The sequence below is a fragment of the Triticum urartu genome, chromosome 2 (assembly GCF_003073215.2).
Source record: "Triticum urartu cultivar G1812 chromosome 2, Tu2.1, whole genome shotgun sequence".
Classification (NCBI taxonomy): Eukaryota; Viridiplantae; Streptophyta; class Magnoliopsida; order Poales; family Poaceae; genus Triticum; species Triticum urartu.
In genome coordinates, this window is record NC_053023.1 from 654,691,666 (window position 1) to 654,763,754 (window position 72,089).

The window sequence follows — 72,089 nt, forward strand, 5'->3', positions numbered from 1 at the left end:
ATCATCAAGACCGCAGAAATCTAGCAAATCACACAAAGTTTTAGGGATAGTGGAGACACTAGCACCCAAATCACACAAAGCATAAAACTCATGATTTTTAATTTTAATTTTGATAATTGGTTCCCACTCATCATAGAGTTTTCTAGGGATAGAGACTTTCAACTCAAGTTTTTCTTCATAAGATTGCATCAAGGCATCAACAATATGTTCGGTGAAGGCTTTCTTTTGACTATAAGCATGCGGAGAATTTAGCACGGATTGCAACAAAGAAATACAATCAATCAAAGAGCAACTTTCATAATTAAATTCCTTGAAATCCAATATAGTGGGTTTAGCAACATCTAGATTTTTATTTCTTTCAATCCCACTTTCGTCAATTTCATCATTAAGATCTAAATACTCTGAATTTTTAGAACGCCTTCTAGGTAAAGGAAGATCATATTCAGTTTCATCAAGATTCATATTGCAAAACAAAGATTTAATAGGAGACACATCAATAACTTTTAGATCTTCATCTTGATTTTCATAGGAATTAGAAGAACGCGCTTTAATAAAGGCATCTTTGGAAGCACGCATCCTAGCGGTTCTTTCTTTACACTCATCAATTGAAATTCTCATGGCTTTTAGAGACTCATTAATATCATGCTTAGGTGGAATAGATCTAAGTTTCAAAGCATCAACATCAATAGCAATTCTATCAACCTTCCTAGCCAAATCATCAATCTTAAGCAATTTTTCTTCAATCATAGCATTAAAATTCTTTTGCGAAGAAATAAATTCTTTAATATGAGATTCAAAATCAGAGGGCATCTTATTATAATTTCCATAAGAGTTGTTTTAGGAATTCCCATAATTATTAGAAGGATTACTAGGATAAGGCCTAGGATTAAAATTCCCTCTATAAGCGTTTGTCGGTGTACTAGAGTAGGGGTACCCTAGTATCCCGAACTTGTGCACGGGCAGTCGCAGCATCCCGCGGCAAGGCTTGCCGGGTGACCGCCAAGATCCTCCGTGGTTCCTTTGGAGCCATCCAAGAACAAAGTGTCCAAGTCAAGAAGACAAGACCCCGGCAAGAGGAGCTTGCCGGGAAGGCCACCCAGGGCATTTCAAGGAACTTGCCGCGACGCGCCACGCGTCCCAGCAAGGCCCGGTGAGCGACAAGCTCCCGAACACGACAAGACGACGACCGCGGCAAGGAGCTTGCCGCGGGAAACCCCACTTTGTGCCCGCGCTCCAGCACACCCGCCAACGTGTCGCTCTAGGACCCTCCCAAGCACACGTGGCAGGAGGCCGTGCAGCTAGGGGTGCGCGGTGGCAAGCAGGCGCTGACAAGATAACCATCGTGGCAAACGGTGGCGTCCCTAGCGGTCCCTTTCGGTACTATTTAGGCGACACAGATGGGCAATTAATGCCCTTGTCCCCTGCCGCCAGGGTTAGGTATGATACACTGTAGCAGGTAGCTGTGCCTACCACAGCACCATTCCATTTTTGCCCTTTACCTCCGTTGCCACCTGTCGGTAACCCCTTGAGCATATAAAAGGAGGCCCGTGTGCAACGTAGAGAGGGGGTTAGCCATTTCGAACTCTCACGGTCAGTCTTGTTAGCCACCGGTGTGTACTGTAGCACTCCGCGCTCCCGAGCTAGAAATCAATACAAAACCACAAAGCAGGAGTAGGGTTTTACGCATCCGTGCGGCCCGAACCTGGGTAAATCGCTCGCGTGTTTCGCCTCGATTTGCTCTTTGCACGATCTCTGCCCCCGCCGAACCGAAAGGGACCCGGCCCGCCGGTCCCATAGGTGCCCGTGGATCAGCACCCCGGCATCTTTGGCGCGCCAGGTAGGGGGCGTCGAAGTTGTGTGAACCAGATCCGGCGTTCTCGCGAGCTAGATCTTCATCATCTTCATCAACATGCCGCCGAAGAAGAAAGTTTCGGAGGCAGCTGCTCCGTCCGCGCCGAGCCAGCCACCGCCGGAGCAAACGGTTGGTGGGGCAGGCGCTGGCGGAAGGACACGCGTCGACGAGCGAACTCACGGTGCTGCCAGGTCCCAGGACAAGGCTGCGCTGCCCATCGGTGGCGTAGCCGGCTCCCACAATGACCGGGCGCACTCCAAGACCTCGGCGTCCGTGCATGCACCGCGCCCATCTCAAGAGGCGCGGGACCGGCAGCGTCATGGTACTCACGGTACCATGCGTTCGCTAGATCAAGATCGGGCTGGTGGATCTCGGAGCGCCCAGGACCACCCTGCACATCAACCTGCTGGCGCGAGCGAGACACGGTCGCCTGGACGAGATACTGCTCCTTCTAACGTAGTTAGAAGTCCGAGCATATCCCGCTCCTCGCACCGTTCGCCACCGCCACCCGCCACCGCAGCAGAAGCTTTGGCGCGAGCTCAGCTACTCCTGGACTACCCTCCAGCGGCGGACAAGGTCGACGACTAGAGGGCCACTATCCAGAGTCTCATCGGCTTCGCCAACGGCGACACTCCACGGCAGCCAAGCACGTCTCAGCCGCGGCAAGCCAGCCAGGCACGAGCCAGAGACGACAAGACTGGTGAGGGTGCAACTACTGTGCACTCTCCACCCCGAAGGCCAAGATCGCTGACTCGCCGGGTCCACCTCGACAGCGACTCCACCGCGTCGTCAGATCCGCGAGCTCGTCGCGATCAGTGCCAAGTTATTCAAGAACGACAACAAGAAGACGCTCGTACTCGCATCGAGCGCCGGAGAGAAGCGCGGCGTCAATCAGACCAGCACGCTGGGCCCTCTGTTGACATGCATGCGCCAGGGGAACCAGGCGACTTGCCGTACGCGGTAGGTTGCCCTGCGTTCACTCGTGAGCTGCGGCAAGTCCAGTGGCCCAGTACGAAGAATTTCAAACCAGATGTACCAGAGAAGTACGACGGCAAGTCGCATCCGTCGGAGTTCCTCAGCATCTACACCATCGCGGTGCAGGCTGCTGGGGGGCGGGACGATAAGATCCTTGCCAACTACTTCCCGTTGGTGCTCAAGCCCAACGTCAGGTCCTGGCTCATGCACTTGCCGGACAACTCCATATCCTCCCGGGCTGATCTATGCCATCAGTTTGTCGGCGCCTTCACAGGCGGCCACAAACCTCATGGCCAAGAGAGTGATCTTCATCTGCTCGTCCAGAAGGAAGGAGAGCCCCTGCGCAAGTATATCCAGAGGTTCAGCCGTGTACAACACAACATCCCAAATATCCACCCTGCCGCGGTAATCAGCGCGTTCCATCAGAACGTGCGTAACAGCAGGATGCAGGAGGAGATGGCGATGTGCAAGATTCGGGACGTCAGCGAGCTATATGCCCTGGCCGACAAGTGTGCACGCGCTGAGGAAGGGAGGAAATTCCCCGGAGAAAGCACTGGAGCAGGGGGATCTGACAGCGAGGATGCCGCCCCGGCAAAGAAAAACCGGCGGCGCAACAGCAGGAAGAAGCAGAACAAAGAGGTGCTGGTCATTGAGCAGTCCGGCAGCGACGGCGGTGCCAAGCGAGCCAAGGTCAGTAGCTCCGGCAAGGAGGTTTCCGCGTGCGCCAACTGCCAGGCTGTGGCGGCCGCCGACAAGCAGGACGGCTCCGACAACCAATACTGCAAGATTCACCGCACCAGGGGCCATGACCTCCAGAGCTGCAAGAAAGTCGAGCAGCTTGTCCAGCAGCAAAAAGCTGAGTACGAGCGGCGCGACAAGGAGAGGGCCCAAGGGGGTGCTGGAGAATCCGGCAAGAAGCGCGCCGGACGGGGAGGACGCCGCGGCAAGGCCAAGCAGCGGCAAGGAGATAGACCTCCCCGCGGCCGCGACAACGATGAAGACGACGACGACGACGACGAAGACATGGATGATGTTGAGACCAGTGAACAGGAGTTTCAGAAAGCCACAGAGGTCTTGTGCGTTGACGGCGGTGCTTCTCTGCACACTTCACACTGCCAACTCAAGCAGTGGGCGCGGGAAGTCAATGCAGCGGAACCACCTGTCGAATCGCGCAAGCTTCTGAAATGGTCCAGCACGCCTATCATCTTTGACATTGAGGACCACCCTGATCGCACAACTGCGGTCGGGTGCCTGCCGATGTTGGTTTCACCAACTATCCGCAACCTCAAGGTCACTAAGATGTTAGTTGACGGCGGGGCCGGCTTGAACCTGATTTCCTCCGCTGTACTCCAGAAACTTCAAATCCCTGACAGCGAGCTCGAAGAGACCGGCACATTCCAAGGAATCAATCCGAGAAGGAGCAAGCCGAAAGGGAAGGTCACGCCGCCGGTAACATTTGGCAGCGAGCTAAACTTCAGGACTGAGAAGGTCACATTCGACGTTGCCGATATTCCATTGCCTTACAATGGGATACTTGGCCGTCCAGCACTCGCCAAGTTCATGGCAGCCTCTCACTACGCATATAACATGCTGAAGATGCCAGGCCCGATAAGCGTCATTTTTGTCCCGGGCGACAAGAAGGATGCTCTTATCTGTGTCGACAAGATCTACCGGGAAGCAGCAGCCATGGCAGATTGCAATCCACTTGCCGCTGAAGCTCCCGGGGGGAAGAAGACCAAGTCCGGCAAGAGTTCTAATGCCCACTCCGGCAAGCGCACCTCTTCGGAGTGCTGCGCTGCCGTTGAGGACGCACCATCGAGCTCCACCGGCAAGTGCAAGAAGACGATGGCAGCTCCGCCAGAGACGAAGAAGGTATCCGCCAAGGAGGACGGCACTGGTGGTACCTTCACCATCAGTGCCACGCTCGGCCCTAAATAGGAAAGCGCGCTCGTTACTTTCCTGCGGGCGAATGTCGACGTGTTTGCATGGCAGCCGTCTGACATCCCCGGTGTTCCCAGGAAAGTGATTGAGCACCACCTTGCCGTTTGTCCTCATGCGCGGCGCGTCAAGCAGAAAGTCAGGAAGCAGGCAGTGGAGCGCCAAGAATTCATTGCAGAAGAGATCAAGAAACTGGAAGCAGCAGGCCTTGTCAGAGGAGTGCTCCATCCCACGTGGTTGGCCAATCCTGTAGTCGTGCGCAAGGCAAACGGGAAATGGAGGCTTTGTATCGATTTTACCGATGTTAACAAAGCTTGTCCCAAAGACCCATTTCCTTTGCCGCGCATTGACCAGATTGTTGACTCCACAGCCGGATGTGATTTGCTTTCATTCCTTGACGCATACTCAGGATATCATCAGATCTTCATGGCAGAAGAGGATGAGGAGAAGACCGCATTTATTACTCCATGTGGCACGTACTGTTTCGTACGGATGCCTTTCGGATTAAAAAATGCTGGTTCGACATTTGCAAGAGTAGTCCACGTTGCTCTTGAGCCACAAATACACAGAAATGTGGAAGCCTACATGGATGATATAGTGGTCAAGGGCAAGGACAGAGCAACCCTGATTCAAGACTTAGACGAGACCTTTGCAAATCTGCGCAAGATCAGCCTCAAGCTCAACCCAGAGAAGTGTGTGTTTGGAGTTCCCTCCGGCAAGCTTCTCGGGTTCTTCGTGTCTCAGCGGGGAATTGAAGCCAATCCCGTCAAGATCAAGGCCATTGAGCAGATTGAAGCACCAAAGCGCGTCAAGGATGTACAGAAACTTGTCGGTTGCGTGGCTGCTCTCAGCAGGTTTATCTCTCGGTCTACTGAGCGCGCCCTGCCCTTTTTCAAATTATTGAAAAAGGCAGGTCCAATGAAATGGACTCCGGAAGCGGAGGCTGCGCTGCAAGACCTGAAGAGATACCTGTCCTCCCCTCCAATACTTGTCGCACCTAAGCCACAAGAGAAGTTGCTGCTGTACATAGCGGCAACCAATCAAGTGGTTAGTGCTGCGTTAGTAGCAGAGAGGGAGGCAGATGATGAGCCAGCAACCGCGGCAAGCGCATCCAGCGACAAGCAGGGGGCTTCCCCGGCAAGCTCTGGTCCTGAAAAAGATGGATCTGCGTAGATGCACGAGGAGACACAGAAGAAAATGGTGCAGCGCCCAGTTTACTTTGTCAGTTCCCTCCTGCAGGGGGCTAGGTCAAGGTATTCTAGTGTGCAGAAATTGCTTTTCGGCCTTCTCATGGCCTCGAGAAAGCTGCGCCATTACTTCCAATCACATGAGATCACAGTTGTCACTCGCTTTCCGCTGAAGAGGATACTGCAGAATCCAGAAGCGACAGGCAGAATTGTCGAGTGGGCACTGGAACTGTCAAGCTTTGGCCTCAAGTTTGAAAGCACTTCAACTATCCAGAGCAGAGCATTGGCAGAATTCATAGCAGAATGGACGCCAACACCTGATGAAGAAATTCCAGAAACAAGCATCCCTGACAAGGAAGCAAGCAAAGAGTGGCTGATGTACTTTGATAGTGCCTTTTCGCTGCAAGGCGCCAGCGCTGGTGTGCTGCTTATCGCACCCACCGGAGAGCACCTCAAGTACGTAGTCCAGATGCACTTTCCCAAGGAGCAAGCAACAAACAATACTGCAGAGTATGAGGGATTGCTTGCCGGTCTCAGGATCGCGACAGACCTTGGGATCAAGAAGCTCATTGTCAGGGGTGACTCACAGCTTGTCGTCCGCCAAGTAAACAAGAATTATCAGAGTCCGTTGATGGAAGCTTACGTTGACGAAGTGAGAAAGCTAGAAGAGCGCTTTGACGGCCTACAAATGGAGCACGTTCCAAGAGCTCAGAACGCCATTGCTGATGGCCTGTCAAAGTGCGCCGCACTTAAGCTACCTGTGGAACCAGGGATCTATGTGCTCAAGCTGACTCAACCGTCCGTAACACCATCAACTGGACCGAGCAAGAAAAGGAAGTTGATTTCTGGTGACTATTTGCCGGCAGAGCTTCCTGAAGCCGCCGCCAAGAAGGTCCCTAAGATCAACGTCGAAGGCGCTGAGGAGCAGTCTGCTCCGGCAAGCCCTAGGGTTTGCTCCGTTGAAGCAGAAGCTCCCGGCAAGCTTGTCGGGGAACGTCAAGCTCCGGCAGAGACACAGCTTCTCGCCGTAGAAGCGGATGTTCCCGCAGCAGCTGAGACCAGCGTCGAAGGCGCTGAGGAGCAGTCTGCTCCGGCAAGCCCTAGGGTTTGCTCCGTTGAAGCAGAAGCTCCCGGCAAGCTTGTCGGGGAACGTCAAGCTCCGGCAGAGACACAGCTTCTCGCCGTAGAAGCGGATGTTCCCGCAGCAGCTGAGACCAGCGTCGAAGGCGCTGAGGAGCAGTCTGCTCCGGCAAGCCCTAGGGTTTGCTCCGTTGAAGCAGAAGCTCCCGGCAAGCTTGTCGGGGAACGTCAAGCTCCGGCAGAGACACAGCTTCTCGCCGTAGAAGCGGATGTTCCCGCAGCAGCTGAGACCAGCGTCGAAGGCGCTGAGGAGCAGTCTGCTCCGGCAAGCCCTAGGGTTTGCTCCGTTGAAGCAGAAGCTCCCGGCAAGCTTGTCGGGGAACGTCAAGCTCCGGCAGAGACACAGCTTCTCGCCGTAGAAGCGGATGTTCCCGCAGCAGCTGAGACCAGCACCAAGAGCGCTGAGGAGCAAGATGCTCCGGCAAGCCCTAGGGTTTGTTCCGTTGAAGCAGAAGCTCCCGACAAGTTTTGCCCCGGCAAGCTTGTCGGGGAACGTCAAGCTCCGGCAGAGCCGCAGGTTCTTGCCGTAGAAGCGGATGTTCCCGCAGCAGCAGAGTTGCCTTTAGTCCTTGTTGTCGAGCCACAAGCTCCAACATGGGCGCAGCAGATTGTCCATTTCCTTCAGACAGGAGAACTTCCCGAAGAGCAATAAGAAGTGGAAAGAGTAGCCCGGCAGTCAAGTATGTACCAGTTTGTTGACAAGACACTATACAGAAGAAGACTGAACGGTGTGAAATTGAAGTGTATTCATCGGGAAGACGGACAAAAGCTGTTGGCAGAGATACACGGAGGCATATGTGGTCACCACATTGGCGCAAGAGCACTTGTCGGCAAAGCATTCCGGCAAGGTTTCTTCTGACCAACCGCCCTCCAGGATGCAACTGCACAAGTAACCAAGTGTGAAGCGTGCCAGTTCCATTCCAAGCAGATACGCCAGCCAGCTCAAGCTCTCCAGACGATCCCTTTATCCTGGCCATTTTCGGTCTGGGGGCTCGACATCCTCGGCCCCTTTCCCCGAGCTGTCGGGGGCTTTGAGTACTTGTACATTGCAATCGACAAGTTCACAAAGTGGCCGGAAGTGGAACCAGTGAGGAAGGTGACCGCGCAGTCAGCAGTCAAGTTCTTCAGGTCGATTGTTTACCACTTCGGGATCCCTAACAGAATAATCACCGACAACGGCACACGATTTACGAGCCGCACCTTCACGCAGTACGTCCAAGATCTTGGCACCAAGGTCTGCTTCGCTTCTGTTGCTCACCCGAGAAGCAACGGTCAAGCGGAGAGGCAAATGCTGAAGTGCTGCGCGGGCTCAAGACCAGGACTTTTGACAGGCTGCACAAGTGCGGAAGAAACTGGATCGAGGAGCTGCCGGTGGTTCTTTGGTTGATCAGAACGACGCCAAATCGAGCCACTGGACAGACACCTTTTGCTCTAGTCTATGGAGCAGAGGCAGTTATCCCCACGGAACTCGTATACGGGTCACCTCGAGTGCTCGCTTATGATGAGCTCGAGCAAGAGCGGCTGCGACAAGATGACGCGCTGCTCCTTGAGGAAGACCGTCTTTAGGCTGCTGTGCGAGCTGCTCGCTACCAGCAAGCTTTGCGCCGCTACCATAGCCGCAAAGTTAACGCCAGAAGTCTCGAGGAAGGCGACCTTGTTCTTCGGCGCGTTCAGTCCGCCAAGAATTCCAACAAGTTGACGCCGAAGTGGGAAGGCCCTTATCGGGTGAAACGAGTCACTAGGCCTGGCGCTGTCCGCCTTGAGACCGAAGATGGCATTCCGGTGAGCAACTCCTGGAACATCGAGCATCTTCTTAAGTTTTACCCGTAAGGCGCGGTTGTCGGACCCTGTCCGGCAACCACCCTTTTGTACAAGTTTTGCCGCTGTTGCATGTAATCCTTTGTACAAAGCCAGGCGCAGACCCTGAGCACAAGTAAATGAAGCGCTGACACCCCGGGGTTATAGCATGCATGCTAGGTCGAGTCTCGTCCTTGGTTAGGGTTGATAGTGCCTAACAGCGGCTAACCCCTAGCTTAGAGGTCGAGTGTCTGTCCCTTTGCTTTTCTTTCGTTCGCAGGGCTCGCATATCTTGGCCAGACCGCTTGAGGACGAAAAGGAAAAGAAGGGCGCGCTGGCACCTGGGCCCCGGCAAGCCAGTGTTGCTGGGGGCTGCGAGTACCAAGATTCGTCCACGGCAAGCCAGAGTTGCCGGGGGCTGCGATATCAGATAAGTCTTTCGTCCCTCATCATGCATCCTCTTATGGACTGGGGAATGCGAAACCGCGTTTCTTCCCGAAAACTGCCGTGCTCCCTCAACTCTAGGCCCTGGGGCTCGTTCCCGGGGCCAAGTTTGGTCGTAGTCGCGGCAGCAAAGGGATGAAACGAGGAGGCCGCACCCACCTCGTTCCCGCCTCCGTCAAAGGCGTGAGAAAGGTCGAGCGACGTGGGAAGGCGGCAGGGCCTGTTGCCGGGAGATGAAATGTCTGTCCGAGGGATACCAAGGATTTGCTCCTTGGCGTGGGTTCAACCCGCGAGACAAATAACCCGGCAAGCATCCCCTTTTCATTAAAAAACATCCCACTCAGGTACAGTCCATAGAGGATGAAAAACATGAAAGAGAGGATTACAAGTTTTAGATGCAGCTAAGGCCCGAAGGCTTACAAATTAAAAAGATAAGATGCCCGTAATCCCTTTCCTGTCCCTCTCTTCAGGAGGTAGGTCAAGGAGGCGAAAAGGGCAAAAGGGGCGCCTAGGCGAGCTACGGGTGCCAGAAGATACCAAGAGAACATCCCGGGGGCCGTCCGAAGGCTGGACGGTGATGGCAGCGCCGGAAGCGGGGCTCGAAGACGGGGCGGCAGGACGTCAGCACGCTGTCGAGGGAACCACGCCCTCGTACTCCGACCTGACGGCCTTGTCGCCAGCCCTCTTCCCCTTCCGCAGCCTCCCAACGCCAGCCGCCCAAGGAGACGACCCCGGGGAGTTCAAGGAGTCGGCGACACGGATGATGGGGTCACCGGTGCCGCACGAAGCGGCGCCCGACGCCTAGTCGGACCCGCCATCCCGTCGCCCGCTACCCTCATCGTCGCTGTCGCTCTCCTCCTCGTCACTCTCACTCGAGGGGGAGCCTTCACTATCGGAGGAGCTATCCACGCAGCACTTCGCCCGAGTGCCGGAGCACCCGAAGACCTTGACGGAGAGGAGATCGCCCTCCATCAACTTAAAATGGAGGGTAAACCCCTCCATCAGGCTGTGGATACGGCCGAACGTCTTCCACCCTCGATCAAGATACATCACATTAGGGGCTGGGAATACAAAGCGGACTCGCGTGCCGCTGATCCCACAGCCCCTCATGTGCAGTCTCAGTGTCTCGGGCGGGTCCAACTCCATCGCGCTCGCGAACGGAGCTGGAAGCCGGAGGCGACGACGAGGCGCCCGACGCAGCCTGACGAAGAACTCGCAAGGGTCATCCCCTATATGGACCGCCGTGGGAAGAGGAACCGCCGGCGGAGGCGAAGCTGGTGCGCCGCCCCGTCCGCCTCTTCTCCGAGCGCCTCGACCTCGTCCTCGACCTCGTCCACAACCTTGCCCCCTCCCTCTTCCCCTTATGGCTGGCTCTGCCACCACCGGCGCGGGAGAGGGAGGGGTGCGCTGTCTGGAGGCGACCCTCGCCGCCACCGATGAAGGGCCAGGGTTCCCTTTCTCCATGGCGAATGAGAGAAAGGGGAGCAGAAGCTGAAGAAAGGAGGAGATGAGAGAGTGCGGGCTTCTGTGCTCCCCTCCCGCTCTTTATAAAGGAGCGAGGTGGGGGCTCGGCCGCCCCGCTCAGCGAATCAAGGCACGGGAAGAGCAGGGAGTCGGGGCCGACCCGCTGCCTCTGCTCGCGACGGCCCAGTTTCCCGCTCCCACCGTCCACGACCCCAAGCGCATGGGAGCCGCGTGGCAGGGATGCAGAACCAAGGCGACGGATGAGGCGGCCTCGCCCCACCCCGTGATCGTGGGGAGTGGACGCCTCGAAAACCGCGCACCGGCCTCGTCCAGTAAATGCACCACGCCCCCACGCCTACCTCCGTTTAGGGAGGAGGGCGTGAACCGTCCCCTTCATCATGGCCTGGCGCATGCTCGCGGGGCTTAGCCCCGCGCACGCCGCCCACGTCACCCACGACGCAGCGTTTGACGCGTGCCGTTCTGGGCGTGCGCGGTGGAAGCGGAGAGATATGCGGCGTGACCTAGGCCGCGCGTGCCCGTGCACTGTTTTGGGCCTGGCCCAACAGCGCTCGGCACCGTGTATAGCCCAGGCCCGGGGGCTCCTGTCGGTGTACTAGAGTAGGGGTACCCTATTATCCCGAACTTGTGCACGGGCAGTCGCAGCATCCCGCGGCAAGGCTTGCCGGGTGACCGCCAAGATCCTCCGTGGTTCCTTTGGAGCCATCCAAGAACAAAGTGTCCAAGTCAAGAAGACAAGACCCCGGCAAGAGGAGCTTGCCGGGAAGGCCACCCAGGGCATTTCAAGGAACTTGCCGCGACGCGCCACGCGTCCCGGCAAGGCCCGGTGAGCGACAAGCTCCCGAACACGACAAGACGACGACCGCGGCAAGGAGCTTGCCACGGGAAACCCCACTTCATGCCCGCGCTCCAGCACACCCGCCAACGTGTCGCTCTAGGACCCTCCCAAGCACACGTGGCAGGAGGCCGTGCAGCTAGGGGTGCGCGGTGGCAAGCAGGCGCTGACAAGATAACCATCGTGGCAAACGGTGGCGTCCCTAGCAGTCCCTTTCGGTACTGTTTAGGCGACACAGACGGGCAATTAATGCCCTTGTCCCCTGCCGCCAGGGTTAGGTATGATACACTGTAGCAGGTAGCTGTGCCTACCACAACACCATTCCATTTTTGCCCTTTACCTCCGTTGCCACCTGTCGGTAACCCCTTGAGCATATAAAAGGAGGCCCGTGTGCAACGTAGAGAGGGGGTTAGCCATTTCGAACTCTCACGCTCGGTCTTGTTAGCCGCCGGTGTGTACTGTAGCACTCCGCGCTCCCAAGCTAGAAATCAATACAAAACCACAAAGCAGGAGTAGGGTTTTACGCATCCGTGCGGCCCGAACCTGGGTAAATCGCTCGCGTGTTTCGCCTCGATTTGCTCTTTGCACGATCTTCGCCCCCGCCGAACCGAAAGGGACCAGGCCCGCCGGTCCCATAGGTGCCCGTGGATCAGCACCCCGGCAGCGTTGTTACCAAAATTATTCCTGCCAACAAAATTCACATCCATAGATTCATTGTTATTCTCAATCAAGGTAGACAAAGGCATACATTAGGATCAGAAGAAACACTCTTAGTAGCAAATAATTTCATAAGTTCACCCATCTTTCCACTCAAAACATTGATTTCTTCTATCTCATGCACTTTTTTATTAGAAGATCTTTCAGCATGCCATTGAGAATAATTAACCATAATATTATCTAGGAGTTTAGTAGCATCTCCTAAAGTGATTTCCATAAAAGTGCCTCCCGTGGCCGAATCTAAAAGATTTCTAGAAGCAAAATTCAATCCGACATAAATTTTTTGTATAATCAACCACAAATTTAAACCATGAGTAGGGCAATTACGTATCATTAATTTCATTCTCTCCCAAGCTTGTGCAACATGTTCATGATCAAGTTGCTTAAAATTCATAATATCGTTTCTAAGAGAGATGATCTTAGCGGGAGGAAAATACTTAGAGATAAAAGCATCTTTGCACTTGTTCCAAAAATCAATACTATTTTTAGGCAAAGACGAAAACCGAGCTTTAGCATGATCTCTAAGCGAAAAAGGAAATAGCTTCAATTTAATGACATCACTATCGACATCTTTTTTCTTTTGCATATCACATAAATCAACGAAGCTATTCAGATGAGTAGCGGCATCTTCACTAGGAAGGCCGGCGAATGATCTTTCATACAAGATTCAACAAAGCAGTATTGATTTCACAAGATTCAGTATTGGCAAGAGGAGCAATCGGAGTGGTAAGAAAATCATTATTGTTGGTATTGGTGAAGTCACACAATTTGGTAGTATCTTGAGCCATCGCGACAAACAAGCAATCTAACACACGAGCAAACAAAAGCAAATGGGCAAAAAGAGGCAAATAGAGAGGGAGGATAGGGAGAGAGAGGGCGAATAAAACGGCAATGGTGAATTGGGGGGAGAGGAAAACGAGAGGCAAATGGAAAATAATGTAATGCGGGAGATAGGGATTGTGATGGGTACTTGGTATGTTGACTTTTTGCGTAGACTCCCCGGCAACGGCGCCAGAAATCCTTCTTGCTACATCTTGAGCTTGCGTTGGTTTTCCCCGAAGAGGAAGGGATGATGCAGTAGAGTAGCGTAAGTATTTCCCTCAGTTTTTGAGAACCAAGGTATCAATCCAGTAGGAGGCCACACGCAAGACCCTCGTACCTACACAACACAAAGAGCTCAACGCAACCAACGCGATTAGGGGTTGTCAATCCCTTCACGGTCACTTACGGAAGTGAGATCTGATAGATAATATTTTTGGTATTTTTGATATAAAGATGCAAAGTGAAAAGTAAAAGTCAAAGAAAAACAAAACAAGATTAAAGTGATGGAGATTGATATGATGAGAATAGACCCGGGGGCCATAGGTTTCACTAGTGGCTTCTCTCAAGAGCATAAGTTTTCTACGGTGGGTGAACAAATTAGTGTTGAGCAATTGATAGAATTGAGCATAGTTATGAGAATATTTAGGCATGATCATGTATATAGGCATCACGTCCATGACATGTAGATCGAAACGATTCTGCATCTACTACTATTACTCCACTCATCGACCGCTATCCAGCATGCATCTAGAGTATTAAGTTAAAAACAGAGTAACGCTTTAAGCAAGATGACATGATGTAGAGAGATAAATTCATGCAATATGAAATAAACCCCATCTTGTTATCCTCGATGGCAACGATACAATACATGTCTTGCTGCCCCTTCTGTCACTGGGAAAGAACACCGCAAGATCGAACCCAAAGCTAAGCACTTCTCCCATGGCAAGAACTACCAATCTAGTTGGCCAAACCAAACGGATAATTCGAAGAGACTTGCAAAGATAACCAATCATACATAAAAGCATTCAGAGAAGATTCAAATATTGTTCATAGATAGACTTGATCATAAACCCACAATTCATCGGTCTCAACAAACACACCGCAAAAGAAGAAGATTACATCGAATAGATCTCGACAAGAGAGGGGGAGAACATTGTATTGAGATCCAAAAAGAGAGAAGAAGCCATCTAGCTACTAACTATGGACCCGAAGGTCCGAGGTAAACTACTCACACTTCATCGGAGGGGCTATGATGATGTAGAAGCCCTCCGTGATGACGGCCCTCTCCGGCGGAGCTCCGGAACAGGCCCCAAGATGGGATCTCGTGGATACAGAAAGTTGCGGCGGTGGAATTAGGTTTTTTTGGCTCCTCTTCTGCTCGTTTGGGGTATGTGGGTATATATAGGAGGAAGGAGTACGTCGGTGGAGTACCGAGGGGCCCACGAGGCAGGGGGCGCGCCTTGTAGGGGGGGGCGCCCCCTACCCTCGTGACCACCTCCGGTACTTCTTGGAGTAGGGTCCAAGTCTCCTGGGTCTTATCCGAGAAGAATATCACGTTCCAAAAAGGATTTTTCTGTTTGGACTCCATTTGATATTCTGTTTCTTCGAAACACTGAAATAGGCAAAAAACAACAATTCTGGGCTGGGTCTCCGGTTAATAGGTTAGTCCCAAAAATAATATAAAAGTGGAAAATAAAGCCCAATATAGTCCAAAACAGTAGATAATATAGCATGGAGCAATCAAAAATTATAGATACGTTGGAGACGTATCATCAAGCTACTCACTAGAGAGCCCCCTTGATAGTACGACAATCGATCCTACAACCCGATCTCCCAACTACCACTATGAGACCGGTAAAATAGAAAACCTATCAAGGGCAAACCTTTGCCTTGCACATAGTCCACTTGAGCTAGATGATGACGATCTTGACTTCCTCAATTTGGACCACCTTTCTTGATTGCATTGGCTCGATGAAGACTAGTTGATTGCTCCCCCATACTCCACTATGGGTGAGCCACTCTTCGGCACATCTTCACAAGTCCATTGCCACCACAATGGACGGCAAGCTTTAAGCATGATTGCTCCCCCACTACAAAAAAAAGACACATCCGTGACATTTTGGGCCGAACGAATTTTTTTTCTGTCATACATATGACACTTCTATGACGATAATTGTGACAAAACCCGGTATCATCATAGATGTGGTGGGCTCCTACTTCTATGACAAAAAATCATGATAGAAAATGGGCTTTTCGTCCTGGGCGGGCCGGAGACGCAGCTGCATGACATTTTTTGGGCCGTCCATGATAGAAAAAACCGTGGTAGAAGCAAGGGGGAGGAAAATTTCGGGGAGTTCCCGGTTACGGTGGGAGGTCGGGGGCCGAGCGATGCACGTTTCACTCGTACAAGTACGCACGTGTGTGCGAGGCGTTGGCTCTAACTGAACCCGAGTGAGGCGTTGGGCTCTAACTGAACCCGAGCGATTGCACTGCAGGCTACGCGTTACTGAACCCGAGCGATCGATCGATGGCTGTTAACTGAACCCGATCGAGCGATTCCTTCGCTACCGCTGCTAACTGAAGCCGATCGATGCTGCCTCTGGGATGAACTGTGAGCGTTGCGGAGGGGGGGGGTTGGATGAACAGTGAGCGGTGGCGTTGCCTCTGGATGAATAGGACCCCGTGGTGTGGTGGAGGGCGGGATGAACAGTAGACGGTGGAGGGGTGCCTGTGGAGGGGTGGTTGAACAGTAGCCGGTGGAGCAGCGCGCGGTGGAGGCTGGATGAACAGGAGCCTGTGGAGGCTAGAGGAGGTCGACGGTAGCCTGTGGAGGCTAGAGGAGGTCGACGGTGGAGATGAACAATATCCCGTGGAGTCCCGTTTTGCGGTACGCCACCCCCTCCCGATGAACAGGACCCCCGTTTCGACTGTAGCGCTCCAACACAAGTTCGTTTCGTCCGTTTTGCGGTACGCCACACCCTCCCGATGAACATGACCCCCGTTTCGACCGTAGGAGGTCCGTTTCGTCCGTTTTGCGGTACGCCACACCCCTCCCGATGTACAGGACCCCCGTTTCGACCGTAGGAGGTCTGTTTCCTTCGTTTTGCGGTACGCCAGACCCCTCCCGATGAACAGGACCCCATTCCGAATGTAGGAGGTTTGTTTCCTCCATTGTGCGATATGCCAGGCCTCGTTTCCATCGCATGTTCCATCCAAGCCCTCCCGATGAACACGACCACGCATACCGTTCCGACCCAGCCGGTTGGCTCCTACGCGTTCCGTTGCCTCCCGATGAACATGACGCATTCCGTTACCTCCCCATGAACACGACGCATTCCGTTTCCTCCACATGAACACGATGACGACGCTGTTTCTCCGTTCCGACCCAGCCATGTACACGAGCCCTGGTCGTACGTATGCGCGAGTAGGCGTTCGAGACCCCGCCCGTATGTACACATACGTGGCCGTATTTTCTTTCTTGCACCCTGGCCACTGTACGTACATGTACATGCTACATGCGCGCCTCTACTACGACATGTACGCGTCGCTACTATGACACGTGCGCGCTTCTACATCCACCAGTATATATGTACGTACACGTTCGCGACCAGAATGACAACCCTATGTATGCTTCGACCAGGTGGGTCCCGACTGTCAGGCACTTCCTTGCGTGCGAAGATGTAGCTGGTGGGTCCCAGCAGTCAGGGGGTGAATTGTTTTTTTTGCCTGAACGCACTTCCTTGCATGCAAAGATGTAGCTGGTGGGTCCCAGCAGTTAGAGGGGCGAATCATTTTTTTTGCCCGGACGCACTTCCTTGCGTGCAAAGATGTAGCTGGTGGGTCCCAGCAGTCAGGGGAAACATTTTTTTCATGAAATACGGTAGCCCGTCCGATGGGTCCCCGCTGTCAGGTGGAGGAATCATTATTTTGCGCGTAATAAGGAGGCACTTCCTTGTTGCGGCCGTGGACCCAACTGTCAGCCTCTCCACGTACAGTCCATGTATGATGGAAGTTGTTCCTTGACCACGTTGACCACGCCGCGCCGAGAGCACCACGGCGGTGGACGACGGCGAGAACTAGGAATGGGACAACTCGGAGCTGGGGAAGACGCAGCAGTGGATGCCCATGTGAAGAGGAGTACGAGGGTTCCCTGGTTCGGATGCGGTGTGAGGTTGCTGTCGCCGCAGAATAACAGGGGGTGTGGGTGAGTAGAGGGATGGCCTGGCCAGCGGTGGGAGTATTAGGGGGCGGTGAGGCCTCCGCGGCATCACAGCCGACCACGGGAGGCAGGAGCACGCGGCACGACCGGCGCTGGTTTGGGCGGCTGGAGCAAGAAGACCAGAGGTCGAAGAAGCACTACGGCCGTTGGATGAACATCGTACGGTAACAGGAGCTAGAATCGTTCATTTTGACTAAGTTGGCAAAGCCCTCCATCCCCGTCAACTTGGTAGGCCCACAAGTCAGCCTCCCACTATGCTGGGTTCCAGTTGGCAAGGGGAATATTCATTTTTTTGTGCGTAATAAGGAGGCACTTCCTTGCGTGCGAAGATAGCTGGTGGGTCCGACATGTCAGCAGGGGGCACGTTATTTTCGCGAAATACAGAGGCCCTTCCGGTGGGTCCTAGATGTCAGGTGGAGGAATCATTATTTTGCGCGTAATAAGAAGGCATTTCCTTGTGTGCGGCCGTGGACCCAGCTGTCAGCCTCTCCATGCACAGTCTACTTCCGATGGTATCGTTTGTTGACCATGTTGACCACGCCGCGCCGAGCGCATCCAAGGTGGTGGATGACGGTGAGACCCCGGACAGCAACGAGCCGGAGATGGGAAGACGCGGGAGTAGAGTCACAGGCGGATAGGTGTATGAGGGTTAACTGGTTCTAGTGCAGTGTGGTTCGACAGTCGGTAGAGAAGAACAGGAGGTGTGTAGGGGTGGAGGGATGGCCTGGCCAACGGTGGAGTAGCGCTTCATAGCGAAGCGTGCTAAGTAGAGCTGCTAGCAGCAGGAGGCGGGAGGTGGTCCCGGCGGCGCTGGAGGAAGAAGACGGGAGATTGAAGATGGATGCTGGTCGTTGGATGTAAATCCAACGGCTAACATGTCAGAATCATTTGTTGACTAAATTGACAACGACTTGCGTTGGCTTCGACCTATTGGCCCACATTTCAGCCTTCAAAAATGTGGCACATATTCAACCCATTTTTTCAGAATTTACAGTCTTTTTTGCGCGGTAGAATTTACAGTCAATTTGACCTTTGTTTGAATTGCAGCCATTAGCTAGGCTAGGTGAACAAATAATGTAGCGTCCATGCGGCCCATTTATTTTATTTCCTAAAAAACTACAGGCCATTTGCAATTTCTCGAAATACACGATTTTGCTGGGCTGATTCTAATTATAATGTTGGGTTGGGCCAGCAATGTTATCAAAAAAATAAAAAGGGGCTGAGCATTTTGTTATAAATATATTTAAATAATAAGTGATATTATTACATTCGTCCTTAAATCTTACCAAGCTTTTGTACACAATCACTAGGATTTTCGTGCCAAAACAATCCAGGATTTTATTTGTTAAGAAATTATTTTTATAAGTTAATAAGATGTGGGATATTGTTTTCTTACATATGTAAGTATCTATTAAATATAATATGACAAGAAAAATAATATATAATAACATATAGAATAATTTAAATATATATAATATAGTTAGAAGGGAAACATAAGTTGGACCTGGCGTTCCTATTCTTATATAGAAAAATAGAACAGACATCTGTGTTTTCTTAAAAAAAACATAAATTGGGCTGCCAAAAATAAAACCTCGGATGGGAGGTCCATAGGCCGGTCGATACATGACGGCCCTAAGAAAATACAAACAGGCCTATGGACCTCCCATCCGAGGTCGTGGGCTGCGCATGTTAAAAATGAAAGCCTAGACGGGGCAGCCCAAAACCACGTCCAACACTTGCCAAAACTTCGTCCCTCGTTTTCTTTGTGTTTCGCACACTCGACATTGTGTGGGCATTTTGACTGTGCATCATATGAAGATGTGCTATGCATGAATCTTGATCAGCATGATGTTAACTGGCTGGTAGTTCCATTTTCGACCATGAATAAAACTTCCAACATGATGTTAACCCTATTTAAAAAGACTGTGTTAATATAAATGCTCTGCCTCTGAAAGTTGCAGTTTCTTATCTGAAACTGAACTTGCAGTTTCTTATCTGAAACTGAAACTTGGAGTTTCTTCTCTGAGATTCACATTGTGTGCACTTTTATACTCCTATGAAACTACATTTTTTAAGTGCTAAAAATAGATCTCTAGAATTCATAAAATAATTCATATGATCAATACTGCAAATCTGAAATTCAAAAGACATTCACATCTGAAAGTATTCTCAAAATACACAACACAAAATACAATTCACAACCTGCAAATACTGACAACCCTAAGCTCCTCCTGACAATTCACAACCTGCCCGACTATTGGGCTGGGGGGGCAACCCCCTCCTATTCCTCGGCGCCAGACAGCCGCCCCGTGAGACAATGTGAACGGCGAGGGAGACGATGGCGGGGAAGCTCGTCGGGACAACTGCTTTTCTCCTCTTGCAGTTGGGTTCGGTCGATGAAGACTCCACCGGCTCGCTCTGGCAGGACATCCTCACAAACGGCACCCTGTAGATGCTCGATCCTTCAATCTCTGGTGGATGCTCCATCTGGGATCGATACTCCCACCACCGCTCCCTCACGATCGGATTCGGTGAATTTGTTTGCTCCATGGCCCAGAGGAGCAGCTCTATGTACTCCGGCCCGACTCCCTCTGGGAGTATCGCCGCCTTTTTGCTCTGTTGCAGATATTTGGCCATGGATGTCGCCGTCGCCACTAGTTGGTCCTTGTTGTCAAACCAAGACTGTATCTCCAACATCCTAGCTAGCTTCACAGGGTCGCCGTCTGCGATCCTCATGTATCGGTTGTACTCCTCCATCGATCTACTTCTCCATAGCACCTTCACGCATCGGCGGTGGTTTTTGAATGGAAGAGGAGAGGAGCAGCGCTAGTTTTGGACTGGAACAGGAGAGGAGTGACGCTGGTTTTGGACTAGAACAGGAGAGGAGGGGCGGTGGTTTTGAAATGAAAGAGGAGAGGAGTGGCGCCGCATTTAGATTCAAACAGGAGAGGAGCGGCGGTGGTTTAAGAGGAGAAGAGCGGAAGAGCGGCGCTGGTCTTGGAAGTATTTTTTTGTTGTTTTGCGTATTTTGGGTCAAAGTTTGACCACGTACTGTATTTGACAAGCAAAATGTGAATGCATGTCATCAAAAAATGTATCGTTTGGTTCGTATCTGAATGTACTTTCAAATTATATTATTTTTGCAACGTATAACATATATTTTATGTGCAAAAATCATGGTCAATTATGACCCAGAATAAAAGGGAGACTAGTTAACGTGGGGTCACTTTCTTAATTGAAGGGTAAATTAATTTTGATTTTGATCCAGTCACAGCGCGCCGGCCCTCTCATCCAATCTTAAATCGCTGCCGCACACTCCTCTCCCTCTTCTCCATTGCAAAACCACCTCCTCTCCTCTCCATCATCTCCATTCCAAAACCACCGTCTCGCCTCTCCCTCTTCTGATATTCTCCATTGCAAAACCACCTCCTCTCCTCTCCATCATGTCCATTCCAAAACCACCGTCTCGCCTCTCCCTCTTCTGACTCTTCTCCATTGCAAAACCACCTCCTCATGCACGTGGCCCGGAGGCGCGGTTGTCGTCATTTTGATCTGAAGCGCCGGATTATAACATATAACATGAAAAATGCCACATGACAAGAAATCATAACCTCACTGCCCAAAGGAGACAACATGAATCCCGACGGACAAACTAGACGAGGAACAAAGCTCAAATTAAAGATAAACTCGTAGAAAAGGGGTCCGTCGATAGATGTCCTAATTAACATAGCCGGCTTGACCTAGATGGAAGCCGAAGTAGTCACTATTTGTGCATGTGCCCCCAATGACTAGCCCAACTCAGTTGTCGTTGTTTAACCCTCGCAGTGATCCGAAGCACATGACACCTAATTTTGCGAGATGACAAGAAACCTTTTTTTAGATTTCTCACCACAACTACAGCCATGTACAACACAGCCTGCATGATATGTAGATGATAGCCAATCTAGGCGTGTCTGGTGGAGTCTGGTCACATGCATGGACAAACTGATCTTTCGTGTCTTGCAGGGATCGTCCAGGCACCAACGTAGTACAACACTTCTCTAGTACCATCGCTCGTCTCCCTCTTCTATTAAGTCACCTGACTTGCGGGGCCGGGGAGTGTGCCTATGGTCGGTTCTCAATTGTCGTCCCACATGTGTGTGCAAACGCAATATGATGCGCGTTCCATTCGGAGAGGAGCGTGCCAGACCGGCCGACCGTCTGGGGTGCGACGCGAACGCGAGGGTGTGCTGTATACTCCGTACATGTGTACCGCCGTTTTCTAGACGCTTTGCTCCATGGCGCGGGCGCAATCCATAGATACAAAATTAGTATATTGTATACTATTCAAAAGTCGAGGGCGGGGCTTTTCCTGCGCGGTAGGTGGCGGGGCAGTTCCGCCTAGTCGATTCGACAAAGACGCGAGAAGACGAGGGAGTAGGCTGCTGCAAACGTAGGGCTGTGTGATTTGATAGCGAGTTACTACTGGACAGGTGGGGTCCCGTGATTTGACTTGCCATTATCATTTTAACTGCGGCGCTACGACCGGCGTGAGTCTCCCGATTCCTGACCACCTTCATTACGAAGAAAGAGATAGAGAGGAGTAAAAAAATACACTTATAGCCAACCTTATAGCCAACCTTGTTGTAGTACGAGTGACTAAGTGATGACTATGTATGACATGCCAACATCAGATAGCCTAACGCACCGTGATAAATCTCCAAGGGAGCGACCGCGCGAGCGACGCGACGGTCGTGGTAGGCGCGACCATGATACGGGCTGCTGGTAGCCCTTGGATCTGAGATCAAACGGTCGCATGCTAAGTTGCTGAAAATTTGCAGAATAACCCTCCAGGATAGGATATTCACCCATAGGTCTAGAATCACGCCATGCAACCGTTTGATCTCAGATCCAAGGGCTCTCGGAAGCCCGTATCATGGGAGAATGGAAAGCCACTACCCTGCCGTTCGCACGCTAGCAGTTCGCTCCTACTCGTCCCTGCACGTCCTTCAATACTACGGCAGTTCGCTCCAAGTCGTCCCGTCCATTCACATTACGGCAGTTCCACTAATCCTAACCCTCCTCCCAAATCCATGGCATCCCAAATCTCCATGATCGGCGGTGAGTACAAGGTTAGAACCATCACCGGCGATGAGTTCGTCGTCATCTACACCCGTTCTTCCACGATGGTGAAAGGGTGCCTTTCTCTCTTCAGCCGCATATTCGAAAACTCAGATGATGAGTGGGTCGCTGGGATAGATGTTGAGTACACCATAGTCCTGTGACCAGAGACGGATCTAAAGGACGAAGAGAGGAAGAAGCCCGCCGTGATCCAGGTTTGCGTACATAACGTTTGCTTGGTCTACCACATATGCCATGCCGACGTTGAGTGCCAGGATTTTAAGAACTTCCTCAAGGATAAAACAGTGAAATTCGTTACTGTAGACTTTAAGAACGACAGGGATGTCCTGCGTCGGATAGGTCTCGTTGTAGGCAACCCCTTCGACCTCCAAAAGAATCGGCTGGTGTCCTCTTGTCAGCCTTCAATGCTGACCCTGGCAGGAGCCATGGTTCATCCTTTGCACAGTAAACTAGAGAAACCTCCATACACGTTTCATCGTCATGCATGGCAGTGGAATGTACTAGATATAGACCACATCCACTACACTGCAATGGATGGCTACCTTTGCTTCAATATCTACAAGGGTTGGATGAAGAGTAACAGCCAAGTGTGCGGTTCAAGCAAAGAAGTATCGGCGAAGAGGAAGAGGGACAAGGACGAAGTCGAGGATGTGGACGAGGACTCCGAGTAAGGTGGCAGTGTCGTTGCTCATGGTGGTTTTAATGGAGTGTCTACCGGAATAGTTGCAAAGTTTAATTTCATGTGTGCTTAATTTAATTTGAGGGGTGTGTTGTGCTGAGCCCCCAGCAGAACTATGTTATGTTTTTTCTTGTTACTTTAACTCTTCAGTACGTACATACTAGTATTTCTTACATTTTATCTTTTAGTTGGTATAGTACTACCACTCGTTTCTTCACATTACATACGTAAAATATACATGGCCAACATCATATAGCCAGCAGTTTAGTTGTCAAAGAATTTCAGGGTGCTTAGTTTTGTCAAGGAATTTCAGGATGCTTAGAGGGTGCTTGGATCCAAGGGACTTATTTTAGTATGACTAAAAATAGTCTCTTTAAGAGGCTAAAGTTCCAAGCACCCCTGACTAAAGAGGGTCTAAAACTAGTCTTGAGACTAAATTTTTTTAGTCAGGGGTACCCCTACTAAAATGTGGATTAGTCCTCTCTCTACTCATTTAACTCCTCTCCTTTAACCCAGGCGAGTTCTAGATTGGAGGGTTTGGAGGATAATAAATGCTCATTAACTTGATTTTAGCCTTTTTAGTATTTGGATCCAAGCATGGGTGAGGCTAGCATATTTTAGTCCCACTACTTCTAGTCATGGGACTAAAACGTATCCAAGCACCCTCTTAGTTTTATTTGAGGGGTGGGTTGTGCTGGACACCATTATTGTGACTAGCCTTTTTAATAGTACTATATGCATAATTTGGCGACGAGCACTCTCTATATGTACCACCTTTTTTTTAATTTCAAGTTTTGCTCCATGGCGCAATCCATCGATACTACTGCTGTACAAAATTATACATTTTTTAAAAGGCTAGAGGGCGTGGCAGTCTAGCTTGGTCGGTTTCACGAGAGGCAAGGGCCTTTATGATTTGATGGCTCATTACTGCTGGAAGGTGGGGCCTTGTGATTTGACTGCTCGTATAAATGCGTCGACGACCTGATCGAGGAGGAGCAAAGAACCGTGCGGTATACTCAAGTTTTCCACTGGAGTAGTACTGTGACGGAGGAGCACGAAACACGTCAGCCCAGTGCCATATGGCGATAAAAAATGATCTAATTTGCTAGTCATCTCATTGTTAGCATTGTTCTATTCATTCCCTAAAAAAACCATTGTTCTATTCATGCCTCGCAGAGAACGTGACACGTGTGGCGAAACACCCGAAGCAAAAGATGAAACACAGGAGCAAAAGAAGAAGGAAGATTATCACCCCAAATGATCTAATTCTCCGCGGAGTCATAACTGCTTCTTCATCGCCTCCACGACCTCCATCTCCTTGCGCGTCTCCTCCGCCATCTTCTTCATTCTGTCATGACGCGGGATTTCTCGACGCGAGCCTTCATCATCTTTTCCACGACCGCATTATGTACCTTGACAGCAGCCGGGTGCTCGATGCGGAGCTTCACCAACTCCTCCTTCTGTTCCATGACGAGGTCCTGCAGCATCTTCATCGAGGAACTACTATTCTCATGCAGCTTCTTCCAGCCGACGTTCTTCTCCTTCAACAGGTCGATCTCGTGGCAGAGCTTCGCCTTGTCCTCCTGAAGTCACATGATTTCACCGGTCGGCTTCTTCTCCGAGGCAATGCTCTTCTTCAGCAGCATCACCAAGCCGGCGATCAACTCCCCCTGCTGATTGAGCTCAGCGGGCATGTCATCGAGGCTCTCCTTCAGAAAATCCATCAAGCCTTGGATGAACTCCTTCTGCTTATTGAGGTGCTTATTGAGTTGATCGGGCATGCTGTCGAGGGATAACGACTGCAGCTCCGCCGGCTCGGTATGTTCGCCTCCGCGGCTAGGGCGCTCCTGCCAGCCATCGCTTGCCCGTGAGAGATCTTTCGAGGTCTCTGTGTGGCGGCGAGCCCTCTTTTTTTCAGCAGCCTTGGTTGCCGCTCCCTTGTTACGAGTAGTTCTCGACCTAGAGCTCTGCTCACCGGCCATGGCAACGACGGACGAAGAAGAAGCACTTATGAGGATGAAAGGTAGAGTAATTTTTGGTTAGGTAGTTCCCCTTTTTATAACCTAAGTACTAGCACTAGTACTAATACCTGCATAGTGGGAACACGTTCAGGTTTGGTACATACTAGTAGGTGTGAGCAGGCTTTCAAATGTGATGGGAACAAGGTAAGGATTCATTGATGGTTTTGGTTTCGAGGCCCGAAACGGCTCCCGATGAGTTTAGTGGAACATAAATTTCAAGTACTACACTGCTCAAATGCGTAAATATTATGTTACTGTCAAAAATTGGCATAAAATACGAAGGAGACCAATGGAAGTACTACTAGCAACCCACGATTTAACTACTCGCATGCGCGCAGTGGAGTAATAATGTCTTTCTTCCGCCCTCACGTCCACTCAATTTGCATGCGCTGTATTAATTAACCATCAATGAAGTGAAAGACTTTACACACGTCAAATTATCACATGGTGTGGATCTTGGTACAAAATTGCGTCCGCCCGTGTACCTGTGTATGCGTGCGAGGGAATGAGCGCGTGCGTGCACATCTTCGCTTCGTGCATGTACCGCCAGTATGGCTCAGGGAGGACGAGTACATTCTTCTGGAACCAGCAACACGTCACTGTGATCAATCCACGCAAGGAGGTCGCGACAATGCCTCCACATGTGCCACGTGGTTTCATGAACTATAAGAGAGACACTGTGTAGCGTGCCGTTGGTATTCTAATTTACGTGTTTTGCACACAGTCAAAGTACTAGTAAGGTACACATGCATTGCACGCATCAGATTTTGCAACCAAATTATGAATAAATACCACACTATAGCATGTAAGCTCTGAGTCATATATGCCTGATGTAGCCCTTCGTTTAATTCTTATAGTTCATCTCATTCAAAATCAATTAGTTTTTATAAAAAAGCTAAGAACGCGGGAATAGGAAAAACATGGGATTATAGTGGAATGTCATCTTGAATCCTACAGGATTGTACGAGTGTTTGATTGTGCATAGAAAAAATGCAGAATTCTTTCAAAGAGGTTTGAGTGGATGCGATGTTTCCTATGAAATCTAGTGCAAATGAATCATATGGGAAAATTCCTATGGTTTACAATCCTACGAATCAAACAACCAAGATAGGAAAAATTCCTAATGATTAGAATCCTCCAAAATTCCTTTGAGAATCCTTTGAATCAAAGAAGCCCTTAATCTATTTTATGATTCATGGAATTGTGCATTGTAAAGCATAAAGTAAAAACAAATAATGGCAATTCAACTAGGAAAAAAGTTTGGGCAGTTATGATACAGAAGATTCTAGAACAAAAGAGAACCACTGTTGTTTTGAGGTTTGTGCATTATGCTTAAGTTCAACCATGGAGTCTGCTAGATTGTACATGTGGCAAAATCCGGTGGGGGCTAGAAGATGGTGCGAGGGGCCGAGTGGAGGGAGACTATGAAGGAATGCACAAGTGCGAGATCGATATTTAGAGAGAGGGGGCGAACACGTGCGCTATTGCGCGCAGTGGCGGAGCCATGAAAAATAAATGAGCTAGGGGGCCAAGCATTGCTAATCCTTTACGAGGACGGTCAATTCATGAACTTAAACCATTTTTAGTAGAAATTGTCTAATGATCACATTCATATTAGCCTCGATATATAGTGATGTTAGGGGGGAGGGGGCAGGGCCCTTACTGCCCCTGTCTTCGCCATTGTGCACGTGTTTGAGAGATGAAGCGGAAGGCATGGATGATGAGAGGGGGACGTTGGATATATAATTAATGAGGGTGTATTAGCTATATATGTTAATCCTATATAGAGAGGTATAGATTGATCGATGTGGACGTGGGAAAGAGGGTGAGACCTCACTGGATATATCGATTGATCGATTTGTGTGGAAAACTATGAAAGACCTAGCTATATACACACATACATAGAGGAACATCGATCGTTGCGCATGCACGCGTGATAGATAAAGAATGCCCGATACGATGGAGAGGGGGATGTGTGTGGGTGTGTTCCTTCATGGGAGACCAACCTGAAGAAAAAGATTGCATGCGTGCGATGGATAATGCTGACTGGTAATGTGTGTGCATGCATGCACGAGAGAAAGTTAGTGGTACAATTATAAAGAGAACACTACTCTGTGGGTGTAAAAGAATAGGTGAGGTAATAATCAATGTAAAGTTGAATTCAAATATTTGAATAAGAGATCCTGATGTTTGAAACCCATGCATGCATGAATATAACAGAGATCTGCGCGGTGTGGTTTGGAAACGAGCATGTTGTAATGTATACACATTGAACAAGGTCAGACTGATTTGAATTTGAGATACCGATGGCAGACATCGTTTGGCCACGTCGCATCCATGCATGGACACACTATTCTAATTGGAGATGATGGGCGGCTTTCGCATCACATATCTATATCTATACCCATATATATATTATATATTTTTTATTTTGTGTGCGGGTAACTTTAACTTTGAAAGATGGTCGTTGGATGAGGCGAATCCGATGGTCCAAAGATGGCAAATTTGAACACTACTGGCCGTTGGATATCATCTAGATTCCACCAGATTTCGCCACATGTATAATCTATAAGACTCCATGGTTGAACTTAAGCATAATGCACAAACATCAAAACACAAGCACTTCTTATTTGTTCTAGAATCTTTCGTATCAGAATTGCCCAAATGTTTTTCTACATGATTTGCCATTTTTTTACTTTATGTCTTACGGCGCATAATTCCATGAATCTTAAAATAGATTAGCTTTCTTATAAAAACTAGATGATTTTGAATGAAATGAACTATAAGAATTGAACGAACATCTACATCATGCATATATGACTCAAAGCTTGCATGCTATAATGTGGTATTTATTCATAATTTGGTTGCCAAATCTCATGCGTGCAATGCGCGTGTACCTTACTCTACTCTAAATGGTGTTTGTGTGTGTGTTGTGCGTGTTGAGGTGCAAATTGTCTTTTTTTGGTACACGTTAAGCTTGTTCTTCCGAAATTTCAAGCCGCGCCTTGTTATGCCGAAAATTCAAGCTAGCTCTCTGTCTATCGTGCTGCGAAACTCCCGCCTCTTCAACCCGCGCCTTCTTAGCCCGAAATATTTAAAATATATCTTTGTCTCGTTGTGCTCGGACAACTCACTCCATCTCAACCCGCGCCTTGCTATTCCGAAATTACAACGCGCGCGAAAACTCCCACCTCCTGTGAAATCCCAACACGCGAAATGCCCATGGTACCCCTGAACCGAAAGAACCGCCTCAAATTGGTGGGGGTACTTTCGTAACTTACCCCACATTTCGACAAGCGTGTCTCTAAGCCATGGTTCCCCACTGCCATCCCATCTGCCCACCCATTCATACACCGAGGCCGCGAAAACCCGTGACGAAACCCCACACCCTTCTTCGTCGGCCACCCAGCTGGAGCCTCTTCCCCGACGACGTCGTCCACAGAAACACCTCGACGTCCCTCATCCACCGTACCGGATGAGGATCCGTCGTCGATCTCATCATCCCGCTGGTTCAGCCACCCCGTCTTCCACCTCCAAGGAGCTGCCCCGACGTTCCCCTCGTCTTTCGTGCCACCTCCATTCCCACAGCGCCGTCTTCACCTGCACCACCAGAAGAGCATCATCATCACCATTTCCTCGGATGAAGTTGCGGCCTAATCGGCGCCACCAAAGAGGTTGTACACTAATCGCCGCATTTTCTTCTTGATTCGATCTCACGGTGCTGCCGGCGCTCGGTCCCGAGCCGACACGGCGCGACTCCATCCATGGCGGCGTCGCCGGCCACTTCCTCCATGGCGTCGCTCCCTCGGCGGCGACTCCCACATCAGTAGGAGCTGTTGCTGCTTTAGCTCTCGCTCGCGCTACTGCTTTGCTCTTGCTCTCGGTCCCCTGCTTGGTCTGCTCTTGCTATTGCTCTTGCTCGCGCTGCTGCTCATGCTCTTGCTCTTTCTTGCGATGCTGCTCCTATTTAGCTACACTTCAGTCGACTGAATCGACTTTTGGGTTAGTCGATTTTCAGGGGAGGGGGGCTCGCCGGGGTGAAGGAAGAACCAGCCGCAGCGGGGAGGGGGCTCGCCTGAGAGGTACCCACTATCTATCTTAGGGTTCAGGATGAGGGCGGTGGTCGCCGGCAGTGGCGGGGCGTTGGCAGGGCGGTGGCATGGGGATCGCCGGAGAAAAAGCTCGGCACGGGGGGCCTGAGGGATGGTCGGGGCGGCGGCGGACCGACGGTGGGGAGTGTTTTCGGGGCGGGCGGGGCAGCGCACCGCCGGCCGCGGGCGGCGGGGGGCTGCTGTTTGGCCGGTGGTGGCTGGCGGCTCTGTGGGGTGGAGGTTGAAGATGAACCACAAGCCCTTGATTTGTATCCAACGGCTGCAAAATTGACTGACCAGAGATGAAAAAGTCAGTCGACCATTGTGTAGCCTCACCTTGCTAGTGCATTCAGTTTCGACAGCAAAATTCAGTTTCGACAGGTAAGTTCAGTTTCGATAGTTAAGTTCAGCTTTGACAGTTAAATTCAGTTTCGACAGTTAAGTTCAGAGATGAGCGGCTGATGTATTTTACATCTAGAACTTTGTGGTTATGTATTTTACGTCATGTATTGGAGATGCTATTAGAATTCCACTCAGGTTAACGTTGTTCGTTGTCTCTCTTGTCCTGCTTCAGCCTCGGCATCGTAAAACTCACCAGAGCTACTCCAACGACGATACCCTCCATCACAGTGGAGCAGTAACTCGGGCTCCATCTCCAGACGCCTAAGATCTTCTTCCCCTCCTTCGGCAGCCAAGTCGGCCGCAGCATCCTCACCGGCCAACCCAATCACGCTGAGATCTACATGGCTTCGCCAAAGAGGTTGTACACTTGTTGCATCTCTTTTTTACTCTACATGTTATATATATTGTCCACTGAGCACTCATAGTAATGGGAAATACGATTATTTTATCCTACTATATGACAAGCAGTGAGATACCAGGCAACTTAGCTATCCGTGATGGACTCTCTTGAACGCCATCATTATTTATCTCTGCGCATTTGAGCTATGCATTTGTCGACGGGCCTGGGAGTTGAGCTAGTATGGCAGTGGCCTGGGTCCAAAGTAATAGAAGTAGCACAAAAACATTTTTTAGTATAGGACTTTCCTTGCTCACGCCTGCCTACTAGAATCGCTAGTGCTTGAAAGGAAAAGTGAATGAAAAACATCGGAATTGGAAAGTTTCCTATGGTACTACTTTTCATGAATTTGGTGCAAAGGAATGGAGCAAAGGAAAACTGTAGGATTTGTTCCTTTAGTGTCTCCTTGAAAGAAAAACCGTAGGAATTCTAATTTCCACTTCTCCTCCTTTTCATATTCCTATTCATCAAGCACAAGACTAAGAGATAGTAGCATAATAGCATTATAACCATACATTTTCTTGTGGTTTGACTTAATCTCACAATGCTTTTTTGCATCCTGTGATCTTCCAATTGTTGTGAATCAAACACCCAGATTGGCAGAAATCATGTGTTTTTAAATTCTTTGTTTTGCACGTGCATTCCTATCCTATTCCTGTCTATTTCCTATCCTTGCATTGTTAGAATCCTCAAATTCAAACAAGCCCTTACTCAATTACTTCTGTTAGAGATATGTGTCAAAGAAAACCTTGTGTGGTTTGTCCTGCTCCTGCGGCGCTGTGTTCCACCCCAGCTCAGCTGCTCCAACGACAGAAGGGTTCACCACAGTAGGGGTCCGCTCTCCAGACCGTCTTTCGCCGCCTCAGATCTTCTTCCCCGCCACCGGCAGCCACGGCAACTGCATTACCATCATCAACTGAGCAGATGACCTTGAGGACTACACGGGTCCTCAAGAGAGGTCGCACTCTTCCGTGTCTGCTTATGTTATGCGTCGCTTAATATGATGACATGCTACATTATCGTCGTGTTCACCTATTAGTCTCCTAGTCAGGTCCAAACTAATGCTGAAACTTGAGTTTTTAAATGGTTGTGGGGTACATATTGGGGCAGCAATCAGTACTATCTGTCTACTATCTGGTTAATCTCCGGTGTCTACTATGAGTTTCATGTTGGGTGCAAACAAACATTAAAGGAGCCATTATCTGTATTTTTTAACTAAAGCTATTATCTGCCTACTATCATTGGTTTTGGGTCTATCCACAGTTTGCTACCATCACTCTGGATTTGTGCATGCACTCCTTACATAATCTCACTATGTTTTATTCCTATGCATGCCAGTTATTGTACACAATGGAACTGATCATGTAGAGCAAAAGAGACGAGCCTTGCGTGGCAATAAAATTTCATGTAGACGTCGTTCCATGGTGGGCGCAAAGGCAGCCCCCCTCCACCCATTTCGGATCGTAATCAAGAGGAAGATAACTGTTCTGAGGGGGATTCAGAAGGAGAAGACCACTCCTATTTACCCCATGAGTTCTTCGCTCTAACTTGGCATGCTGATGTTGGTAATATCATGCATATGGTGCCTTGCATTGCTTAATGTATACATTAAAGATGTCATTTGCTTAGTTTAGGCATGCTTTGTGTCAATGCCATCTGTTTAGTTTCTTTATCGTATATGTGAATCATGCAATGCCATCTTGTCTAGCCAGGCATCATATATGTGAATTTTGCAATGCCACCCTGGTTAGCCAGTCATCTTATATGTGAATTATATCATGCCATCATTTTTAATTATGTGTTAAATTTGTCAACAATTTTAGTACATTCAATTACTCTTCCTGTGCATCAGCCATTCGGCACGGTCATGGAAAAATCTGGAGTGGAAACAAGGTCTTCAGAGCAGACAATGCTATCTGACGAAGCACATGTCTTGCTGGTTACCGATAGCTCCTCAGAGGAGGATTCAGAGACAGATGACCAGTCATATCCCCCCCCCCGAGGTACATGCCCTAACTTGGCAGGGTTATGTTGCTCATATCGTGTGTATGGTATCTTGCATTGCTATGTCATTTGCTTAGTTTAGACATGCTTTGTGTGAATGCCACCTGTTTAGTGTCTAATTACCATATATGTGAATTATGAAATGCCATATTGTTGCAATACATTATATATGTGAATTATGCAATGTTATCTTGTTGCAAGGCATTATGTATGTGAATTATGCAATGCCATGCAGTTTAGGCAAGCGTCATATATGTGAATTATATCATGCTGTCCTTTTTTTGTATTTCTCATTGCTTTTGTCGACAATGTTTGTATATTCAACTGCTCTTCCTGTGCATCAGCCATTTGAAATGGTGATGGAGAAATCTGGAGTGAAAACAAGGTCTTCAGAGCAGACAATGCTACCTGCTGAAGCAGATATCTTGTTGGTTACAGATAGCTCTTCAGAGGAGGATTCAGAGGCAGATGACCAGTCCTATTATCCCCCTAAGGTGTATGCTCAAACTTGGCAGGGTTATATTACTCATATAATGCATATGTTGTATTGCAATGCTTAGTTTTTACATCATATACACAATATTGAATGCCATCTCCTTAGTTGACACATCATATATGCGATTGACCTCTGCTCACTTCCTTAGTATATAAATCATATATTTGAATTATGTCATGCCATGATGTTTACATAGACAACATGTATCTGAATTATGGCATGCCAACCCATTTTCTAAAGACATAATATAGTTATATCATCTCATCCTGTTTACATAGTCATCATATTTTAAATTATGTCATTCTATCCGTGAATTATATCATGCCATCATGTTTCCATCGACGGCATGTTTGTGATTTATGGCATGTCAACCACTTTAATAGACACATCGTATAGTTATATCATGTCATCCTGTTTACATAGTCATCATATTTTGAAGTATGTCATTCTATCCTGTTTAGTTAGCCATCATACATGTGAAATTGTGTCATGCTATCCTGTTTAATTAGCCATCATATATGTGAAATTATGTCCTGCTATTCTGTTTGCTTAGACAACATAAATGTGAATTATTTCATGCCCTGTTTTATTCCCTACTATCCATTGCACCTGTCTACCTTACAATGCCTGTACATTCAATTACTTTTCTTGTTTATCAGCCATTTCAATGGGAGGGAGTGATGGCAGTATCTGTGGGAGTAAAAACACGGTCTTCAGAAAATATCGTGCTACATGTCGATGCAGATAGAACCACGGTTGTACTTGCCCAAGAACCAGCCCCACCACACATAACCCACACTCATGCAGATTGTACCCCTACCCAGTTGGGCAGAGAACCAGCTACACCCCTTCTAACCCCAACCCCAGCAGATAGGCACCCAGTTCCCGTTGACACAGCACCGTATCCACCACAGAGCACCCAAACACGAGCAGTTAGTAAGGCAACTGCACTGCCCAAATCACGAGGACCACCACTCCAAACCTGAAGTCAACGCTTAAAGCAGAAGAAGAATTGTTCTCAGGTCAGGTTCCGTAGCTATGGTTCATACTACTTTGCTCTTGCATCACTGTATTTACTGATACCAACTAATTTCAAATTTGAAGGATGCAACTAAAACTCCAATGGCGCAACAGGTATGTTTTAAACCTGTTTCTTCAACGTGTTTGGCTGTTTGCTGTTGTAACTTGCTCTATGTTGATTTCAGTTTCAATTGAATAAACAGTTATGTTCTCATGCCATGCACATTACAAGTGTTGTTATTCTTGTGTAGTTTCCCACACTTATATTCTGTCTATGCTGCTTTGTCTTAAATAGATATCATTCGAACTATATCTATCTTGATTTGGCAACATAAACTAGAATGATATAGACCATACAGTGACCATACTACATAGATATATGTTTGTTTCATGCTGTTATCCTGTCCACCTTACTACTGAACTGGGTTACCAAAATGAGTTTCATATACTACATTGTAAACCTGAGATGTGTTTGTTTGTTTCTCTTTTAGAACGCGGATAAAATATTGGAGAAGAGTACCCTGTTATGCAATGGTAAAGGAAGTAATGCAGATAAGGTTCAAGATAGTGAGACATCCCTGTTGGTCTCCAAGAAAGCTAATAAAAACTATATTGAAGACACTGAGACAACCCCAAAGTCATGTCTTGATGTAGTGTTCGAGTTACTGGCTACCACTGCTGGCACCAGCTCTTCGAACTCGTTGCCTGAATCAGTTCGGCTTCTTGAGTCTCAACTTCAAGTTGAAAGACATCGATCAGATGTTATGCGACAGGAAGCCGAAGGACTGAGGAAGTCCCTGTAGAATTCAGATGCATACTTTCTAGTGCAACAGCAAGCGCTGGAGGACTTAAGCGCCAAACAAGAGAAAGTTAATAAGCTTGCTAAGCATCTTGCTAGCATTATGGGTACCCAGGATATTGTTTCTTGAGCTCTTCTGAAGTGGTTTCAGTTCTGGACTTGTTTTGCTGCGGCGTTTATATGCTGTTGTGTTCCCTATATTTGCACTGGTGGCGAACTTTGATGCCCAGTGGATGTAATATGTGTAATAGCCGTGATAGCCTAGTGTAAGTTGCTTGCTTATTTATTTCCTTGTTGTCTTTTTTATTTGTTTGCTTGTAGTCGGTGTAGTTCTTTTTCTGCGGTTTGCTAGTGGCTGCAATAACCTATTTTTTAAAACTAGGCCACAATAACCATGGGCTAATATTTACTGTAGTGACACTGGGCCTCCTATAGGCCGTAGAAATAGTGGGCCTTCTACGGGCCGTATAAACAGTGGGCCTTCTACGGGTCATAGAAACAATGGGCCTTCTACGGGCCGTAGAAACAATGGGCCTTCTACGGGCCATAGAAACAATGGGCCTTCTACGGGTCGTATCATCAATGGACCTTATACGGGCCGTATGATCGATTGGCCAAACATGGGCCAAATAGACCGCATTCTGGCCATGAACGGGCTAGAGTTGGAATCGTCCATTCATGGGCCGACCATAACGGGCCATCGTTAATAGGCCATATTTGATGACGCTGTGAAAACGGCCCAACGTATTAACAGACCACAAACAGGCCGACTGTAACCACAGGCTGAATTTGACCCACAAGCAGAAAATGACAGTAACGGGCTGTCAGTAAAAGAATGCTGGAAAATAGCCCAAGAATAAATGGGCTCTAAGAAGGCTGAACGATAACATGGGCTGGAAACGGCCCAACGGAATAACGGGTCGTTAATGGGTATAAAGTGATGCACTGTTCTTTACGGACCAGTTTCACCACGGGCCATTAATGGGTGTAAAGTGATACACTGTTCATTACGGGCCAGTTTCACCACGGGCCGTTAATAGGCCAAGAGTTACATAGGGCCTCATATGGGCCGAAAGACGTCATGGGCCATACATGGGCCAGAAGTGAAAACGGGCTGGAATCATATTGGATGGCCCAGATGACGCTACTGGGCCTAATTTGAATAGGGCGTAACGGGCCTTGGGTTAGCAGGCTGTAAATGGGCCATAGGCGAACATGCCTTTAACAGGCTTTCCATGGGCCGGCCCGCCACCTTTTGACCAAGTCAAACGGGCCGGCCTTTTCACAGGAATGGGCCTCTGTTGGGCCGTGCCACGTGTCGACGTATCATAGGCGCCTTCTGTCCAATGAGTGGATGACATCTGTCCCAGCGATGAGCCAACACGTGTTTCCTCCAGCCAATGATGATTTTACACGTGGAAAATCCCCATTGGTCGGGGCTGTTAACGGGTTATCGGATCCAAAACCTGACCCGATTGCTTAACGGTGTTCTGTTACGGTGGATGCCACGTGTCGGTCACCCTTGACGAAAGCACTTCTGCGACACGCGATTTATCGTCATGGAAGTGGACACTTCCGTGATGATAATTTTGGTAATGTCATGGAACATTTCTACGATAGCACAGGTATGACTATCTAGATTCTGTCATAAAATCGTCATGGATGTACATGCATGACAGAAAACGCGACCTACTGTGACAAACACGTATCATCATGGAAGTGTATTTTTTTGTAGCGCCCATACTCCATTATGAGTGAGCCACTCTTCATGTTGCTCCACTTCATCTTGCACACCGCAAACTTGATGACGATCACCACTTGATGTCATCCTCCATGGGTTGTATGAGATCTTCCTCTTGACGCAAGCCCATGGAAGCATACCTAACCCCACACAGAACTCTCGCGTAGACCATGGGTTAAAACACAAAGCGTAATGGACAATGCTTACCATACAATGGGATCACTTGATCCCTCTTGGTACAACTTGTGCGCTTTGTGTGTTGATCAACTTGAATCACTCTCTGTACTTAGTCTTGATTAACTTTGAATCTTTCCAATTCTCTTCATTAGGATGATGTCTTGAAGGTAAACTTGAATGTTCACACAATCTTCTTCTTCAAGACATGCTTGCAATAAGCTCAACTCTCACATGACCAATCTTTGGATAATTCCTTGAAAAGCACTATGGCCACCTCAAAAACTCCTTGAAACCAACACATGGACTTCAAGAGAAGCCTATGGACAGATCCTTCAAATATAACTCAAGGCAACTATTAGTCCATAGAGATTGTCATCAATTACCAAAACCAAACATGGGTACACCACATGTTCTTTAAATCTCCCCCATTTTGGTAATTGATGACAATCACTTTCAAGAGAGTTTATACAAGGAATTACACATCACCAAGCAATGCAACAACCAATGATGCATGGGTATGAGATGAAAATGCTTAGGAACAAAACGAAAGCAAGAAGAAATAACTCTGTAAAATTCTCCACAAAACTCTCTGAAACTTCTCCCCCATTGGCATCGATTGCCAAAATGGGCAAAAAACTTAGAAGGCCAAAGTAAATTGTGTTCCTGCATAAATTGTGTATTTCTCAACAAGAGAGTGGAATGCAATACACATATCCAAAGGTAAATACTTGGAGGAACACAAACTATATTGAGGCACAAAGATTGCTAAAGCAAGATATGCCACAAAAATATAACGAAGAGAGACACAAGCAATCAAGTAATCAAAAGATACCAATTGAAGCAAGCCATCAAAGGATATTAATTGAACCAACTAGACAAAAGATCCTATGAGCCACATGAATAAAGGATATTACGATATGAGCAAAGGAGTGTTCTAAAGAAACTAGAGAAGCTCCCCATGATTTGTGCACACATAAGAATTTTTGTATTTGGATACAAAGTGCACAAAAAAGGATCGTAGCTCCCCCAAAATCAATAGAAACTACAACAAGTGCAAGTAAGCATATAGGAAACAAAGCCTAGCACTTGCAACAAATACATGGTTGAGCAACATGTAAAAGAGGCAACTTAAGAATAGGCTCAACCAAAAAGATGTGTGTGAGTCATGGCAAAGCATCAACATAGTCTTGGATAAATGAGATACAAGGTGCAAGACATGTCCTCCCCCCCCCACACACACAACAAGCAAATGGATACACAAGCTTACTAAAAAGCGAAATAACAAACAAGCTTGAGATAGCCCATGGTGAAGAAAGAAAATGAAAGCCTCATCAAGACGAGGGATACCAATTAAGATGGCAAAGGCCTCGTCACGACAATCATCAGGAAAAAGATCTTCACCACAAAAGAGTGCATCAAGATGCAACAAGATAAGACCCGCAGTCAAGATAAATCCTTTCACGAAACCACCAAGGAAAAAGGTGGACGTGAAGGAATAAGGATATCAACTAGAGATGTAACTTTACTCAAGTGTATAAGATTCTAGGTACACCAAAATCATGATGATATCAATACACAAAGAAGGATGTACACATGAAATAGTTACAAAAAGGAAAGAACAAGATATACACAAGGAAGTCATAAATATACCAATAAGATATTTGCTTGGAAGCATAGCACATGGCTAGATATGGTCTTATTGTATATAAATGAACTCCTACCACACATCCATCAAAGACATCACAACTAGCAACAAGAGATCATCGTCGGAATGCTTTGCGAAAGGAAACAAGTATCATAAGATATGAAATGAATATCATGCTAAGATGCAACCTACACAAGGTTGAATGCACGAGAGGAAAGCATGAATAGATACTTGTTACCTAGATAGCATTGTAAGGATGTAGAATATACCAATTGAAGGCATTAGATAGTAGTTTATTGAACATCCTAGCTTGACTCCAATAAGCACATGGTGACAACACCTTCCTTGTGAGTGAGCCGAGCATCCAATGCATCTCCAATTGTTCCTAGAACAACATCACAAACAAAATGGTACCCAAACTCATTGGGACCAAAGAGTTAGAAACACCAATACATAGGACAAACTCCACATAAATATGTGCACATAGATATGAAAATAAATATCATGCACATCTCATCCAATTTGAGACTTGGTGGAGTTTCCCTTATATATTGGGTCAAAGAAACAAATCATGCCAAATAAAATACATGAAGTAAATATGCATGCTCGAAACTTTCAAGGACCGAAACTAAATGAAAAAGAAATACCAAGTGAAAATAGGATACCAAATGAGAAATCATCACTTGGAAGGTACCATTAAAAGATACATCAAGGAATGAGATATCCATTGATACACACAAAAAGAAAGATATCAAACTCTCAAAAGAGAGAATGGTTCCAAACAAACCAAGCCCTCTACAAAGTTTCATGATGGCACAAAGTACCAAAAATAAATTACTTGCCTTTCACCAACACACACTTGATAAGGATCATAAGATGAGTGTTTTATAGAAAATAGGATAGCTCCCCCAAGAGTAATGCATTATAGAGAATTTGCATTCGAATACAAAATGCACAAGGTGGGATCACCACTTTCACTATCTCTAGAAAACACTAGACAAGATCAAGAAATTAACAAGATCCACAAGTGGTATGGAAGACAACGGGAGTTGACCCAATCCTTGGCAAGAGATAAGGAAAATAAAAGCAAAAGCCAATGTAAAGATGATCAATAATTTCTACCACACAAGTGAGTACCAATTGTCAAAAGACAAGAAGTATTTGGAAATAATTCCTAGTGGTAGATATCAAGGATATCCAACATCATCTTTACACCAAACACAAGCAAATTTGCAACTTGTAGAGCTAACATGCCACCTAGGAACAAGATAATCTACAATATCAACTCTAGGTGACAATATCTCAAATGTGCACATTTTCTAGGCTAGTAATATATAGATAGCATATTACTCTCCTATAATGTGATACTAATTAAAGATAAACAAGAGACAAATAAAAGGATCCAACAAGAGATAATTAATGGACTATTTAGGCTTTGAATTTCTCATGAGAAGACATACCACATAGCGACTAGATATCTTGAAATATCAAAACTAGATGGTATTCCTCATGTACACACATTTATAAGATTGTGATGTGCACGGAGCACATCACTCCCCCAAAATGGGATGTTCCATCAATCTCTCACAAGAGCCAAAAGGATACAAACAAGATGCAAAAAGTCTCAACACAACTCTCACATGTACATGATGTGCAAACCAACATAGACATACTTGATTACTCAAGACAAGCAAATTGGAAGCACAACATATACAAACACATGCAATGTACAAAACCAAAACATGCAAAAGGGGCAAGTAAATTTAAATCTAAACAATTTAAGTACAGGTTACCGCAAGGAGGCACATTGGATATAAGATAGAAACTTGATAACCCAATTGACTTGGCTTGAGACAATATGAATGATGAAGATCCCTTAATTCTTCATGATGTAGCCAAGTCTCCAATGCCCTCCACCAACACCTATTGATCAAGTTTGAGCTAGTTGGTCCCCAACCAAGTTGGTCCTAAGAGGTTAGTCACAATAGGCTTGGCTACCCAAATGGTTCTTTTCTTGACACCACTTTGAGTACCAACAAATTTGGCAAACACATTGCCAACCTTATGCTTCCCAAGATAATACATATCATCAATTAGAATAGAGTTAGATGAGGTACCATTCGTGCATGAAGAAGCGACATGACCTTTCTCACGACATAGGTAGCAATGTCTACTGTTCACTTTCTTCTCACTTGATTTCTCAACTTGAGAAGCATTAGCTTGAGTATTCTTGGGAAGAGTCATTTCTTCAACTTGAGGTTGAGCATGAGAATGAACTTTTGGTCGCTTCCCTTGTTGCTTGTTACTAATGGCCTTCTTCTTCAATGGGCAAGATCTAACATGATACCCTTCAATTTTACACTTGAAGCAAATAATCTTGGCCGAATTCTTGACTTGTTTTTGATCCTTATTCTTGTTCATCTTGGACTTGTTCTTCTTATTGGAGTTGAATTCAAGTCCACCTTTGTCATTGGGGGACTTTTGCTCACTCAAGATATTGTTGAGTATGGATTTCCCTTCATGACACCTTTCCAAGTCTTTCTTCAAAGAAGTGACTTGGGCCTTGAGCTCTTTGATTTCCTCTACATAGTTAGTCTCAACACAAGTACTAGAGGAAGTATAAGCTTCATCGTTATAGAAACAAGGCAAGTAAAGCAATTCATCACAAGATGTACCAACATTTTGAGTAGATGAATTACAAGGACTAGCACATGTCAATATAGCATTTTGACTTGAAGTGGTGCTAGTATCCACATGAGGCTCACTAGATGTTACCTTAGCAATCATGTCATCACGAGCTATCTTTAGCACATTATGGGATACTAGAAGATCATCATGAGATCTTGAGAGCTTTTCATGACTTTCTTCCAATTTCCCATAATTGCTAGATAGCAACTCAAGTTGAGCCCGTAGCTCAACATTCTCCTTCAAAATGGACGCTTCACAAGTAATAGAGTTAGTAGCACAAGCATCATCATTAACCACAAGAGGAGAGGACAACTTGGCAATCTCTTTTAAATAATAAGCTTCAAGTTGAGCATGAGACTCGGTGAGTTTGATGAGCTCACCATGACCCTTGAGCCATTTTCGAGGTGCTTAAAATCCTCAAGGAGTTTAGCATGAGCAACTTCAAGCTTAGTGTTTTTAGTTTTGAAATCATTGGCCACCTCAAGTGCTCTATCATGAGATTCCTTTATTCTAGATAATTCTAGAGCAAAGATCTCCTCAAGAGATTCCTTGGTGGTTTGTTCAAGTTCAAGAGCTTGGCAGAGGTCTGTGATCTCATTAGCGTAATCACGCTCATGACCTTCCATTTTATCAATGGTGAGCTCATGCTCCTCGAGATGAGATTCCAACTCATCAATGTATTTCTTGCCCTCAATGGCAATAGACATGATTTCCATGAAGTTGGAACGAGCAATTTTATTCTTATGAAGAGCTTTAAAATCATTTCCCCCTTAATTTTTAAGGAAGCAACATTATCATTCTCTTCATCATTATCCTCCTCATCATCATCATCCTTATCATCATCAACATCATCATCACAAGATATATAGGGATTCAAAGTAGGAGATACCTTCGAAGCCTTAGCCATAAGGCAAAAAGCAATAGATGATGATGTAGGATCCCTTGAAGCATCATACAAGACCACATCTTGTTCTATGGAGTGTTGAGTTTCCTCTACATTGTTAGCACAACAACTCAAGGAAATACATGCATTTTTATCATGGCAACAAGATATAGCAAGCATATCATCATGAGATTTAGTCAAGAAATTTCTACATGATATGCACGAACTATCAACACATGCATGTGAAACATGTAAGGTGCACGAAGTGTTAAAGTCCAAAGATGGAGCATTGAAACAAGATATATAGTGATGAAGAGTCATTAATGGTAAGCACACTATCATCATTGCAATGACCAACACTACTCACCATAACATTACCTTGTGGCAATCCACATGTAGGTGAAGTAGAATAAGTTGAGAAGGCAACACGGCCGGAGGTGGAGGGAGAACAATCATCCCCACAAATCTTGGACACACCATATTTATCTTGAAGCTTTGTCCACAACTCATGAGCATCCCGGAACGACATGAGTTGAAATATAACTACATTGCTCAAAGCATAGAAAAGCACATTAGAAGCTTGAGCATTGAGATAAGAGTTTTTCTCATCCTTTAAAGATAATCTTTGGGGATCCTTTGGAGGAGAAAAACGCATGTCTACAATTCACTCTAAATTTGGGTCAATGACCCTAAAGAGATTAAGCATGTGAATAACCCAAACATCAAAATTTGTGCCATCAAAACTAAGAGTGTCAGAGAAACCTAATCCCCTAGTCGACATCTTTACTCTCTAGGCAGTTAAGCCTAAAAAGAGAGACGAGGCTCTATTACCAATTGAAAGATCGTGGATGTCGCCTAGAGGGGGGGTGAATAGGCGCTTTAAAATAATTACGGTTTAGGCTTGAACAAATGCGGAAAAAACCTAGCGGTTAATTTGACAAGAACAAAACCTGCAATAACTAGGCTCACCTATGTGGATCAACAACTTATGGTAAGCAATACAAACTATTAGGTGATAGCAAGATATATGACAAGAACAATATATCTATCACAAAGTAAAGTGCATAAGTAAAGGGCTCGGGTAAGAGCTAACCGAGGCACGCGGAGACGACGATGTATCCCGAAGTTCACACCCTTGCGAATGCTAATCTCCGTTTGGAGCGGTGTGGAGGCACAATGCTCCCCAAGAAGCCACTAGGGCCACCGTAATCTCCTCACGCCCTCGCACAATGCAAGATGCCGTGATTCCACTAAGGGACTGATACCTCTCCAACGTATCTACTTTTCCTAACACTTCTCCTCTTGTTTTGGACTCTAATTTGCATGATTTGAATGAAACTAACCGCGGACTGACGCTGTTTTCAGCAGAACTACCATGGTGTTGTTTTTGTGCAGAAATAAAAGTTCTCGGGATGGAACGAAACTTTGCGAGGATTTTTTATATCAAATAAGATAATTTATGGAGCCAAGACCTACCGAAGGGGGGCACCTGGGTGGGCACAACCCACCAGGGCGCGCCCCCCTCACCTGGTGCACCCAGGTGGGTTGTCCCCACCTGGTGGCCCCGCAGACCCTGAAACCAATGCTATAAAATCCTATTTTTCTAGAAAAAACAGGGAGAAAGAATTATCGCGATCCACAAGTTGGAGCCGCCGCCAAGCCCTGTTCTTCCTCGGGAGGGCAGATCTGGAGTCCGTTTGGAGCTCCGGAGAGGGGGATCTTCATTTTTCGTCATCACCAACCCTTCTCCATCACCAATTCCATGATGCTCCCCACCGGGAGTAAGTAATTCCTTTGTAGGCTCGCTGGTCGGTGAGGAGTTGGATGCGATTCATCATGTAATCGAGTTAGTTTTGTTAGGGCTTGATCCCTAGTATCCACTATGTTCTAAGATTGATGTTGCTATGACTTTGCCATGTTTAATGGTTGTCACTTTGGGCCTGGGTGCCATGAACTCAGATCTGAACCGTTTATGTTATCATCATTATATCCATGTTCTAGATCCGATCTTGCAAGTTATAGTCACCTTCTATGTGTTATGATCCGGTAACCCCGGAGTGACAATAATTGAGACTTCTTCCGGTGATTACCGTAGTTTGAGAAGTTCATGTATTCACTATGTGTTAATGCTTTGTTCCAGTTCTCTATTAAAAGGAGGCCTTAATATCCCTTAGTTTCCAATATGGACCCCGCTGCCACGAGAGGGTAAGACAAAAGATGTCATGCAAGTTCTTTTAATAAAGCACGTATGACTATTTACGGAATACATGCCTACATTATATTGAGGAACTGGAGCTAGTGTTGTATCGCCCTAGGTTATAACTGCCTCATGATGAATATCATCGAACTAGTCACCGATCCAATGCCTATGAATTTATCTTATATTGTTCTTGCTAAGTTACTACTTCTATCATCACTGTTACACTTGCTACAAAATTACTCCTATCACTATTACCGTTACTGTTACTACTGTCACTACTATCAAAGCTATCATATTACTTTGCTACTGATCACTTTGCTGCAGATAATTAATCTCCAGGTGTGGTTGAATTGACAACTCAGCTGCTAATACCTTCAAATATTCTTTGGCTCCCCTTGTGTTGAATCTATAAATTTGGGTTGAATACTCTACCCTCGAAAACTGTTGCAATCCCCTATACTTGTGGGTTATCTAGACCTTTTTCTGGCACCGTTGCCAGGGGCATAGCTATATTTGTTGATTCACTTGGGATTATTATCATATTATCACTATGAAGAATCTGAAGGATCCTAGGACCAAGATATTTCCCTCAAGGACGAGGGGACATAAGGAACTGCCATCCAGTTCTGCTTTAGATTCACCTTCTGTTATGAGTAAAGTTGCACCACCACCACATGCTATCAATTCTGATATGTCGCAAGTTATTGATGATGCTACTTCTGCTATGGATAATGCTTATGATGATGCTAGTACCTTGATTGCTAATGATAATGTGCCACTTGGTGAATTTCTTGATGAACAAATTGCTAGAGTAATACAACATGATGTTGAATCTGATGATGAGCTTGAAATTGAAACTCCTGAAACACCTGCTAGAACTAGCCTTCCTAGATATGAATTGCCTAAGATACTGGAAGGTTATGTCATGAGTGAAGAAATAGCTAGAGATATTCTTGCTTGTAAGGATAGAGATGATCTAGAGAAATTATTACACAAGTATAAAGAAAAATCTCTGAATGCTAGAATGAAATGTGATCCTAAGTTTGCTACTTCACCTATCTTTATTGATGATAAGGATTATGAATTCTCTGTCGACCCAGAGTTGATTACTTTGGTTGAATCTGATCCTTTCCATGGTTATGAAACTAAAACTGGTGTGGCACATCTTACTAAGTTGAATGACATAACCACCCTTTTTACTCATGATGGGAAAACTCGCTATTACTATATTCTCAAATTATTTCCGTTCTCATTAAAGGGTGATGCTAAAGCTTGGTACAATACTCTTGCTCCTGGTTGTGTGCGTAGTCCCCAGGATATGATCTACTACTTCTCTAAAAAATATATTCATGCTCATAAAAAACAAGTTTCTTTACAGGAAATATTTAATTTTGTGCAAATTAAAGAAGATAGTCTCCCACTATATTGGGGGAGGGTTTGTCAGTTACTTAATGCTTTGCCTGATCATCCTCTTAACAAAAATGAAATACTCGATATCTTCTATAATGGACTAACCGATGTTTCTAGGGACTTCCTAGATAGTTGTGTTGGTTGTGTTTTCAGGGAACGAACTGTTGGACAAGCTGAAGAATTATTAATAATATATTGAAAAATTATGATGATTGGACTCTTCCTGAACAACTGGCTAAACCCACTCTGAAGAAGAGGGGTATATTATATCTCAGTCCTGAAGATATGCAAGAGGCAAAGAAAATCTATGAAGGAAAAATGTATTAAAGCGGAGGATGTTAAAAATTTACCTCATATTTAAGAAATACATGGGCTTAATACACCATCGTTGCCTAAGGTGGTAGAGGTAAATTCTCTAATGAAGTTCAGTGATAACGATAATCCTCACAATATGCACCCTAGCCAATGCCTTTATGAATTTGAAAAGTACATTAGAAAACAAGATCACTTCAATGCAAATGTTATGAAACAATTGAAATATAATTCTGATATGATTGCTCGCTTAAGTGACTTGCTTTTTAGAATTTCAAATGATGTTAGAGATGTTGGAAAGCATGCTTCTATGGTTCAAACTCAGTTAGAACAAGTTGCTAAGTCTCAAAGAGAATTCCTTGATGAAATGAATAACACACATGACTTTGCTGTTAGAGTAGCAACTAGAGGAGGTAAAATGACTCAGGAACGTCTTTATCTTGAAGGACACCCAAAAATAATTGAAAAAGATTCACAAAGAGTTAACACTGATGCACCTAGTCCTTCTAGAAAGAAAAAGAAAAATAAAAATGATAGGACTTTGCATGCTTCTAGTGAACCTGAAATAGAAAAAACCTCATGACAATGATAATGAAACTTCTACCTCTGATGCTGAAACTCAATCTGATAATGAACACTCACCTACTGATAATGAAAAAGGTAATGATGAGGTTCATGAAGACACTCAAACAAATAATAAAGAACCAGATAATGATGTTGAGGTAGAACCACCTGTAGATCTTGATAACCCACAACCTAAGAACAAAAGATATGCCAAAAGAGACTTCATTGCTAGAAAATGATAACTCGCAAGTATAGGGGATCGCAACAGTTTTCGAGGGTAAAGTATTCAACCCAAATTTATTGATTCGACACAAGGGGAGCCAAAGAATACTCTCAAGTATTAGCAGCTGAGTTGTCAATTCAACCACACCTGGAAACTTAATATCTGCAGCAAAGTATTTAGTAGCAAAGTAATATGATAGTAGTGATAATGGTAGCAAAAGGTAACAGTAGTAAAAGTAATGTTTTTGATATTTTGTAGTGATGATAGCAATAGCAACGGGAAAGTAAATAAGCGAAGAACAATATATGGAAAGCTCGTAGGCAATGGATCGGTGATAGAGAATTATCCCGGTTGCGGTTCATCATGTAACAGTCATAACCTAGGGTGACACAGAACTAGCTCCAGTTCATTGATATAATGTAGGCATGTATTCTGAATATAGTCATACGTGCTTATGGAAAAGAACTTGCATTGCATCTTTTGTCCTACCCTCCCGTGGCAGCGGGGTCCTTACGGAAACTAAGGGATATTAAGGCCTCCTTTTAATAGAGAACCGGAACAAAGCATTAACACATACTGAATACATGAACTCCTCAAAGTACGGTCATCACCGGTAAGTATCCCGATTATTGTCACTTCGGGGTTAATGGATCATAACAAATAATAGGTGACTATAGACTTGCAAGATAAGATCAAGAACACTCATATATTGATGAAAACAAAATTGGTTCAGATCTGAAATCATGGCACTCGGGCCCTAGTGACAAGCATTAAGCATAGCAAAGTCATAGCAACATCAATCTCAGAACATAGTGGACACTAGGGATCAAACCCTAACAAAACTAACTCAATTACATGATAGATCCCATCCAACCCATCATCGTCCAGCAAGCCTACGATGGAATTACTCACGCACGGCGGTGAGCATCATGAAATTGGTGATGGAGGATGATTGATGATGACGATGGCGACGGATTCCCCTCTCCGGAGCCCTGAACGGACTCCAGATCAGCCCTCCTGAGAGGTTTTAGGGCTTGGCGGCGGCTCCATATCGTAAAACGCGATGAATTCTTCTCTCTGATTTTTCTCTCCCCGAAACATAATATATGGAGTTGGAGTTGGAGTCGGAGAGGCAACAAGGGGCCCACGAGGTAGGGGTGTTGGAAATATGCCCTAGAGGCAATAATAAATTGGTTATTATTATATTTCCTTGTTCATGATAATCGTTTATTATCCATGCTAGAATTGTATTGATAGGAAACTCAGATACATGTGTGGATACATAGACAACACCATGTCCCTAGTAAGCCTCTAGTTGACTAGCTCGTTGATCAATAGATGGTTATGGTTTCCTGACCATGGACATTGGATGTCATTGATAACGGGATCACATCATTAGGAGAATGATGTGATGGACAGGACCCAATCCTAAGCCTAGCACAAGATCATGTAGTTCGTATGCTAAAGCTTTTCTAATGTCAAGTATCATTTCCTTAGACCATGAGATTGTGCAACTCCCGGATACCGTAGGAGTGCTTTGGGTGAGGCAAACGTCACAACGTAACTGGGTGGCTATAAAGGTACACTACAGGTATCTCCGAAAGTGTCTGTTGGGTTGGCACGAATCGAGACTGGGATTTGTCACTCCGTGTAAACGGAGAGGTATCTCTGGGCCCACTCGGTAGGACATCATCATAATGTGCACAATGTGATCAAGGAGTTGATCACGGGATGATGTATTACGGAACGAGTAAAGAGACTTGCCGGTAACGAGATTGAACAAGGTATCGGGATACCGACGATCGAATCTCGAGCAAGTATCGTACCGATAGACAAAGGGAATTGTATACGGGATTGATTAAGTCCTTGACATCGTGGTTCATCCGATGAGATCATCATGGAGCATGTGGGAGCCAACATGGGTATCCAGATCCCGCTGTTGGTTATTGACCGGAGAACGTCTCGGTCATGTCTGCATGGTTCCCGAATCCGTAGGGTCTACACACTTAAGGTTCGATGATGCTAGGGTTATAAAGGAAGTTTGTATGTGGTTACCGAATGTTGTTTGGAGTCCCGGATGAGATCCTGGACGTCACGAGGAGTTCCGGAATGGTCCGGAGGTAAAGATTTATATATGGGAAGTCCTGTTTTGGTCACCGGAAAAGTTTCAGGTTTTATCGGTAACGTACCGGGACCACCAGGAGGGTCCCGGGGGTCCACCAAGTGGGGCCACCGGCCCCGGAGGGCTGCATGGGCCAAGTGTGGGAGGGGACCAGCCCCAGGTGGGCTGGTGTGCCCCCCCCCCACCACAAGGGCCCAAGGCGCCTAAGGGGAAGAAGGGGGCAAACCCTAAGGGCAGATGGGCCTTAGGGACCATGCATGGTGCGCCTCCCTCTCCCCTCCACCTGGCCGCCACCCAGATGAGATCTGGGGGCTGCCGCTACCCCTAGGGAGGGAACCCTAGGTGGGGGCACAGCCCCTCCCCTCCCCCTATATATACTTGAGGTTTGGGCTGCCCAAGACACACGAGTTCCTCTCCTTCTTGGCGCAGCCCTACCCCTCTCTTTCTCCTCATATCTCACGGTGCTTGGCGAAGCCCTGCTGGATCACCATGCTCCTCCACCACCACCACGCCGTTGTGCTGCTGCTGGATGGAGTCTTCCTCAACCTCTCCCTCTCTCCTTGCTGGATCAAGGCATGGGAGACGTCGTCGGGCCGTACGTGTGTTGAACACGGAGGTGCCGTCCGTTTGGCACTAGGATCTCCGGTGATTTGGGTCACGACGAGTACGACTCCTTCAACCCCGTTCTCTTGAACGCTTCCGCTTAGTGATCTACAAGGGTATGTAGATGCACTCTCCTTCCCTCGTTGCTGGTTTCTCCATAGATAGATCTTGGTGACACGTAGGAAAATTTTGAATTTCTGCTACGTTCCCCAACAGTGGCATCATGAGCTAGGTCTATTGCGTAGATTCTATGCACGAGTAGAACACAAAGCATGTAATCACTTAAATGACTCGGATCATGTAATCACTTAAATGACTAGAGGGATGTCTATCTGAGTGGGAGTTCATAAGATGAACTTAATTATCCTGAACATAGTCAAAAGGTCTTCGCAAATTATGTCGTAGCTCGCGCTTCAGTTCTACTGTTTAGATATGTTCCTAGAGAAAATTTAGTTGAAAGTTGATAGTAGCAATTATGCGGACTAGGTCCATAAACTGAGGATTGTCCTCATTGCTTCATAGAAGGCTTATGTCCTTAATGCACCGCTCAGTGTGCTGAACCTCGAACGTCGTCTGTGGATGTTGCGAACATCTGACATACACGTTTTTATAACTACGTGATAGTTCAGTTAAACGGTTTAGAGTTGAGGCACCGAAGACGTTTTGAAACGTCGCGAAACATATGAGATGTTCTGAGGGCTGAAATTGGGATTTCAGGCTCGTGCCCACGTCAACAGGTATAAGACCTCCGACGATTTTCTTAGCCTGCAAACTAAGGGAGAAAAGCTCAATTGTTGAGCTTGTGCTCAGATTGTCTGAGTACAATAATCATTTGAATCGAGTGGGAGTTGATCTTCCAGATGAGATAGTGATGTTTCTCCGAGGTCATTACCACCAAGCTGCTAGAGCTTCGTGATGAACTATAATATATCCGGGACATATATGATGATCCTTGAGATATTCACGATGTTTGACACCACAAAAGTAGAAATCAAGAAGGAGCATCAATTGTTGATGGTTGGTGAAACCACTAGTTTCAAGAAGGCAAGGGCAAGAAGGGATACTTCATGAAACGGCAAATCAGCTGCTGCTCTAGTGAAGAAACCCAAGGTTGAACCCAAACCCGAGACTAAGTGCTTCTGCAATAAGGGGAACAACCACTGGAGCAGAATTACCCTAGATACTTGGTAGATGAGAAGGCTGGCAAGGTCGATAGAAGTATATTGGATATACATTGTGTTAATGTGTACTTTAGTAGTACTCCTAGTAGCACCATGGTATTAGATACCGGTTCGGTTGCTAAGTGTTAGTAAACTCGAAATAAAAGGCTGCGGAGTAAACGGAGACTAGCTAAAGGTGAGCTGGCGATATGTGTTGGAAGTTTTTCCCAAGCTTGATGTGATCAAGCATCGCACGCTCCCTCTACCATCGAGATTGGTGTTTGCGTTGAGCATAGACATGATTGGACTATGTCTATCGCAATACGGTTATTCATTTAAGGAGAATAATGGTTACTCTGTTTATTTGAATAATACCTTCAATGGTCTTGCACCTAAAATGAATGGTTTATTGAATCTCGATCGTAGTGATACACATGTTCATGCCAAAAGATATAAGATAGTAATGATAGTACCACCTACTTGTGGCACTGCCACGTAAGTCATATCAGTATAAAATGCATGAAGAAGCTCTCACTTGATTTTGAATCACTTGAGACATGAAAATCATACCACATGGGCAAGATGACTGAAAGCCTCGTTTTCAGTAAAATGGAACTAGAAAGCAACTTGTTGGAAGTAATACATTTTGATGTGTGCAGTCCAATGAGTGCTGAGGCATGTAGTGGATATCGTTATGTTCTTACTTCACAGATGATTTGAGTAGATGTTGAGTATATTTACTTGATGAATCACGAGTCTGAATTATTGCAAGGTTCAAGTAATTTCAGGGTGAAGTTGAAAGATCGTCGTGACAAGAGGATAAAATATCTATGATATGATCATAGAGATGAATATCTGAATTACGGGTTTGGCACAGAATTAAGACATTGTGGAAATTGTTTCACAACTAATACAGCCTGGAACACCATAGTGTGATGGTGTGTCCGAACATCATAACTGCACCCTATTGGATATGATGCATACCATGATGTCTCTTATCGAATTACCACGATAGTTTATGGGTTAGGCATTAGAGACAACCACATTCACTTTAAATAGGGAACCACATAATTCCGATGAGATGACACCGTATGAACTATGGTTTAGAGAAACCTAAGCTGTCATTTCTTAAAAGTTTGGGGCTGCGACGCTTATGTGAAAAAGTTTCAGGCTGATAAGCTCGAACCCAAAGCGGATAAATGCATCTTCATAGGACACCCAAAACAGTTGGGTATACCTCCTGTCTCAGATCCGAAAGCAATAAGGGATTGTTTCTAGAATCGGGTCCTTTCTCGAGGAAAAGTTTCTCTCGAAAGAATTGAGTGGGAGGATGGTGGAGACTTGATGAGGTTATTGAACCTTCTCTTCAACTAGTGTGTGGCAGGGCACATGGAGTTGTTCCTGCGGCACCTACACTAATTGAAGTGGAAGCTTATGATAGTGATCATGAAACTTCAGATCAAGTCACTACCAAACCTCGTGGGATGACAAGGATGCGTACTACTTCAGAATGGTACGTAATCCTGTCTTGGAAGTCATGCTGCTAGACAACAATGAACCTAAGAGCTATGGAGAAGCGATGGTGGGCCTGGATTCCAAAATGGCTCGAGGCCATATAATCCGAGAGAGGATCCATATTTGAAAACAAAGTGTAGACTTTGGAAGAACTACTTGATGGTCGTAAGGCTATTAGGTACATATGGATTTTAAAAGGAAGACGGACAATGATGGTAAGTATCACCATTAAGAAAGCTCGACTTGTCGTTAAGATGTTTTCTGACAAGTTCAAGGAGTTGATTACGATGAGACTTTCTCACTCGCAGCGATGCTAAGAGTCTGTTGGAATTATATTAGCGATTACTGCATTATTTATGAAATCTTGCAGATAGGATATCAAAACATTGTTTCCTCGACGTTTTTTCTTGAGGAAAGGTTGTATGTGATACAACCAGAAGGTTTTGTCAATCCTGAAAGATGCTAACAAGTATGCAAAGCTCCAGCAATCCTTCTAAGGACTGGAGTAAGCATCTCGGAGTTGGAATGTATGCTTTGATGAGATGATCAAAGATTTTGGGTGTATACAAAGTTTATGAGAAACTTGTATTTCCAAAGAAGTGAGTGGGAGCACTATAGAATTTCTGATGAATATATGTTGTTGACATATTCTTGATCAGAAATGACGTAGAATTTCTGGAAAGCATATAGGGTTATTTGGAAAGTGTTTTTCAATGGAAAGCCTGGATTAAGCTACTTGAACATTGAGCATCAAGATCTATAAGGATAGATCAAAACGCTTAATGGTATTTTCAAATGAGCACATACCTTGACATGATCTTGAAGGTGTTCAAGATGGATCAGTCAAAGAAGGAGTTCTAGCCTTAGTTGTAAGGTATAAAGTTAAGACTTAAAGCTCGACCACGGCAGAAGAAAGAGGAAGGACGAAGGTCATCCCCTATGCTTTTGTCATAGGCTCTATACGGTATGCCATGCTGAGTACCGCACCTGACGTGTGCCTTGCCACATATCTGGCAAGAGGGTACAAAGGTAATCTAGGAGTAGATCACCAGATAGCGGTCTAAATTATCCTTAGAGGAATAAGGATATGTTTCTCGGTTATGGAGGTGATAAAGAGTTCGACATAAAGAGTTACGTCGATGCAAGCTTAACACCTATCCGGATAGCTCTGAGTAGAGATACCGGATACGTATAATGGAGCAACAATTTAGAATAGCTCCAAGTAGAACAGTTATTTTGAAATGGCTCCAAATGTAGCATAGTAGTTGCATCTAGACATAGAAATTTTCGAAGTACATACGGATCTGAATGTTGCAGACCCGTTGACTGAAACCTCTCTCACAAGCATAACATGATCAAACCCAGAACTCTTTGGGTGTTAGTCACATGGGGATGTGACCTTGAGTGTTAATCACATATCGATGTGAACTGGATTATTGACTCTAGTGCAAGTGGGAGACTGTTGGAAATATGCCCTAGAGGCAATAATAAATTGGTTATTATTATATTTCCTTGTTCATGATAATCGTTTATTCTCCATGCTAGAATTGTATTGATAGGAAACTTAGATACATGTGTGGATACATAGACAACACCATGTCCCTAGTAAGCCTCTAGTTGACTAGCTCGTTGATCAATAGATGGTTACGGTTTCCTAACCATGGACATTGGATGTCGTTGATAACGGGATCACATCATTAGGGGAATGATGTGATGGACAAGACCCAATCCTAAGCCTAGCACAAGATCATGTAGTTTGTATGCTAAAGCTTTTCTAATGTCAAGTATCATTTCCTTAGACCATGAGATTGTGCAACTCCCGGATACCATAGGAGTGCTTTGGGTGAGCCAAATGTCACAACGTAACTGGGTGGCTATAAAGGTACACTACAGGTATCTCCGAAAGTGTCTGTTGGGTTGGCACAAATCGAGACTGGGATTTGTCACTCCGTGTAAACGGAGAGGTATCTCTGGGCCCACTCGGTAGGACATCATCATAATGTGCACAATGTGATCAAGGAGTTGATCACGGGATGATGTATTATGGAACGAGTAAAGAGACTTGCCGGTAACGAGATTGAACAAGGTATCGGGATACCGACGATCGAATCTCGAGCAAGTATCGTACCGATAGACAAAGGGAATTGTATACGGGATTGATTAAGTCCTTGACATCGTGGTTCATCCGATGAGATCATCGTGGAGCATGTGGGAGCCAACATGGGTATCCAGATCCCGGTGTTGGTTATTGACCGGAGAACGTCTCGGTCATGTCTGCATGGTTCTCGAACCCGTAGGGTCTACACACTTAAGGTTCGATGACGCTAGGGTTATAAAGGAAGTTTGTATGTGGTTACCGAATATTGTTCGGAGTCTCGGATGAGATCCCGGACGTCACGAGGAGTTCCGGAATGGTCCGGAGGTAAAGATTTATATATGGGAAGTCCTATTTTGGTCACCGGAAAAGTTTCGGGTTTTATCGGTAACGTACCGGGACCACCAGGAGGGTCCCGGGGGTCCACCAAGTGGGGCCACCGGCCCCGGAGGGCTGCATGGGCCAAGTGTGGGAGGGGACCAGCCCCAGGTGGGCTGGTGCGCCCCCCCACAAGGGCCCAAGGCGCCTAAGGGGAAGAAGGGGGGCAAACCCTAAGGGCAGATGGGCCTTAGGGCCCATGCCTGGTGCGCCTCCCTCTCCCCTCCACCTGGCCGCCACCCAGATGGGATCTGGGGGCTGCCGCCACCCCTAGGGAGGGAACCCTAGGTGGGGGCGCAGCCCCTCCCCTCCCCCTATATATACTTGAGGTTTGGGCTGCCCAAGACACACGAGTTCCTCTCCTTCTTGGCGCAGCCCTACCCCTCTCTTTCTCCTCATATCTCGCGGTGCTTGGCGAAGCCCTGCTGGATCACCATGCTCCTCCACCACCACCACGCCGTTGTGCTGCTGCTGGATGGAGTCTTCCTCAACCTCTCCCTCTCTCCTTGCTGGATCAAGGCATGGGAGACGTCGTCGGGCCGTACGTGTGTTGAACACGGAGGTGCCGTCCGTTCGGCACTAGGATCTCCGGTGATTTGGATCACGACGAGTACGACTCCTTCAACCCCATTCTCTTGAACACTTCCGCTTAGCGATCTACAAGGGTATGTAGATGCACTCTCCTTCCCTCGTTGCTGGTTTCAACATAGATAGATCTTGGTGACATGTAGGAAAATTTTGAATTTCTGCTACGTTCCCCAACAAGGGGGGCGCGCCCTAGGGGGCAGGCGCACCCCCCACCCTCATGGAGAGGTGGTGGGCCCCTGGCCTTCATCTTTTGCAGGTATTTTTCTTATTTTCTGAAAAGTGGCTCCGTGAAGTTTCAGGTCATTCCGAGAACGTTTGTTTCTGCACATAAATAACACCATGGTAATTCTGCTGAAAACAGCGTCAGTCCGGGTTAGTTCCATTCAAATCATGCAAGTTATAGTCCAAAACAAGGGCAAAATTGTTTGGAAAATTAGATACGACGAAGACGTATCAACTCCCCCAAGCTGAAACCTTTGTTTGTCCTCAAGAAATTCAGTTGATAAACTGAAAGTGATAAAGGAAAACTTATACAAACTCTGTTTGCTCTTGTTGTTGTAAATATGTAAAGCCAGCATTCAAGTTTTCAGCAAAGATTGTAACTAACCACATTCACAATAACGCATAGGTCTCAAGTTTACTCATATTAATGACATAATCAACTAGCGAGCAATAATAATAAATCTCGGATGACAACACTTTCTCAAAACAATCATAATATGATATAACAAGATGGTATCTCGCTAGCCCTTTCTGGGACCGCAAAACATAAATGCAGAGCACCTTTAAAGACCAAGGACTGACTAGACATTGTAATTCATGGTAAAAGAGATCCAGTCAAGTCATACTCAATGTAAACTAACAGTAAAGAATGCAAATGACAGCGGCGCTCTCCAACTGGTGCTTTTTAATAAGAGGATGATGACTCAGCATAAAAGTAAATAGATAGGCCCTTCGCAGAGGGAAGCAGGGATTTGTAGAGGTGTCAGAGCTCGGTTTTGAAACAGAGGTGAATAATATTTTGAGCGGTATACTTTCATTGTCAACATAACAACCAAGAGATGGCGATATCTTCCATGCTACACACATTATAGGCGGTTCCCAAACAGAATGGTAAAGTTTATACTCCCCCTTCCACCAACAAGCATCAATCCATGGCTTGCTCGAAACAACAAGTGCCTCCAACTAACAAAAGTCCCAGGGGGAGTTTTTTTGCAATTATTTTGATTTAGTTTGCATAAAGCATGGGACTGGGCATCCCGGTGACCAGCCATTCATCTCGTGAGTGAGGAGCGGAGTCCACTCCTCTTGAGAATAACCCGCCTAACATGGAAGATACAGACAGCCCTAGTTGATACATGAGCTATTCGAGCATACAAAACAGGATATTTATTTAAAGGTTTAGAGTTTGGCACATACAAATTTACTTGGAACGGTAGGTAGATACCGTATATAGGTAGGTATAGTGGACTCGTGAGGAATAACTTTGGGGTTTAAGGGATTGGATGCACAAGCAGTATTCCCGCTTATTACAGGTGAAGGCTAGCAAAAGATTGGGAAGCGACCAGCTAGAGAGCAACAACAGTCATGAACATGCATTAAAATTAATCAACACCAGATGCAAGCATGAGTAGGATATAATCCACCATGAACATAAATATCATGAAGGCTATGTTGATTTTGTTTCAACTACATGCGTGAACATGCGCCAAGTCAAGTCACTTAAATCATTCAGAGGAGGATACCACCCTATCATACCACATCATAACCCTTTTAATAGCATGTCGGCACGCAAGGTAAACCATTATAACTCATAGCTAATCAAGCATGGCACAAGAAACTATGATCTCTAATTGTCATTGCAAACATGTTTATTCATAATAGGCTGAATCAGGAACGATGAACTAATCATATTTACAAAAACAAAAGAGGTCGAGTTCATACCAGCTTTTCTCATCTCAGCCAATCCATCATGTATCATCATAATTGCCTTTCACTCGCACGATCGAATGATGTGGATAATAATAATAGTGCACGTGCATTGGACTAAGCTGAATCTGCAAGCATTCAATAAACAGGAGAAGACAAGGCAATATGGGCTCTTTTGTCAGATCAACAATAATGCATATAAGAGCCACTTCAGCAATTTAATTATGGTCCTCTTCTATCGACCCCCAAAGAAAAGAAAATAAATAAAACTATTTACACGGGAAAGCTCCCAACAAGCAAAAGAAGAACATGAAATCTTTTTGGGTTTTCTTTTTAATTACTACTACAAGCATGGAAAGTAAATTAATTAAAAGCTACAACTAATTTTTTTTGGTTTTTCTTAAGGTTTATTAAACACACAAGAAGAAAGCATAAAAAGGAAAATAAACTAGCATGGATGATACAATGAAAAAGTATGAGGACCGACATCTAGCAATGAGTGTGTGAACATAAATGTAATGTCGGTGGGAAATACGTACTCCCCCAAGCTTAGGCTTTTGTCCTAAGTTGGTCTATGGCCACGGCTGGCTTGGCGGATATCCATAATAGTAGCCGGGGTCGTCCTGCGATGCAGTAGCTATCGCCTGCTGAGCTGCAGCGTGGTGACGAGTGGCCTCCTCTCTCCTCTCGTACTCATCTGCCTCCTCTCTGGTAATAGTATATCCTCCTCTTGCCTGATAATCAAAGAAGGCAGGAGCAGGGAGAGTAATACGGACAGCACGATGTTTGTCAAAGATTAGTCGATACTAGAGAGGTGATTCGTTCCTCTTGACAAACTGGTGGTGAACCATAGCATTAAAATCTAGATAAGCAGGAGGTAATTCAATATCATCTTTGCGTATGGCTATACCAAGTAATTTAGCTATGCGGGTTGCATAAATTCCACCAAAGAAATCTCCATTAAGTCTATTAAGATGCAACCTACGTGCAACAATGGCTCCCAAATTATATGATTTGTCTCCTAACACAGCACTCCTAAGAATACTAAGATCGGGGACACACATGTGACATGCCTCATCTTTACCATTGATGCATCTACCTATGAAGAGAGCAAAATAATGTATAGCAAGAAAGTGAATGCTCCCTATGGTAGCTTAATATCTCTAGATTCTCCCACAGTTATGCTAGCAAGAAAATCTCTAAATTCATATTTGCGAGGATCCCTTATACTAACCCATTGTGGAAGTTCGCAAGCAGTGGTAAAATCCTCTAAGTCCATAGTGTAAGATTTATCATAAAGATCAAACAGGAGAGTTGGAGAATTACATGAAGTTGAAAATTCAAACCTCCTCACAAAGGTACTGGTGAGGTTGTGATACTAGCTGCACTTCTCTTCCTCGAAGCTCACAAGATCAGGGTTACGCAAATATGCGTTGAATTCTTCCTTAATTCCCGCTTGATCCATAAAGTTCTCAGAGGGCCATTAACAAGGACGCACTGGAGTGTTTCTTGGTGGCTCGTCATCAGCATCATGTATTGCAAGCCTGGGACCTTGCTTCCTTGAAGAACCACCTGGGAACATTTTCCTAAGCATTTTTCTTCCTTTGAAAAATTCTAAAAAAATTAGTAACTTCAAAATAAAAGTAAACCAAACTCAATAATATTGATAGCAACTACTCCTACAAGTGCCTAGAGCCTATATCATGCATCAAAACTACTTGGAACCATATAAATTTGACATGCAAGCTCAAGAACAGGGTCACCTAAGCAACAAAAATTTGCAATGAATAAATCACTAGAACAAAAACTAATTTGACCAATGGAGGAGTCACATACCAAGGAACAATCTCCCCAAGCAGTTTTGTGAGAGGTGCTTTGAGCAAGGAGATCGAAAATGGCAGCAAGATGAGCTAGAACTCGTGCTTGAGCTGGATATTCGTGTTTGTGGGAGGAAGATGAAGTGTGTGGGTGCAGGAATAAGTGGAGGAGGGCCACCGTGGGCCCACGAGGCAGGGGGCGCGCCCAGGGGGGTTAGGGTGCGCCCTCCACCCTCGTGGGCAGGTGGTTGACCCCCCCCCCCCCACTGTGTTCTCAGTGCCAAATATTCTCAAATATTCTGGAAAAAATCATATTTAAATTTCAGGGCATTTGGAGAACTTTTATTTTCGAGGTATTTTTATATTGCACGGATAATCATATAACAGACAAAAAAAATTTGTTTTTTTAATATAAATAACAGAAAGTAAAAGTGGGGAACATATGGTTGTGCCTTCTAGTTTCATCCATCTCATGATCATCAAAAGGAATCCACTAACAAGGTTGATCAAGTCTTGTTAACGAACTCATTCCGAATAACATGGAACCGGAGAAATTTCAAATAACACTATGTTACCTCAACGGGGATATGGACATCCCCAATAATAAGAATATCATATTTCTTCTTGACAGTAGGAAGATGAAATTCAAAACCTCCAAATATAATCGATGGAATTTTTCCAATAGAATTGATATTGTGAACTTGAGGTTGTTTCCTCGGAAAGTGTACCGTATTCTCATTACCATTAACATGAAAAGTGACATTGCCTTTAGTGCAATCAATAACAGCCCCTGCAGTATTCAAAAAGGGTCTTCCAAGAATAATAGACATACTATCGCCCTCGGGAATATCAAGAATAACAAAGTCTGTTAAAATAGTAACGTTTGCAACTACAATAGGCACATCCTCACAAATACCGACATGTATAGCAGTTGATTTATCAGCCATTTGCAAAGATATTTTAGTAGGTGTCAACTTATTCAAATCAAGTCTATGAATAAAGAGAGAGGCATAACACTAACACCGGCTCCAAGATCACATAAAACAGTTTTAACATAGTTTCTTTTAATAGAGCATGGTATAGTGGGTACACCGGGATCTCCAAGTTTCTTTGGTATTCCACCCTTAAAAGTGTAAATAGCAAGCATGGTGGAAATTTCAGCTTCTAGAATCTTTCTTTTATTTGTAATAATATCTTTCATATATTTAGCATAAGGATTGGTTTTGAGCATATCAGTTAATCGCATACGCAAAAACATAGGTCTAATCATTTCAGCAAAGCACTCAAAATCCTCATCATCCTTTTTCTTGGATGGTTTGGGAGGAAAAGGCATGGGTTTCTGAACCCAAGGCTCTCTTTCGTTACCATGTTTCCTAGCAACAAAGTCTTTCTTATCATAACGTTGATTCTTTGATTGTGAGTTATCAAGATCAACAACAGGTTCAATTTCTATATCATTATCATTACTAGGTTGAGCATCATTATGAACATTATCATTAACATTATCACTAGTTTCAGGTTCATTACCAGATTGAGTTTTAGCATCAGAAATAGAAATATCATTTGGATTCTCAGGTGTTTCAATAATAGGATCACTAGAAGCATGCAAAGTCCTATCATTTTTCTTTTTCTTCCTTTTAGAAGGAATAGGTGCATCTATATTATTTCTCTGAGAATCTTGCTCAATTCTCTTAGGGTGGCCGCCTTCAGGATACAAAGGTTCCTAAGTCATCGTACCACCTCTAGTCATAACTGTAACAACATTATCATTATCCTTACTATTCAATTCATTGAGCAAATCATTTTGAGCTTTAAGTACTTGTTCTACTTGAGTGGTAACCATAGAAGCATGTTTACTAATAAGTTTTAAGTTCACCTTTAACATTAGCCATATAATCACCCAAGTGTTCAAGCATATTTGAATTTTATTTCAATTGTCTACCAAAATAAGCATTAAAGTCTTCTTGCTTAGCCATAAATTTATCAAACTCATCTAAGCATGGGCTAGCAAATTTAGTAAATGGGATTTCAGCTTTATCATATCTATAGAGAGAATTTACCTTTACTACCTGTGTCGGGTTATCAAGACCATGAGTTTCTTCAACAGGTAATGGATTAAGATTATATGTTTCTTCAACAGGCGGTAAATTAAGACCATGTATTTCTTCAATAGGAGGTAAATTCTTAACATCTTCAGCTTTAATACCCTTTTCTTTCATAGATTTCTTTGCCTCTTGCATATCTTCAGGACTGAGAAATTGAATACCCCTCTTATTCAGAGTTGGTTTAGGAATAGGCTCAGGAATTGGCTCCGGAGGTGTCCAATTATTTTCATTTGTCAACATATTATTCAATAGAATTTCAGCTTCATCCGGTGTTCTTTCCTTGAAAACAGAACCAGCACAACTATCCAGGTAATCTCTGGAGGCATCGGTTAATCCATTATAAAGATATCAAGTATTTCATTTTTCTTAAGAGGATGATCAGGCAAAACATTAAGTAATTGGAGAAGCCTCCCGCAAGCTTGTGGGAGACTCTCTTCTTCAATTTTCCCAAAATTATATATATCCCTTAAAGCAGCTTGTTTCTTATGAGCAGGGAAATATTTAGCAGAGAAGTAATAAATCATATCCTGGGGACTACGCACACAACCAGGATCAAGAGAATTAAACCATATCTTAGCATCACCCTTTAATGAGAATGGAAATATTTTAAGGATATAAAAGTAGCGAGTTCTCTCATCTTTAGTAAACAAGGTAGCTATATCATTTAATTTAGTAAGATGTGCCACAACAGTTTCAGATTCATAACCATGAAAAGGATTAGATTCAACCAAAGTAATTATATCAGGATCAACACAGAACTCATAATCCTTATCAGTAACAAAGATAGGTGAAGTAGCAAAAGCAGGGTCAGGTTTCATTCTAGCATTTAGAGATTGCTTACTCCATTTAGCTAATAACCTTTTGAGTTCATTTCTATTTTTGCAAGCTAAAACAGCTAAAGAAGCTTCTTGATCAAAAACATAACCCTTAGGAATAACAAGTGATTCTTCATCATCAGTATCATCAGATTCAATATTTTCAATTTCTCTAGCCCTAGCAAGTTGTTCATCAAGAAAATCACTAAGTGGCATAGTAGTATCAGGAATAGAGGTAGTTTCATCATAAGTATCATGCATAGCAGAAGTGCCATCATCAATAACATGCGACATATCAGAACGAATAGCAGAAGCAGGTGTAGGTGTCGCAGGATTACTCAAAACAGAAGGTGAATCAAGTGCAGAGCTAGATGGCAGTTCCTTACCTCCCCTCGTAGTTGAGGGATAGATCTTGGTTTTTGGATCTCTCAAGTTCTTCATAATGATAAGCAGATATATATATCCCAAGTGACTCAAAGAATAGAGCTATGCTCCCCGGCAACGGCGCCAGAAAATAGTCTTGATAACCCGCAAGTATAGGGGATCGCAACAGTTTTCGAGGGTAAAGTATTCAACCCAAATTTATTGATTCGACACAAGGGGAGCCAAAGAATACTCTCAAGTATTAGCAGCTGAGTTGTCAATTCAACCACACCTGGAAACTTAATATCTACAGCAAAGTTGTCAGGACCCCGATTCCAAGTCACGCCGATCTAGCCTATAACACCTCATATCACTTTGCGGCCTCACGCATGGTATTCCCACGGGTGTGACCTTACCATGGCCCGGGACCGTTTACGCCTTTTGGCTCACGTATATGATAGTGTCGCTAGCATCCATATGACAGAGAACCCGGGCCGACATGGCTAGTCGTGAACCCAAAGCGGCACAAACTTACGGGGACAGGCATACATGAATCAACATCGAGCATGTCGGTCAGCAGCGTGTGAATCCGGGATGCAGCACTGGGCTAACAGGACTCCGGGAACCCGGGCTGTAGCAGGCTAGGCAGGACTTCGGATGTCACCGCGTGACATTTCCCCGAAGGGACAGACACATGAACGAAGTGAAACACATGCCGACCAGTCAAGTGTTCCGGAGCAGTAGTGCTGGGCTAGCAGGACTCCGGTGAACCAGGCTGTAGCGGACTACTATGGCTCATGGAAGCACTAGACTACATTTCCCCATAAAAGAGGCTACCAAGGATAAACAACTAGATTGTCGGATCCCACAAATACCAAGCATTTCAACCATACACACAATATGCTCGATATGTGTAAATACAACATGGCATCACAACAAAACTCTACAACTCAAGTACATTATATAAAGGCTCCGGAGAGCCATACATAACATGTTCATACAGGTAGGGGTCACATGACCCGACACTCAAGTCATACAAGCATACAAGCACATGCGGAAGCAAACTAGTCTGAGTACACACACTAGAAAGAAGAAGGCTTGACGAAGCCTATCTATCTACATAGGGCCCTCCATGGCTCGGAATCACCACCTGGGTGGCAAGTCACTCGTCGACGTCGAGGTCTACGTAAAAACCGTCGGAGGAGGCAGTGTTGTCGTCTGGAAACAGTAATTGAAGCAACATGAGTACAAAGGTACTCAGCAAGACTTACAACAGATCCTATTATACATGCTCATTCTCAAGAAGGTAGTGGAGTTATAGCAGCAAGCCAACTTTGACTCTTGGCTAAGCTATCCTACGAGACACCACTTGTAAAATAGTTTTCGCACACGAGTCCACTAATCACCAACACAATACTCCACCGTGGATCCTCCCTTGTCATCCTACGAGAGGGCCATCCGCGGTACTCACACTTATCTTGAGTCTTTTAGTAGTAACCATTAACTTGTCTATGAACTATATAGGCAACCAAGTAGTCCTTTACCACGGACGCGGCTATTCGAATAGATGATGTTAACCCTGCAGGGGTGTACTTCTTCATACACGCTCTCACCACTTATCGTCGTTTACACGACATGTACTCCGCAACCTTCAAGCGGAAGCCCAACGAGGGCGTCGGCCACGGCCTACCTAAACACACAAGTCTCTAGTCCAGGTCTATCGCCTAACCAGGTTCCAACCGCAGGGAGTCCGGCCGAGATTTCCACATACGGCCCCGAACGATGTGTACAGGGTTCCCGAGACACCAAACAGGCGACTCGGTACACCGTGCCACGGTGTATCTACCGCATCATAGCCCACCCCTAGGGTCAGCGCTACGCACGGCCGCCAACACATAACCTATAAACACCAGAAACTAGTTGCAACTCCTGGATAGAGGACTAGGGTGGTTAAGAAGCTGAGAGGGTCAATTAAGGATCCCAATGCATGGTAGTAACTGATTCTTGAATCACATATACAGATCTCAGTTCTGAAGCACGGCCTCAATGAAACAACCCACCATGTACTCCTACATGGCCTCTCATCGATACCTTTACCAAATCATATTCAACACATCCCTCACATTACCGACATAACATTTCACTCTAGCCCATCACCCAGATGAACCAGACCTAACACAACTCTAAGCATAGCAGGCATAGCAAGGTAGGAAACACAGACATGGCTCAATCAACTCCTACACATGCTAGTGGGTTTCATCTAGTTACTGTGGCAATGACAGGTCATGCAGAGGATAAGAGTTGAACTACCGCAGCACACAGTAGTTTGAAACGTTGTTGTCTTAATGCAGTAAATGAGAGCAGGAGCGAGAACATGGGATTGTATTGATATGATCAATGGGGCTGCTTGCCTGATGGAGTAGTAGTAGGGTACTGCCCTTCAGTCGGATAATCGAAGGTATCCTCGGAGGCAGAACCTACCACCAAAGACAACACATAACACAATCATCACATGGCAATATGCAACAATATGATGCATGCTATGACATGGCAATATGATGTGTCCTGGCTAATGCATTGTAAAACATGTTGGTTTGAGTCTATTTGAATCAAGGATTCAAATGGAAGCTCATGTTATTAAGTCATATAAGTGCATTAGCTTGTTTCACCTAAACAGCAAGGTTAATGTGTTTTGTCATGCATGAAACCATTACAGATAGAAAGATTTAATTTTTCTAATCAAATTTCATATATCAATCTTTGCATTTGGAGTTACAGATTAAAAGTTATGAATTTTTGAAGTTTGTAGTATTTTCTGGAATTTCCTCTATAAAAGTAAATCCAAAAAATAGTTATTGCGTCAGCAGTGCGTCATGGTGATGTCAGCGGTCAACGGAGTCGGTCCAGGTTAAACCTGACCAGTGGGACCCCCGTGTCAGTGCAATTAGCCTAACTAATTTTTAGTTAGCACTAAACCTAACTTAATTAGCAGACGGGCCCCACCTGTCATGGACTCTGGGAGGAGTCAACCTGGGCCCACACGAAGTCAACCAGGGTCAAACAGGGTCAAACTCGGCGGCGTTTAGCCGCCGACGAGGCTAGACGCGGCGGGGCAGTGCGGGTTTCGCACTCTGACGACCAAATGGACGGCTGAGACCTCCTACGCGTAGCTGGGAGCAAGCCGCGTAGAGTGGTGGGAGTGGTGGAGCTCGGGGTGGCCGGAAAGGACACTGGCGACGACCTTGGCGGTCGCCGGAGTTCGGGCGCGGTCGAACCCGAGGCTATGGGGCACGGCGAGGCACGTGGGGTGGTGCGTTGGGCTCCTGCTAGTGCGGTGAAGACGGTGACGTGCCCGGAATCAAGCCCAAGTGGCTGTGGCCACGACGGCAACATGCGGTGGTGGCGGTGGGTGCGGCCGAGCTCGGTGCGGTTGCTACGAAGCGCGAGAGCAAGGATGGGAGGGATGGAGAGGTGCAGCAGCTCACGGCGAACACGACGGTGCAGACGACGCGGTCGGGGACGAGCTGGTGCGGCGAAGACGGCGAAAGGGATCTCCGGTGACGACGAGGTCGGGCAAGGTTGTTGTGGTGGCTCCAGGGCACGCGAGAGCTCGGGGCTCGGCTTGCTCGAAGGAGAGGAGGGCGGCGGAGCTTCTGGAGACGGTGGCGCGGCGCGAGGACGACGGGGAATGCGGCTACGCCGACGGTGCGGCGGCAGGGGCGTCGTCCATGGCGAGAGAGGGCGAGAGAGAGAGGCAGGGGGAGAGCGGGTGTGTCTGCAAGGTCAAGGTGGCGATGTGGAGCCTGCCCGGGTGTCCAGGGGCGCGGGCGGCAAGCAGCTGGCACCGTGGCGAGCTCGCGCTCACCGGCGTCACCTCCTGCATGCCTGGCGGGAGGAAGTAGCTGGCTGGCACGGGCCAGCACAGTGCTGGGCCGCCAAGTGGGCCGGGAGGTGGGCTGCGGCCAGGTAAGCGGTTTCTTTTATTTCTGTTTTTGTTTTTCTATTTTCTGTAACTGTGTGGCTTTATTTAAAATAGTTAGGCACTTCCAAAAATCCTGAAAATAATCAGGGGCTTTGTTTGAATTATTTCCAACAGCCCACACTTATTTCCAGAATTATTTGGGCATTTAAAATATTTTATAGCATTTAATTGCCCAAATACAAATAGATAAAGATTTAATCCAATGAACTTATGTGTCCTAGAAAAATGTGAACCCATTTTGTCAGAGGTTCTAACCCAAGACAAAAAGGGTGGACTTTTTAGAAGGGCATTTCAGATTCATTGAAAATGATTTTAGTAAACCCTAGTTGTTTCCAGGGGGTGCTGGGGGTTCTGTCATCCCCATTTCAATTTTCTGGAAAAGTAGACATGATGCAACACACTAATGCATGAACTAGCTAGGGTGTGACAACTCACCCCCACTCAAAAGAATCTCGTCCCGAGATTTAGGATCCGTTGGAAAGAAGGTGGGGTGCTCAAGTCGAAGATGATCCTCCCTTTCCCAAGTGGCTTCTTTCTCAGAGTGGTGTGACCATCGAACCTTGAGAAACTTGATGTTATGGCGTCAAGTGGTATTCTCGGCTTGATCGAGGATACAAACGGGATATTCCCGATATGTGAGATTATCTTGTAGATCAAGCGTTTTGTGGTCCACTCCACGGATAGGATCCGCGAAGCAACGCCTGAGTTGAGAAACGTGGAAGACATCGTGAACTCTGGAAAGATGCGGAGGTAGTTCCAATTGGTAGGCAACTTCTCCTCGTTTGGCAAGAATGCGAAATGGTCCAATGTAACGAGGAGCCAATTTGCCTTTGATACCGAAACGATGGGTTCCCTTTAAAGGATTAACACGAAGGTAAGCCTTCTTGCCGACTTCATAAGTCATGAGCTTATGTTTGCGGTCATATTGGCTCCTTTGATGAGATTGGGCTGTTTTCAATTTCTCACGGATAACGCGAACCTGCTCTTCTGCTTCCTGAATCATATCCGGGCCAAAGAGTTGTCTTTCTCCGGTTTCTGACCAGTTAAGAGGCGTTCGACATTTTCGTCCATAGAAAACTTTGAAAGGAGATTTTCCCAAGCTAGCTTGATAACTATTGTTATAAGCGAACTCCGCGAATGGAAGGCATTTCTCCCAATCCATATCGAAAGAGATGACCAAATCTCGGAGCATATCCTCCAGAATTTGATTGACGCGTTCTACTTGACCACTTGATTGAGGGTGGAAGGCGGTGCTAAAGGAGAGACGGGTTCCCATAGCATTTTGGAAACTTTCCCAAAATCGAGAGGTGAAGAGACTCCCACGGACTGAGTTAATTTCCAATGGGACACCATGAAAAGCCACTATTCGGGAGATGTACAAGTCAGCTAGCTGGCTAGCGGTTATACTCTCACGAATAGGTAGGAAGTGGGCTACGTACTTTGGAAAGATGATCGACAACGATGAAGATAGCATTATTCCCTCTCTTGGTCCTGGGAAACCCGGTAATGAAATCCATACTGATTTTATCCCATTTCCATTCCGGAATAGCCAAAGGTTGAAGGGTGCCAGCAGGCCGTTGATGCTTTGCTTTAACACGACGACAGACGTCGCAGTTAGCAATGTAATGAGCAATTTCTCTCTTCATCCTAGTCCACCAAAACCTCTGGCGTAGGTCTTGATACATTTTAGTACTGCCGGGATGAATGGTGAGGAGGGATTCATGAGCTTCCTTAAGGATCAGTTGTCGTAGTTGTTGTTTCTTGGGAACCGCTAGGCGGTTCTCAAAGAAGACAACACCTTGATCGTTCACAAAGAAACATGTAGCAGCTGAGATATCCCCTTGTCATACCGCTGAGCGGTTATAATCTGATCCATAAGGGTCGGTTTCACCACCAAGGTAGATAGGAATTCCTGAGGAACAATGTGAAGATTAAGCTTCCGAAATTCCTCATGGAGAAGTGGTTGACCTTGTTGTAACATCAAGTTGTTACAATAGGATTTACGACTTAGTGCATCAGCCATAACATTGGCTTTTCCCGGGGTGTAAGTTATCCCTAAGTCGTAAGCTGGGATCAACTCGACCCAACGTCTTTTCCTGAGATTCAAATCCGGTTGGGTGAAGATATATTTCAGACTTTGGTGATTGGTGAAGATCTCGCAACGATTACCGAGAAGGTAATGTCGCCAAGTTTTAAGTGCATAGACTACAGCTGCCAGCTCTAGATCATGTGTTGGATAGTTTTCCTCATGTGGGTGTAATTGCCGTGAAGCATAAGCAATTACCTGACGATCTTGCATGAGTATGCAACCTAGTCCTTGTCGCGAGGCGTCACAATAGATAATAAAGTCCTTGGAGAAATCTGGTGGCACCAGTACGGGAGCAGATGTCAGGCGTCTTTTCAGTTCCTGAAAGCTGAACTCGCACTGTGGGGTCCACTCGAACTTTATATCTTTCTTGAGGAGTTCAGTTAGAGGTTTAGCAACCTTGGAGAAATTCTCGACGAAGCAGCGACAATAGCTCGCTAAGCCAAGGAAACTCCGAACTTGCTTGACCGTTTCAGTTGGAGTCCAATCAAGGATGGCTTGAACTCGTTCGGGATTGACAGCAATACCCTTACCAGAGATTACATGGCCTAGGTAGGTCACTTCTGGCAACCAAAATTCACACTTGGAGAATTTGGCATAAAGGCGATGCTCTCGAAGTTTCGTCAATACCAGCCTTAGATGTTTGGCATGTTCTTCCTCATTCTTGGAGTAGATGAGTATGTCGTCAAGGTATACCACGACGAATTTATCTAAATACTCCATGAAGATCGAGTTCATTAACCTAGAGAAAGTGGTTGTGGCATTGGTTAAACCAAAGGACATGACGGTGTACTCGTATTGGCCATAGCGAGTAACAAAGGCCATTTTGGGAATGTCCCCGCTTTTGATTTTGATTTGATGGTAACCCAACCTCAAATCCATTTTGGAGAAGACTGAGGATCCAGCGAGCTGATCATACAGATCGTTGATCCTGGGGAGCGGATACTTGTTCTTGATAGTGACCAAGTTGACAGGTCGGTAATCTACAACCATCCGATCCGTTCCATCCTTCTTCTTGACGAAGAGTGCGGGGCAAGCCCAAGGAGAAGAACTAGGATGGATGAAACCCTTTTTCAAGGACTCATCGAGTTGTTTCTTAAGCTCAGCTAGTTCTAAGGGTGCCATCTTATAGGGTCTTCTAGAAATTGGGACGGTTCCTGGAACAAGGTCTATCACGAACTCGACATCCCTGTCAGGTGGAACACCTAGCAATTCTTCTGGAAAGACATCTGGGAAGTCTCGGACTATCGGAATATCTTCAAGGTCTGGAAGGGGGTTGGCATTTAGGGAGTAAAGCTGGCGCTTGGCCACTCGAGTTAAGACATTGACTGTCTTGCCCGATGGGTGAGTAAGTTGAACAGTTCTAGTAGAGCAATCAATCTTAGCATAATGGGCTGACATCTAGTCCATACCCAAGATGATGTTTATGTCCGAGGACTTGAGATCTATTAGTGATGCAAGGAAGACAAGTCTATCGACAAGAATTTCATTCCCATGGCTTACTCTAGAGGTTTTCCATTTGGAACCCGGAGTTTGAATTACCATGGAAGTTGACATGTCACAGAATGTCGTGTTATGCAATCGAGCATAGCTCTCAGATATGAATGAATGAGATGCTCCAGTATCAAAAAGAACAGATGCCGGATGGCAATTAACAAGGAGCGTACCAAGGACGACGTTAGGATCATCACGAGTCTCCTCAGCTGAGACATAGTTGACATGGCCATGTGCGGTGGTGGCTGGCTTGGCGCAGAATGTCTTTCCCGCTAGCTTACCATGGCCAACGGACTTTCCAGACTGGTTGGGGTTGTTGTTCTGGGGACACTCTCGACTGTAGTGACCCGGCTCTCCACACTTGAAACATGTCACAACATTGGGGCGTGGAGCAGCATCAGCAACGGGGCCACCATAGGTCTTAGGCGGTGCAAACTGTTGGTTGGGGCGAGGCGCCTTGAAGGATGGCCTCGGAGTGAACCCGGGTGGCAGCGCTGTGTTTGGAATCCACACCCGGCGCTTCTGAGATCCAGAGCCGGATGAAGAACCAAAGTCACGGGAGTGCTTGCGTGAGGCATCATAGTCAGTCTGACTTGTCTCAGCACTGATGGCCTTATTGACCAGCTTCTGAAAGGAGGTGCACTCGTGCGGATGAAGATCACGGTGAAGCTCGGGGCTAAGTCCCTTGCGGAACCTTGCCTGCTTCTTGGCGTTGGTGGATACCTCTTCAGGAGCATAACATGCCAGATTTCCAAACTCACGACTGTATGCATCCACGGTCAGTTTGCCTTGCGTGAAATTACAGAATTCTTCCCGCTTACGATCCATGAGACCCTCCGGAATGTGATGCTCACAGAAAGCCTCACTGAATTCAGCCCAAGTAGTGATTTGGCCAGCCGGGCGCATAGCCTCAAAGTTTTCCCACCAAAGGCTAGCAAGGCCTTCGAGGTGATAGGCAGCATAGGTAACCTTATCAGCTTCGGCTACATTGGCAGAACGTAGCTTATGGGTGATGCTGTGAAGCCAATCATCCGCATCGAGGGGCTCGACGAAATGATTAAACTTTGGTGGGAACAACTTGACAAAGTCATTGATTGACACCAAGTCATTCCTCTGATGACGTGCAGTATTTTGCTCAATCCGCTCCAGCAAGCGGTTAGCCTCACGGTTGTTTCTTTCTGCCTCTAGCATAACTTCGGCCAGAGAAGGCGGGTGAGGCAGATTCTCATCCCTAGCTGCACTGGCTTCACCCTGCTCCGGGGCAGCAGGGTTGCTGCGGGTGTTGACCATCCTAGGAAAAACAAGACAATGGTTTAGACGAGGATGGCACAATCTTGGCAAGGAAGTGCGGAATGTAATGGATAACATGGAATGCTGAGATGTTTATTCGCACGACATGGTAATATAGAAACTGACATATATATACCATCAGTCATACACACCGTACATAGTTTAGTACAAGCCCAGGCTAGAGTACAACTAAGGTGAAAGACGTTACATCTCATCGGAGGCATTCCAAGCTCCTATACATTATTTTCTACACCTTCGGAACGTGATACACACCAAGTCGTATTCCACGGGTCACGCAGGACTGTGGAGGATACAACTATTACAATACTAGTGAAGCTACTACCAACTCAGACGTTTCCATAGTAATCTTCATAGGGATCACCACCATGTCCTGGGAGCTGAACATGATCATCTGGAAACAGTTGGTCCTGTGGAGCTTGAGGTCCATAGGGACTCGGATGTGGCCTTGGTCCAACAAACGGTGGCAGACGGGGTCCACGGGGAGGGGTGATGCCTCCTACATCACGCCAGTCCATACAATCTAGCAACCCAGACCGCACGGGGTACAGGTCCCTCATGTCCATGTATCCAGCCTGCACGGCAGGTGCAAACCGCGTCAGAGTGGCCTAGTGGTCAGAACGAGAGTTGAAGAGCTCCATCTACAAGGCACGATTTTCGCGGTCCTTGTCCTCAAGCATCTCGGCAATGGTGTGGAGTAGTGAATCCTCATGTGTAGAGTCACAGTACAAAGCCTGATAGTACCCCTGTGCCCCAGGGAGTGAGGCTGGCATGTAGCAGAAATCGGTGTTCCGAAGCAAGGCAGTTCTGGCTCGAATGATAGTCATCATTGAGTAAGTTGCGTCCTGCACGGACATCTCGATAGTAACCCCAAGTCCATAAGAGCAGTGGAGGGGTTCAGTAGCTCCAGGATAAGAGGGGTATATCCTGACGGTACAAAGGTATTGGCTCTGATTGAAGTCTCGAAACTGCTCCTCAACGGTATACTCAGGATACCATCGATAGCCTGTCTCGACCATCACTCGGACCAGCATGGTCGTGTGACCATGTACATTGAGGCACCGAGTTAGACGAACCACTTGATTCTGTGAACGGGTGGCCATCTGAAAGCATGAAATAATGCAAAGGCATTAGAATTTCCTGGGAGAAATCTGACAGCATAACGGCTGTAAATGCTCAGAAAAAGATTCGAGACATTCACAACAGTTGGCAAAACCACTCAACAACATCATATCGAGGTTCTGGTTCAACTGACAACATACTAAAAGTAGTAGAAACTGAACTAAGGCTTGAACCCACAATCCTATAAGTTACTACGGATTAGTAACACGTGAACCTGATAGAGAGAAGAGAGCCTAGTCCTTAACCCACGTAGAATGAGAAGAGAATGAGTAAGATCAGAGGGCATAAGGTAAAGGAGTAAAAGAGCCTTACGTTCCCTCCCACAA